Raw genomic sequence first — 72,089 nt, forward strand, 5'->3', positions numbered from 1 at the left:
TATGAGCATCAGCGGCCAAGTGGATTACTTCAGAAGCTAGAGATTTCCGGAGTGGAAATGGGAACGGATCACTATGGATTTTGTTGTTAGGCTTCCATGGACTCAGCAATAGTTTGATGTTGTTTGGGTGATTGTGGATAGGTTGACCAAGTCAGCTCATATCATTCCAGTGATGACTACTTATTTTTCCGAGTAGTTGTCAAGTTTATATCCACAAGATTTCCAGGCTTCATGGTGTGCCAATATCTATAATCTCTGACTGGGGTACGCAGTTTCCATCATGGTTTTGGAGGGTCTTACAACATGAGTTAGGTACTCGGGTTGAGTTGAGCACAACATTTCACCCTCAGATGGATGGACAGTCCGATCGCACTATTTAGATACATGAGGATATGCTCTATTCATGTGTGATGGAGTTTGGGGGTTCTTGGGATCAGTTCTTGCCACTTGCAGAGTTTGCCTACAACAACAGTTATTAGTCGAGCATTCAGATGGAACCATATGAGGCTTTGTATGTTAGACGGTATCGGTCTCCAGTGGATTGGTTCGATCTGGGCGAGGCTAGGCTATTGGGTAAAGACTTGGTTTAGGATGCTTTTGAAAAGGTACAGGTGATTCAGGATCGACTTTGCACAGCCCAATCCATATGGGAAGAGTTATGCAGATCGGAAGGTTTATGATGTTGCATTCATGGTTGGGGTGTGGGTCTTCCTCTGAGTTTTGCCTATGAAGGGTGTCATGAGGTTCGGGAAGAAGGGAAAGCTGAGCCCAAGGTTTATTGTCCCATTCGAGGTGTTGCGGCGAGTTGGGGAGGTTGCTTATGAGCTTGCCTTGCCTCCCAGTCTAACAGGAGTTCATCCAGTATTCCATGTTTCTATGCTCTAGAAGTACCACGGTGATCTATCTCATATGTTGGATTTCAGCTCAATCCAGTTGGACAGGGATTTATCTTATGTTGAGGAGCCGGTGGCCATTTTGGATATGCAGGTTCAAAAGTTGAGGTGAAAGAACATTGCTTCAGTGGAGGGGTCAGCCGGCCAAGGAGGTGACTTGGGAGACCGAACATGATATGCGCGGCTGTTATCCTCATCTTTTCATCACTTCAGGTATGTCTCTATACTCGTTCGAGGACGAACAATTGTTTTAAGAGAGGGAGGATGTAACGACCTGGCCCATCGTTTTGAGAGTATTAACCCTGATCCCTTATCTACAGCTTTTCCCGTATCTTTTTTTGCTTATGTGACTTGCCGGGAGTTTTGTTTTTGGTTTCGGAGTGATTTGGGATACTTAATCCTTAAAACAAAAGCTTAAGTTTTAAGAATTTGAGTATAGTTGGAACTATGCGAAGACAGCTCTGGAATAGAGTTTCATCAATTTCGTTAGCTCCGTTGGGTGATTTTGGACTTAGGAGCATGTCCGAATTGTGATTTGGAGGTCCATAGCTGAATTAGGCTTGAAATGGCGAAAGTTAATTTTTTGGGAAGTTTGACCGGTAATGGACTTTTTTATTTCAAGGTCGGATTCCAGTTTCGGAAGTTGGAGTAGGTCCGTAATGTCAATTATGACTTGTGTGCAAAATTTGAGGTCAATCGGATGTGATTTGATAGGTTTCGGCATCGATTGTAGAAGTTTGATATTTCAAAGTTCATTAAGCTTGAATTGGGGTGTGATTCGTGTTTTAGTTGTTGTTTGATGTGATTTAAAGTCTAGACTAAGTTCGTATGGTATTTTAGGACTTGTTGGTATCTTTGGTTGAGGTCCTGGGGGCCTCGGGCGTGTTTCGGATCATTTTTGGATTCATTTTGGACTTGCGAGAATTGCTGAAGTTTTCCAACTTCTGGTGTCATCACACCTTCGATGAGTTTGGCCGCAGGTGGGGATACGCACGTGCAGAAGGAAGCTCACAGATGCGGCCCTGGTCTGGGTAGCCAGTGGTCATAGGTGCGACAAAAGGACCGCAGAAGCGGAGCCACTCCTGCTGAGAAGTGATCGCAGAAGCGAAGTTCGAGCTGGGTAAGGAGTCCGCAGAAGCGGGCTAGACCCACAGGCGCGAACTCGCAGGTGCGATTATCTAATTGCAGAAGCGGTCCCTGGTGTTTTAAGTCAATTTTGCACCTGCGATGGAAATTCTGCAGGTACGGCATCGCAGGTGCGAGATCACTGGGCAGAAAATGGGAAATTACAAGGGTTTGTCTCATTTTCACTTTGGGATTTTGAGAGATCGGATTTAGGCGATAATTTGAAGGATTTTTAGAGTAAGTTATTGGGTAACGATTCCTAACTCGTTTTTGGTTATATTCCACTAATCCATAGTTAATTTTATTATTTAATTAAGGGTTTGGGTTGAGAAAATTGGGGGGGAAGTTGGAAAGTTCTTCAACCAAATAGTTGGGTTTTGATTGAGATTTTGATATCTGATTTGAGTAATTTAGGTATAAGTGAATTCGTGATTGAATAGGTGTTTGTATTTAGTGACTTTTACCCGCTTCCGAGACATGGGCCCCAGTTGACTTTTTGGGGCGAATTTTTAATTTCTTGCTAAAGTCTTGATTTCATTAATTAGAATAGTTTCTTATAGTTATATTTATGGTATGTAATTTCTTTTGGCTAGATTTGGGCCTTTCGGAGTCGAAAAATCGAGGAAAAAGGCATTCTTACTGATTGATTGAGCTTGGTTCGAGGTAAGTGGCTTGTTTAACCTTGTGTAGGGGAAATCCCCTTATAATTTGGTACTGTTGTGATACTTCTGTGATATGTGAGTGTCGTATACGCGAGGCGGCGAGTGCGTACACGGGCTAATTATTGTAAAATCCAATTTTTACTGAGTAGTAACCTGTTACATCTTAATTGAGTTATACCAGCAAGTGTAGTTCTCATGTTTAGCCTAATATCGCATGTCTAAGTGTCTTAAATGCTTATTTGAAATTTGTGCGGCATGCTTAGTTGAATTCCTGTTTTTTCTTGATTAATATTAGTCTTAACTATAGAGTTCTCGCTGTTAATTGTTGTTTTCTATCAGTTTCGAGCTGTGTGTTTACTTTTGGGATTACGAGACGGTACCTCGGGAGATCCCCCTGCATATTTACTTTTGGGACTACGAGCGGCACCTTGAGAGATCTCCTTGCACATTTACTTTTGGGACTACGAGGCAGTACCTCGGGAGATTCTCCTACATATTTACTTTTGGGACTACGAGACGGTATCTCGGGAGATCCTCTGTTGAGCATTTACTTTTGGGACTACGAGATGGTATCTCGGAAGCACCCCTGTTGTTTATCCCTATGTGATGTGCTGTTATTTTTTTGTAGTTTCTCCACGTTTAATTTTTCGGTCTCTTATTACACTGCTATATTTTTTTACCTCAAATTATTATATTCTAGTAGGGCCCTGACCTAACCTCGTCACTACTCTACCGAGGTTAGGCTTGACACTTACTAGGTACCATTGTGGTATACTCATGCTACTCTTCTGTACATGTTTTATGTGCAGATCCAAGTACCTCCTACCAGTCCCGCTATTAGTTGCGTACTTGATGCTGCTCCGAAGACTTCAAGGTATATCTGCCAGCATCTGCAGACCTCGGAGTCTCCCTCTATCCCTTTTATGTTATTTCTCCTTTATTTCTTCTAGTCGCTGATGTATAGAAACAGTTAGACAAATTCTTAGAGCTTGTGACTTGTGACTACCGGGTTTTGGGAACATCGTTTATACCCGAGTGTTGGTTTTACTTGTACATGTCGAGTGGCATTTTATCAGTTATATAGTTATATGTGCAGTTTAGTTGTTAAATTCTGCTTTTGTTTCCGTTAGTTCACAAGTTGTTAGGCTTACCTAATCGTAGAGATTAGGTGCCGTCACGACATCTTATGGAGGGAGATTTGGGTCGTGACATGATCCTTTTCGAGTCTCACCTCTTACGAGATATTTTTCTAGTCATTCATATATATTTAATTAAACAAAAAATAACTCTGGTAAGATATTATGCTAACATAGTATAGAAATGATAAAATTATAATTCTTAAATGTTAAAATAGAAACTATCGAAAATATGGACTGTGGTGTCTCATTTATTATATGAATGAGGTTTGCATTAATTTATTTAGAAGCGATGTTCAGTAATTTGTGACTCAATTCACTAGGAAGTCTTTTCTGAGATATCTAATTTCGAAAGGTTAGAATTTAGACAAAATATCTTTATACCATAAATACAAATCATAAGAAATTATTCCGAATAATAAAGTTGAAAATTTTAAAGAAAATAAAAAAGTCAATTCTGGGCCCGTATTTCGAAATCCGACCAAACTTACAAAATCCAAAATCATAAAAAAAAAAATTAAATGTATCGAAAATAAACTTTAACTACTAATAACCATTCGTAATAGTAAAAAGAACAACTTATGCATGTATAAAGACATATTCCTAGCTGATAAACAACAAAAAGAATACAAACAGAAGCTTTGACCATGTTCTTTTGCATTTCTCAATTGTAGTGCTAGTTGATTTTCTCTGCAAAATTTATACATTTTCCGTGTCAAGTTTGGGCTGATACATGGGTCTATTTGGTAAAAATAGTACGGGCGAGTCAGTTTTCGGATTGGTCATTCAAAAATAGCCAGTGTTTGCAAAGTTATTGAAAAATAGTCACTATTTTGCTGCAACACAAAAAGTTCCAGCATAATATATTGGAGATCGGTACACCTGTGTATGAACTTCCAGCATATTATGCTGGAACTCCAATACGCGAAAAGTTTCAGTATATTATGTTGGACCGATATATTATACTGGAACTCCAGTATAATATACTGGAGTATTTTTCGGATTTTGAATAGTGTTTTCGTTCAAATTTATCCTTACATGAAAAGTGGCTAAATTTCGATTACTTTTGAAACTGTGGCTATTTTTGAATGACCACTTGTAAATCTGACTATTTTTTAATTTCGGGCTGCTGATTTTTGATGGGTTATGTTGGGCATAACCCAAATCAGCATAAAAATCGCGCGGGACGCCCTATTTGGTCGCCCCCATTTAACCTATACCCACTTTTTAAAAAAGTTTTAACTTGTACCCATTTTTTAAACAACTTCATGTCTCTTTGTGGTGGTTGTGAATATATTTTAATATTGTTTATGATATTTTACAATGGTGAGTTGTTATGACGCTTTATTTTTTACTATTGCTTAGGGTTTTTTCTTCTTATTTTTCTTAATTGCAAAATGGGTTCATTAGATTTATTGTTGTTTTGACAAATTGATGATTGGGGTTTGTTCCTGATGATATTTGGAGGTTTTTTTTAAATTTGAGCTTATTTGGAGTAGATTTAGGTATTAAATCGTATATTGGATTGTTATGATTGGAAGAACAAATTTCTGTTTGTGGACAATTTTCACTTCAGACTTATTGGCCTTAAGCGAATGAAAAGGTTTGTTGCACTTCAGACTTTTTGGCCTTAAGTGCATCTGAAGTGCAATTTTTCACTTCAGACTTATTGGCCTTAAGTGTAACAAAACGTTTGTTGCACTTCAGGCCTTTGGCCTTAAGTGCATCTGAAGTGCAATTTTTCACTTTAGACTTATTGGCCTTAAGTGTAGCAAAACGTTTGTTGCACTTCAGACCTTTTGGCCTTAAGTGTATCTGAAGTGCAATTTTTCACTTCAGACTTATTGGCCTTAAGTGCATGAAACAATTGGATGCACTTCAGACATATTTTTGCCTTAAGTGCATCTAAAGTGCAAATTTTCACTTCAAACTTACTGGCCTTAAGTGAATGAAAATGTTTGTTGCACTTCAAATTTTTTGGCCTTAAGTGCATATGAAGTGCAATTTTTCACTTCAAATTTATTGGCCTTAAGTGCACCTGAAGTGCAATTTTTCACTCCAGACTTATTAGCCTTAAGTGAATGAAACTATAAGTTGCACTTCAGACCTATTTGGCCTTAAGTACATTTGAAGTGCATTTTTTTTACTTCAGGCATTTTTTTTTAACTTCAGACCCGATAAGTTTAAAATTGATCGTAAAGTAGGTACGCTTGCAAATATTTTTGCAAAGTGGGTATAAGTTCAATTATGACCCCAAAATCGGGTATAAATGCAAAAGTCCATCATCAAAATTACTCTTGTCCAAATCCATTAAAACTTGGGCGGATTCCTCAGCCTAATTCACCACGTATCAACAACAAGTTACTAGTAGATAAATGGGACTTTGTCCTAGTAATACTATAATAAAGACTTTATTACCAATTTTAGGTTTAGTAATTTTCCTCAAATACCGTACTTTCTTTAACAATTTTTATACAATTAGAATATTAACTTTCCAAGTCCTTACATTTTTAGTACTACCATAACAAACGCGTTCAGTTACAAGCGAGGTATCTGGGATTCATCTACCTCAAAGTCCCTCAATCTTCATCCATAATCTCTATCTCTTCTTTTTCCTACCATAAACGGAGTTGCATAAAATCTAAATAGAATAGATTAAATCGGTAATTTGCTGCATCTGATGAACAAAATTAGTCTGGAGAAGAAAAATCTTTGTCATTACGATACAATTTTGAAGTTTGACATCGAGTCTAATTCAAAGCCTGATAGAGATTCAAATGGCGACTATGGCAATCATACTTCAACACTCAGACCGATGGGATGTTACTGGCATATATGTAGATTTTAATGTCGATGGAGTTGTAATCAACATAGAGTCAAGCTACGATGAGTTAATTTCAGTCATTGCTCAGCAATTATCTATAGATACCTCTGTTAAATAATGGGGATCAAATATATAGTCAATGACAGGTGCCCTCCACGAAAATTCATAATGATATGGGGCTACGAGTATATATGGAGACGAAAAGGAACTACAAAGAGTTAGGAATGTATCTATTATGTATAACACTGAAGGAATTCGTGTTGGACTGGAATACGACATACGATAATATCATTGCAAAGTCCTTATAAAATGCACAGAATAGCCTGGTACAATTACCATACAATGTAATACATTCAACAGTGTTTCTGAGAAAGTAAATTTGCTTGAGGTGGATCCATGCGATGACAATGGTGGTTGTGAGTGTTTAATAATACCAGACACACTACCTAAAAGTATTGAGGTCAGTCAGATTTACCTAGACAAATATACGATTGTCAGTGCGATGAAGCGTTATGCAGTTATGAACAAATTCCAATTCAGGGTGAAAAGGTCATGTGAAAACAGGTAATTACTTTTGACAAATATACAAATATAATATTAACATTCAAAGAAATGTAGGTATTCCTAGTTATTGTATTTAATTTTTGTATGGTAAGCGGGTTAATTTCGCTTGATGCTTTAAGTAAGTGGGTTTGTGTCAATTATTCAATGCGATAAAAGGCTTTACTTTTGTATTACAATTGTATAACTTTTGTCGGTTAATTGTATTTTATCATTTTTGACTTCCCAGCTACTGCCTCGAGTGTCTTAGCAAGCATTGTGCATGGAAATTTAGATCTACAAGCCTTAACAAATCAACCATGTTCAAGGTAAGGGAATTCAACAGTATACACGCATGCTCGTTGATGGATAATAATTATACACATCGGCAAGCAACTGCCAAGGTCTTTAGGAGTATTATCATGACCGAATATGTATATCCTAAAACTATATACACACCGTAGGACATACAATTCGACATGTTGAAGGAATACGGTGTGAACTTAACATACATGCAGGCCTGGAGAGCACAACGAAATACTTTTCAAAAAATGAGAGGTGATCCAAGTGAATCCTACAACCGACTACCTAGCTATTTATATATGTTAGAGAAGACTTACCCCGGATCAGTTGTGAGGCTAGAAAAAAACAGATGAGGGGTGCTTTTTGTATGCATTTGTAGCTTTATACACATCAATAAGGGATTGGGAGTATTGTAGGCCAATTGTAGTTGTGGATGGTAGCTTCCTCAAATCCGCATACAGGGGGACCATATTAACTGCAAACACATTGGATGCAGCAGGTAACTTCTGTACATTTAGTTGATTTATTAAAGTGTTTCTACTATATGAACATACTGTGATATCATAATTTCATTTAGTTTTATTTATCGAGATATGTATTTATTAGTATTATATTGCATGCTTTGTGAAAATTATGTGTGAGTAGAAACAAAACATATAATTGTATATTATAAAAATCTATTATTAGCAGGTATATTGTATAAACATACGCAGAATGTTTAAGTTATTATTAGTTGTAGTTATCTATATTATTAGTACTTTCTGTCTATATAATAGATATTTTTTCGAATATTGGATGGTCAATTTATATATATATCATATAGTGAAATGAATTTTGACTATGGACAGGAAGTATATTACCACTTGCATACGCAATTGTTGATGGAGAAAATGACGCCCCGTGGAGGTGGATCTTTGAGAGGTTCAGAGAGGCTTTTGGTGAAAAACCACAAATGTGTGTCGTGTCGGACAGGCATGAGGGTATCATTAAGATTACGTCCATAGTGTATGAAAACGTCCCGCATTTTGCGTGTATATGGTATATATGGAACAATGTAAAGACAAAATTCAAAATAACTCACGAACAACTAAGTTCGTTGTACTTTGCGTTGGCAAGAGCGTACACTATAGACGAGTTTAATAAACTAATGTCAAAGATTGACGAGATAGACCCACGAGTAAAAAGTTACGTGTATGAAATTGGCTACCAAAAGTGGTATCGTGTGTATGCAACGGTGAATAGAACTTGGACGATGACATCAAATATTGCAGAATCGGTGAATGCAGCTAATAAAGCCGCAAGAGAACTACCAGTAACTGCTTTGTTAGAATTTACGAGGGCACTTATTGAAAGGTGGAATAGCACCAATATAGAGAATGTTACGGGGTCCTTCACATTCCTCGGGAAAAAATACCACAAGATGCTGGAGGATAACGAAGTTTTATCACAGAGCATGCGAGTAAGTATCGGCTTAACTATATTATTTATATTGCATGGGTAATATATTTTACTCTGTGTTTTATCCTTGTTATTTTGATAATTAGGTAGACTGTTATTTCAATCTAGAAACAATATCCTTGCATAAATATTGAAGGAATTTTTACCTCCTATAGCAAAAGTTAACACCTTATTTATTTTAAATAAATATCATTTAAAAAAATTATATTCTATAGATACTTTTTAAGGTTTATAGCAAAATATTTAATTTTGGTTACCTCCTAACTCTAAGCCACTAAATACGCTAATCAGTTACACTATTTTTTTCTCTCTCTACTTTGATACATCTCATTCTCTTCCCCCATCCCATTAAAATTTTCGATCTCCTCCTCCTTCCATCGCATTTGTGCAAAGCCCACTTCAGAAATTGCTCCGGCTCCCCGCATCCGGTTGAGAGAAACCACTTCAGAAACCTCTTTGTCTAAAGTTTTTGATCCTAAAATCTCTCTTCTTTAGGCTTTGATTTTGATAGTCACAGCATATGGGGCTTATCCTGCTATTCACCGCAAGTTCCCTAAGATTTTATTACAATTTGGTGGTTTTAGAATTTTGAAGCCTGTGGTGTGATTGGCCTTTGATAATTTTGGTGGGTTACATCTTTGGTTTTGGTTGGATTTTTGAATCAAGACAAGAATAATAGGTTTCGATTTTTTCTATGTTATGGATTCTTCTGGGACCTTCGTCTGTGGTGGTAGTTTTAGCAAATACAGCGATGTCCTTATCAAAGTCAAACAAAGTGTAAAGAATCTTCAAATACAGTGAGATACATTCAAATTGCTTATGGAATCATGGTCGGAATCCGATGGGTCGTCAGAAAATTGTCGACTAAAATAGGTCGTCTGAAGTTTGGGGTTGAGCAATTTGAAGATTTTGTTACCTTTTTTTCTAAGAGCATTTCAATGTATCTCGCTGTATTTCTATGTATTTTATTGTATTCATTATCATTTTTTTCATTGTAATTCAATGTATCTCGTTATATTCCATGTATTTCATTGTATTCAGTATCTTTTTTTCTCATTGTATTTCAATTTATCCCTTTGTATTCTATCTATTTCATTGTATTTTGCGGTTGAGAATCTTTTTTATAACTGAAAAAACAAAATTTGTTTGTTATAATTGAGTTTGTTGGGTTATATTAGGAGTCTATTATGTTAATTGATTCATTTTACGTTTTAAAAACAGTGTAATCCCTTATTTCACGACGTGAATATAGTCGAAAACAATAATCTGTCCAGCTGTAATCCCATATTTCACTCCATGAATACAGTCGAATACACTCGAATACAACAACTGATTAGCTGGACTTCCCTGATTCACGCCTATTTTTGCTACTGTATTCATGAATACATTAGCTTAAATACATCAAATACATCTTATAGCCACAGAAAAGGTATCCATATTCCGTAATATAGCAATTGGTATTTATAGATGACTAAATACTACTAAAAGATAGTGATTTATGAAAATTTCTCTTGAAGGAATTTTTTACCTCCTATAGCAAAGGTTAACACCTTATTTATTTTAAATAAATACCATTTAAAAAAATTATATTCTATAGATACCTTTTAAGGTTTATAGCAAAATATTTAATTTTGGTTACCTCCAAGCCCTAAGCCACTAAATGCGCTAATCGGTTATACTATTTTTTTTCTCTCTCTACTTTAATACATCCCATTCTCTTCCCTCATCCCATTAAAATTTCCGATCTCCTCCTCCTTCCAACGGATTTGTCCAAAGCCTACTTCAAAAATTGCTCCGGCTCCCCGCATCTGGTTAAGAGAAACCAGTTCAGAAACCTTTTTTCTAAAGTTTCTGATCCTAAAATCTCTCTTCTTTAAGCTTTGATTTTGATAGTTACAGCATATGGGGCTTATCCTGCTATTCACAACAAGTTCCCTAAGATTTTATTACAATTTGGTGGTTTTAGAATTATGAAGCCTGTGGTATGATTGGCCTTTGAGAATTTTGGTGGGTTACATCTTTGGTTTTGGTTGGATTCTTGAATCAAGACAAGAATAATAGGTTTAGATTTTTCTATGTTTTGGATTCTTCTGGGACCTTTGTCTGTGGTGGTAGTTTTAGCAAATATGGCGATGTTCTTATCAAAGTCAAATAGAGTGTACAGAATCTTCAAATACAGTGAGATACATTCAAATGGCTAATGGAATTATGGTCGGAATCCGATGGGTTGTCGGAAAATTATTGACTAAAATATGTCGTTTGAAGTTTGGGGCTGAGCAATTTGAAGATTCTGTTACCTTTTTTAAGAGCATTTCAATGTATCTCGTTGTATTTCTATGTATTTCATTGTATTCACTATCTTTTTTTTCATTGTAATTCAATGTATCTCATTGTATTCCATGTATTTCATTGTATTCAGTATTTTTTTTCCTCATTGTATTTCAATGTATCCATCTGTATTCTATCTATTTCATTATATTTTGTGGTTGAGAATCTTTTATATAACTGAAAAATACAAAGTTTGAGTGTTATAATTGAGTTTGTTGAGTTATATTAGGAGACTATTATGTTAATTGATTCACTTTCCGTTTTAAAAACAGTGTAATCTCCTATTTCACGCCGTGAATACAGTCGAATACAATAATCTGTCCAGCAGTAATCTCATATTTCACTCCATGAATACAGTTGAATACAACAACCGATTAGTTGGACTTCCCTGATTTACGTCTATTTTTGCTACTGTATTCATGAATACAATAGCTTAAATATATCAAATACATCTTATAACCACAGAAAAGGTATCTATATTCTGTAATATAGCAAATGGTATCTATAGATAGCTAATTACTGCTAAAAGATAATGCTTTATGAAAATTTCTCTTGAAGGAATTTTTACCTCCTATAGCAAAGGTTAACACCTTATTTATTTTAAATAAATGTCACTTAAAAAAATTATATTCTATAGATACCTTTTAAAGTTTATAGCAAAATATTTAATTTTGGTTACCTCCTAGTCCTAAACCACTAAATACACTAATCAGTTACACTATTTTTTTTCTCTCTACTTTGATACATCCCATTCTCTTCCCCCATCCCATTAAAATTTTTGATCTCCTCCTCCTTCCACCGGATTTGTGCAAAGCTCACTTCAGAAATTGCTCCGGCTCCCTGCATTCGGTTGAGAGAAACCAGTTCAGAAACATCTTTGTCTCAAGTTTCTGATCCTAAAATCTCTCTTCTTTAAGCTTTAATTTTTATAGTCACAGCATATGGGGCTTATCATGTTATTCACCGCAAGTTTCCTAAGATTTTATTACAATTTAGTGGTTTAAGAATTTTGAAGCCTGTGGTGTAATTGGCCTTTGAGAATTTTGGTGGGTTACATCTTTGGTTTTGGTTAGATTCTTGAATCAAGACAAGAATAATAGGTTTCGATTTTTTCGATGTTTTGGATTCTTCTGGGACCTTCGTCTGTGGTGGTAGTTTTAGCAAATACAGCAATGTCCTTATCAAAGTCAAACAGAGTGTACAGAATCTTCAAATACAGTGAGATACATTCAAATTGCTTATGGAATCATGGTCGGAATCCGATGGATCGTCGGAAAATTGTCGACTAAAATAGGTCGTCTAAAGTTTGGGGTTGAGCAATGTCACACCTCCTTTTTACTTACACCCCCCGAAAGGGGTATATATAAGGGTGTTTTTTCAATTAAAGTGCAATCGAAACGGGATTATTTTTATTTAAAATTCAGAGTCACCACTTGGGATAATTTATGGTGTCCCAAGTCACCGGTTCAAATCCCGAATCGAGGAAAAGATTGACTATGTATTACAGTATGTGAACTAGAAATCCGGGTAAGGAATTCTGTTAACCCGGAAGAAGGTGTTAGGCATTCTCAAGTTCCGTGGTTCTAGCACGGTCGCTTAACTGTTATTATTGGCTCAATTATCTGATTTTAGAACACTTTTAAACCTATGGTGCAATTTTAATTTTATAACCGCTTTTATTTAATTTTTAAGAAAAAAATTGCAACGTCATCTAAAACACGTCTTGAACCGCGTCACATAAATGCACCCGCGGTCCCCGACACATTTTATCTAACATTGTTGATTTGAGTTTGGGTCATATAAATGTGCACCCGAGTTTAGGAAAGTAATTTTTTAATAGAGCACCTAAAGCAACTATGGTGTTCAAAATTATTCATCTACGTTTGAGATGGGACACCAACTTCATCAATTCTCAAGGAAACCAACTTGTTCAACATCGATCAAACATAACCAATATAACTATATCCCAATAATTAAACCCATAAAGTAGTGCAAATTAAATGAAAACCCCATGTCCTAATTAAATAAGTAACAACAGAATCCTTAGTGCTTAAGACAAGGAAATCAGATTAAGCTTGCAAATCGTTTTTCCACCATTACCCCACGACTGACTCTTAACAACCACAACAAACTGTTGACTGGAGCATCCGAACAAATAAGCGTCGAATTCATCCAAAGAAGGAAAGAATTATGGGAAGCTAAAGTCACAAAATAAAATGAACCATTGTTATATGACAGGAATCAATTTAGCATTAACTATATCATACAAAAGTTTACACGTCTAACTCTTGCTAATTTTGAAGGCATTCTAAGGCTATGTCAAATCCAAACAAGCTCAGAGATGCGATTTCTCCAATACATGATCATATACGTACAATTTGCATTAATAACCAAAACAAAAATGGAGTTAACTATAATTTGCTTCAGTTGGTATAAGAACTAGCATGTGATTTTATATCTAATACATCTAACGAGAATCTCATTGTGGGATATGAACTGAAAATGAAGATCCAAATTTAATAATAGAAAACAGACCTTTATTTCTGCATATTTTCGACGTATACAATGAAGAAAGCTTCCGACGCAGCAGACCAAAATGAGCTGACGACCTGATCTTTGAACCGATACTGGAACCTCGGCGACCTCGGAACTCACCGGAGAACTTGAGCTAAACCCGAAAAACAACATCGACAAACTCCATGACAGGGAGTAACGATTTGGAGTTGAAGTTTGGTTGGTTCGATGTGTCGAAGGAACTTTTGGTTGTGGAGTGAAGAAGAAGAAACTGAGACTTGGAGGGGGATGTGTTCTCAAATCAAAAATGGCTATGACTTCATCAATAAGCAGCAGCAGCTTCCCTATCTCTTGAAGAAGAAAGAACTCTGCGCTCAATTTTTCTTGCTCAATGCCTTTCAGATTTTTGGCGTTGTTTTGTGTTTGTTCGTCTCCTAAGGTCTTCATCTGTTAGCTCTAATGGAGAAGATGAACTCGTGGGGAAGGGGGGTCTGTTATTTCGTTCATCAAAAAGACATGGATGGCTGCTTCAAGAAGATGATGAACGAGAGGATAGGGTTCTGTTTTGCACTGTTGCGGCGCTGCTGATACAGTGTATATGCATTTTTTTTCCTAGGGTATTAGAGTGTAGGGTGTAGCTATATAGGAAAGGTTTTAGGTTTAGAGGTATGGGTTTTGTATTATTGGGCTTTGAAATTGGGCCAAAGACTAGATAAAAAAACTACAAAGTTCATAAAGACAGGATAAATCAATCCGACAGTAATTCCTCCTTCTAAACTTATATATAATTATAATATAAAAATAAAAACTAATTTTATGATTAAACTAAATTATATTAAGACATGAAACTATTTTTAGTGTTTTCAAAATTATATAGAAATAAAACGAGGTACTATTTTTGTATATTTTTTTTACTTTATGAAAGGTACAGAAAATAAAAATATTTTTTTGTAATTTTTATTTTCTTGTAATAAAATAAAGTAAAAGAGTAAAAATGAGTTGAAATAGCTATATTGGGCCTAAATTAAATATTTACGTTCTAAAATATGAAAAATCTTGGGGAGGGTCAAAAATCACATGTCTACAGCTGCCCCTCTTTGATAGGAAAGACGAAGTATTTTCAGACAAAGAACGACTAGACAGGTTTTTTGATCCGACCCTTATTTGGAGAGGCTAAAAGTAAGAGAGAGGGGGGGAATGTGACCGAGCCCTGGTATCTGAGCTTCCTACATATCCTTGGCTATAAATAAATCAGGCCACGTGTAGTTCAGAGGTGAGTGAGATGATAGAGTACTGAGGTGGAGAGCCGATCGAGGTGTCGTTCCGCTGAGGTTCTGGTCTGTGGTTATGATGTTACATCAAACAACATGAAAAAGACTAGCTAAGCCTGTCAACTACGAGTTACAAGATTCCTATCTAGAAGTCTTCTGAAGCTTGATCCTGAGTCTTGAGTGGTTCTCCATACATACTTTGGATTTGAACCTTGACTCTTGCTAGTTGCAGGGGCTAGTTCGTTCTTCTTCAGCTTTTCAGACCAAAATGGGACATGCAGAGCTTGTGACCTCAGCCCTGTCTTGAACAGCTCACGTCTTTTATTAACTTCTGCATTTGGATTCACTTCTTGTCTTTCTTTTTGTTTTTTTTTCTTTTTATTCTCGATTGTGACTAACTTCTGTTGATCAACTTGGACTGTTGACTCGCATACTTGATGCGAGCTTCTTTTTTTGCTGACCTAAATTGCATTCTAAATTGAATCCCCCTTCTTTTTTTTCAGGTGGGCGCCTGATTGCTGAACTTGAACCGTCTTCTCTTGTTACTTGACACTGTTTTCTCTTGCACCTTGAACCATTTTCCCTTGAAACTTGAATTGTCTTCCTTCGAAACTGCTTTCCATTGAAACTTGAGTTGTCTTCCTTCAAAACTGCTTTCCCTTGAAACTTGAGTTATCTTCCCTTGTTCTCCAGGTAGGTGCCTGATTACAACAAAACAGACAAAAGAAAAGAAACTTTTTCTGCCCCAGTTTGCACTAGGAAGATTTGTGAGTTGTTAGCAAAATTGTAAACCACTTGTACTATTGATGCAATGATGAGAGTAAACTAAAGAAAAGACTAGAAAAACTATAAACTAAGCTTGACTAAAGTAAAAATTGACTCTATTCTCTAGGTGGGTCCCCTGATTTCAGGAAAACTAAACATTGATAATCTTAAGAAAACTAAAAAAATGACTCTCTTCTTCTTCTTTTTTCCAAATTCAGACTTCCCCCTTTTTTAAAATTATTATCCTAGGACAAAAATTCATCGGACTAGGTTTCCTATGTTAGGAGAAAGATTCATCAGACTAAGACGTTAATCCTAGGATAAAATTTATCAGGCTAGGTCATTTTCTCTTTTTTTTGGTATCTTAGGAGAAAGATTCATCCGACTAAGAAGTTTATCCTAGGAGAAGGTTCATCAGACTAGGTCTTCTATCTTAGGAGAAAAATTCATCAGACTAAGATTTTGATCCTAGGAGAAAGTTCATCAGACTAGGTTCTCTATCTTAGGAGAAAAATTCGTCAGACTAGATTTCGATCCTAGGAGAAAGTTCATCACACTAGGTTTTCTATCTTACGAGAAAGATTCATCAGACTAAGATTTATATTGGGAGGAAAATCCATCAGACTAGGACTTTTATCCTAGGAGGAAAAATGTGAAGATCAATGACAAGATTTTATGCACAATAGCAAGACAAATAAAGGCAAAAATTTGAGAAACTTCCCTTTGTCGGCTCTTCTCTTTTTTTGTTTGTTTTTTTTTCTTTTTTTCATTTTTTTCTCTTTTTGAATAACTTTCCTTGCACCGCTTTGTTCCTGTTTCATACAAAGAAAAATTTATCAGTTTTGCAAATGATGGTCGGTTTGTGGCCTTGAGTCTTGGGCAGCTTGGCTTCTGCTCAACCAGCTTGAGTCGGTTTCAAGAGATTTTTCTCTGCATCAACCCTAATTGTTTCACACCTGGTACCATTGTATTTCTGGCTCAATCAGCATTATCCCAACTGGAGATATTTTCTTAGATGACCCTTTCTGATATCTTGAATGACTTCCTGCTTTTGAGCAATTTGTCTATTATAGAGAATCACAAGTTATCTTTGCTTACGCCAAATAGGCTGGCAAGAGTTTTTTAGGGGAGCCTTTGCATGAATCCTTAAGGCACGTTGACAGTCCAACCGAGTGTACTGGACAAATTTACTTTGTGCAACTGAAAAGCTGGTAGCATATTTTGAAATATTTTCTTACTTGTTTTGACAAGGACTGACTCAGAGGGAAGGACACAATGCTTTAAAGAAACAATATTAACAAAAAATGTCCCCTGTCGGAAGGACAGAATGAAGAGCTTTTTTCTCTCTTTTTTTCAATAACTAGCCTTAATGATCATGACATGCATTTTGGACTCAACGACCTAATCTATCAAACTAATCTAATCTTCCCTTTTGCCATTCTTATGAGCTTTGAAGTCGGGCTTGTTCGTGCCAATTCTTTGCATCAGCTTCGCGACTCACTTTCGACTAGTGGTGCCCCGAGGGGTTTTTATCAACAAGTCTCTCTCATTTATTTATCTCTTCTTACCGTCGTCTTACAGTGCCCGTGAGGGTTTTCACTAATAAGACTCTCTCATTTTTCTTTTCTTTTTCTTTCCCTTTTTGTGAGAAACTCGACGATGTTCTACGTCGTGTGACAACTGTTGCTCATTGCATGCATCTCTTGGCATTCTTGGGTTGATCAGGAGGTCTTTATTTGGAAGGTTTTTGGATAGGGTTGGAAAGAAAGGTCGGTGTGAAGGCTCAAAATAAACTCAGAATGAGGGTTGTAGACTTACAACTCTTGGAATCGACTCTTTCAAAAATGAAATAAAATCTTTGCCCTAGTTTCAGATGCTGGGGATTTTTGGATTTTTCTATTTTTTCTATTTTCTTTTTCTTCTAAATTCTTATTTGGTTGGACCGAACCGTGAGGCTGCCTGCGTATCCTTTTTTTTAAGGAATGAGGTCGAACATAGTTCAAACATCTAACCTAAACTATTTTTCATCTTTCTTTCTGTTTCTCTTTTTTCTTTTTTTTCTTTTCTTTTTTTTCTTTTTTTTGTTTGCCCCGGCTTCTATTTTTGAGGGCATGGACCTTTGATAATTCTTTTTTTTTCTGAACTTTCTAAGAATTTCCCAGTTTGTACTCTTGGGACATGGATTTTTCTTCTTTTTTTGACTCTAAACTTGATTCCAAAAGAGGGTAGTCAGAGAAAAATAACACAGGCTCAAAAGGGATAGCAAAGGATATAAAGTATTTGTGTAGCAGAAAAAGGGCCTCGCAACCTCAAGAACGTCAAACATGGTATCTTTTCACGATCACGGCATTGACGAACATGTATGTCTTCTTGGTGTACCGTGGTCACAAGATATTTTTTTCATCCCTTAGTGACAAACTTTCCAACAAACATCAATTGATTAAACATCCTCAAGCCTGTTCTTCACAATGATTTGAAGGTGAATTTTACTCGACCTTAGTTCCAAAGTATTCCAACTCTTTATTCATCCTCAAAAGTATTTTTTTTTTAGTTATCGAATTCCAGATTACATCAGTTCCTAAGATCTGGCCAAAATTTCCGCATGCATGTCATGTCATTAAAACTAATTAGAAAAGAACTAGGAACAGAATGACACAAAAGGACAAACTGTATTTTATTGAGTAAAGGATGAAAGGGTTTTACAACTAAACAAGCAACCTAAAATAGGCGTTACAGTCCTAAAATAACCTGAATAATGAAAATAGCAACAGAACATACAGACAAGACTCACACAAACAGAATGGAGGGATAGAAGGGTTTGACTCAATAAAATAAAATCTGGATCACAACCCTGAAATAACCCAGATAATAGAAAAAATATCAAAATAAGCTACCAAGATTCCTTCCTAGTGAGGAGGAAATGACTTTTCAATTGCTAGGCTTGACATTTAGCCACAAATTTGCTCAGCAGAATCAGCAGAATCTTCTCCAATTCAACATCATTAACTTCAGTTAGCAAGTTCCCGAGAGGATTCTCATACTCCATGTCACCAGGCATCATCCTCACAAAGTGTGCATCATGATGTACAGGTAAAGGATTTAGCGTGACATTTTTGGTGTCATTGTCTTGGATCACAATCAGGTTTTCCTGGATCATCCTTTCTATTTCTCTTTTCAAATCCCGACAGCTTTCAACATTGTGCCATTGTGCATTGGAATGGTATTCACGCCTTTTAGAAGGGTCAAAGCATCTTGCACGTGGGTCCACATGATTTGGAGGAATGGGTGCAATCATGTCATGATGCTTTAACTTCTCAAACAAGCTTGCATAGGACTCTCCTATTAGCGTAAAATTATCTTTCAACCTTTGTTCCCTTCTATACCCCTGGCTTGGATGTGGGTTATAGGGCACTTGAAAATTTTGTGGAGGCTGGTGGAGATTTCGTGATGCTTGTGCTCGCTTCTGGGGTGTTTTGGTGGCTGGACAACATACTGAGGTGGAGCGACAGAGTATTGAGGGTTCTGAGGTGGATAATATTGCTCAGGGGAGTCATGGAAAACTTGAGGAGGCTGCTCATACCTTCGAGATATTCTCCTGGAACCTCTTCTCGACCTTGATGTCATCATGATTTCTTCAACCTTCTCATTTGTGTCGCTAAAATTATCAGATTCAACCCGGACAGCCTGAGTTGCGACTTTAAAAACTGCTTGACTTATAATTTTGCTTGTCTTAAGACCATTCTCTACCATTTCTCCTATTGTTATTGCTTCCGAGAAGGATTTTCCAACTGCGGACATCATGTTTTGAAAGTAATCTGGCTCTTGCACTTGAAGGAAGACAATGATTAGTGTGGCCATACATTGGTGGCTTAACTCGAGCTGCTTGCTCTCTCCATTTAATGGCATATTCCCTGAAACTTTCACTTGGTTTCTTCTTCAGATTTGAAAGGGAAATGCGGTCTGGGGCAATGTCGATGTTGTATTGGAACTGAATGACAAAGGCCTGTGCCATACCATTCCAGACGTACCAGCAAAATGTGTCTTGATCCAAAAACTATTCGGATGCTACTCTCGTAAGGCTTTCCCCAAAATAAGCCATCAGCAATTCTTTATTTCTTCACACACCTCTCAATTGATTGTAATACCTTTTCAGGTGGGCTATGGGGTCTCCATGCCCATCATACTTTTCAAATTTGGGAGTCTTGAAACCAGGCGGCAAGTGGACATCGGGGAACATACATAGATCTTTGAAGGCAACACTCTTTTGACCTACCAACCCTTGCATGTTTTTCAACTGTTGTTCTAAGCTTTTCACTCTTTAGGTCATTTCTTCATGTACCATCTTTCGGGCAGGCTTCTCAATGTTTGCAGGAAGATCAAACGAGTACAAGTGGTACTCAGGAGAGTGGTACTGCTCTTACTGTGTAGCAAATTAAGACTCATGACGAGACTGTCCTTGACCACTGGCTCATGCTTGACACATTTCGGTCATTTGCTGTTTCAGTATTCTATTTTTCTCAAACACGTTAGACTCTTGTTGAACCCTCTGACCCTGACTCTCTTGAGCACTTGTAACAGCTTCGATGTCAGTTATCATTTTTCCTTGGATCTTGTGTTTCCAGCTTATCACAAACCGACCACCTCAACTTTCTTCAAAATTCAAAACAAAACATGTTAGAATGGACTCAGTCGGTCCTTATTATTATCAATATTTTCATTTTTTTCATTTTTTTTTTCAATGGTTGATCGAACCTGATGTGGGTTGCATACGTATCATGTGGGAACATGAATCAGATCTTGCGTAGTTCGGGAAGATCATGAATAAAGTAAATAAACTAATTTATTTTTTGAATTTTTTTATTTTATTTTTTCGAAAGAAATACTTATAAAGAAGAAATGGAATATTTTTGGATTTTGATTTTTCTTCCGCATTTTTGCAAAGAAAGACTTCTAAAGAAGAAAGATTTTTTTCTGGAATTTCGAAAGAAAAACTTCTAAAGAAAAAAGAAAATATTTTTGGAATTTTATTTTGAGTTTATGAAAGAAATGCTTCTAAAAAAAGAAAATATTTTTGAATTTTGAATTTTCTTTTCAATTTTGAAAGAATAATGAAATATTAATGGATTTTTGGAAGAAATTAAAAGAAAATATTTTTGTATTTTTTTTTAAAACAATTAGGGTCTAAAAGAAAGTCTTTTTAAAGAAGCAAGTAATGAAAAATATTTTTAGATTTTTTGAAAATTGGGGGTCTCAAAAAAAAGACTTTTCTAGAAAGGAAGTAAAGGAAAATATTTTTGGATTTTTTTGAAAATTATGGGCCGAAACCGATGAGGTTTGCCTACGTATCTCACATCCGGTGAGAATCAGACCCACGTAGTTCGCCCATTTTTGGCGGAACAAAAAAATATGACTTATTTTGAAACGACTTTTCTCTTTCTTTTTCAAAATTTCAACAGAATTTTAGGGTAATTCAAATACCTACCTCTCACTCTCTTTTCTTTTCTCATTTTTTTTCATTTTCTTTCCCTATTCTAGAAACTAGCATGCAAGCCGAAATAGACAGCTACGCAAGTGGCACGTAAGATGCATCAGGATGGTCTTTTCATTTCGGGTACACCTGTCCTAGACAGACCCAACCCCTGTGTTGAGTCTCTAAAGTCAAGTGCACATGATGCAAACAAACATTCCTACTAGGGATCTAGCATGAGGCTGAGTTATTCTAGGTTCAAAACCTGGGTATGTGTTATAGACTGTGTACCCGAGCGGACAACTCGAGCCGAGGAGGGGGCTATGTACCGGGAACCAAAAGGTCATCCGGCTTAGTAACTTATCCGAGCCTCTTTCTTATTTCAAGGTATGACACTAACAGAATAGGAAGTCTCGACCAGCGAACACATCCCCGAAGATGAGAAGAGACGGGTTTCGTAACAGTTCATATACAATTCAGATAATATCAAAGCGGTAAAAGCAACATTTAGCACATTAGGCCCAAACATGTAATAAAATCAGATAACCAAATATAACAATTCATCTAAGCTCGAATTCTTGAACCCTAAACCAGAGATTCTAGGTTCTGCTCCCCAGCAGAGTCGCCAGAGCTGTCACACCTCCTTTTTACCTACACCCTCGCCCCCCCCCCCGAAAGGGGTATATATAAGGGAGTTTTTCCAATTAAAAGACAATCGAAACGGGATTATTTTTATTTAAAATTCAGAGTCTCCACTTGGGATAATTTATGGTGTCCCAAGTCACTGGTTCAAATCCCGAATCGAAGCAAAGATTGACTCTGTATTACAGTCCGCGAACTAGAAATCCGGGTAAGGAATTCTGTTAACCCGGAAGAAGGTGTTAGGCATTCCCAAGTTCCGTGGTTCTAGCATGGTCGCTCAACTGTTATTATTGGCTCAATTATCTGATTTTAGAACAATTTTAAACTTATGGTGCAATTTTAACTTTATAACCGCTTTTATTAATTTTTAAGAAAAAAATTGCAACGTCATCTAAAACACGTCTTGAACCGCGTCAAATAAATGCACCTGCGGTGCCCGACACATTTTATCTAACGTTGTTGATTTGGATTTGGGTCACAGAAATGCGCACCCGAGTTTAGGAAAGTAGCTTTTTAATAGAGCGCCTAAAGCAACTACTGTGTTTAAAATTATTCATCTACATTTGAGATGGGACACCAACTTCATCAATTCTCAAGGAAACCAACTTGTTGTTCAACAGCAATCAAGCATAACCAATCTAACTATATCCCAATAATTAAACCCATAAAGTAGTGCAAATTAAATGGAAACCCCATGTCCTAATTAAATAAGTAACAACAGAATCCTTAGTGCTTAAGACAAGGAAATCGGATTAAGCTTGCAAATTGTTTTTCCACCATTACCCCACAACTGACTCTTAACAACCACAACAACCTGTTGACTGGAGCATCCAAACAAATAAGCGTTGAATTCACCCAAAGAAGGAAAGAATTATGGGAAGCTAAAGTCACAAAATAAAATGAACCATTGTTATATGACAGGAATCAATTTAGCATTAACTATATCATACAACAGTTTACACGTCTAACTCTTGCTAATTTTGAAGGCATTCTAAGGCTATGTCAAATCCAAACAAGCTCAGAGATGCGATTTCTCCAATACATGATCATATATGTACAATTTGCATTAATAACCAAAACAAAAATGGAGCTAACTATAATTTGCTTCAGTTGGTATAAGAACTAGCATGTGATTTTATATCTAATACATCTAATGAGAATCCCATTGTGGGATATGAACTGGAAATGAAGATCCAAATTTAATAATAGAAAACAGACCTTTATTTCTGCATATTTTCAATGTATACAACGAAGAAAGCTTCCGACGCAGCGAATCAAAATGAGCTGACGACCTGATCCTTGAACCGATACCGCAACCTCGGCAACCTCGGAACTCACCGGAGAACTTGAGCTAAACCCGAAAAACAACATCAACAAACTCCATGACAGGGAGTAACGATTTTGAATTGAAGTTTGGTTGGTTCGATGTGTCGAAGGAACTTTTGGTTGTGAAGTGAAGAAGAAGAAACTGAGACGAGGAGGGGGATGTGTTCTCAAATCAGAAATGGCTATGACTTCATCAAGAAGCAGCAGCAGCTTCCCGATCTCTTGAAGAAGAAAGAACTCCGTGCTCAGTTTTTCTTGCTCAATGCCTTTCAAATTTTTGGCGTTGTTTTGTGTTTGTTCGTCTCCTAAGGTCTTCGTCTGTTAGCTCTAATAGAGAAGATGAACTCGTGGGAAGGGGGGTCTATTATTTAGTTCAACAAAAAGCCATGGATGGCTGCTTCAAGAAGATGATGAACGAGAGGGTAGGGTTTTGTTTTGCACTGTTACGGCATTGCTGATAGAGTGTATATGCATTTTTTTTTCTCAGGGCATTAGAGTGTAGGGTGCAGCTATATAGGAAAGGTTTTAGGTTTAGGGGTATGGGTTTTGTGTTATTGGGCTTTGAAATTGGGCCAAAGATTAGATAAAAAAACTACAAAATTCATAGTGACGGGATAAATCAATCCGACACTAATTCCTCCTTCTAAACTTATATACAATTATAATATAAAAATATAAAACTAATTTTATGATTAAACTAAACTATATTAAGACATGAAACTATTTTTGGTGTTTTCAAAATTATATAGAAATAAAAACGAGGTACTATTTTTGTATATATTTTTACTTTATGAAAGGTACATAAAATAAAATATTTTTTTTGTAATTTTTATTTTCTTGTAATAAAATAAAGTAAAAGAGTAAAAATGAGTTGAAATAGCTATATTGGGCCTAAATTAAATATTTACGTTCTAAAATATAAAATATCTTGGGGAGGGTCAAAATTCAAATGTTTACAAGCAATTTGAAGATTCTGTTACCTTTTTTTTAAGAGCATTTCAATGTATCTCTGTGTATTTCATTGTATTCACTATCTTTTTTTTCATTGTAATTCAATGTATCTCGTTGTATTCCATGTATTTCATTGTATTCAGTGTCTTTTTTTCTCATTGTATTTCAATGCATCCCTCTGTATTCTATCTATTTTATTGTATTTTGCGGTTGAGAATCTTTTTTATAACTGAAAAATACAAAATTTGTGTGTTATAATTGAGTTTGTTGAGTTATATTAGGAGTCTATTATGTTAATTGATTCATTTTCCTTTTTAAAAAGTGTAATCCCCTATTTCACGTCGTGAATATAGTCGAATACAATAATTTATCCAGTTGTACTCCCATGTTTCACTCCATGAATACAGTCGAATACACTCGAATACAACAACTGATTAGCTGGACTTCCCTGATTCATGCCTATTTTTGCTATTGTATTCATGAATACAATAGCTTAAATATATCAAATACATCTTATAACCACAGAAAAGGTATTTATATTCCGTAATATAGCAAATGGTATTTATAGATGACTAATTACTACTAAAAGATAGTGCTTTATGAAAATTTCTCTTGAAGGAATTTTTACCTCCTATAGTAAAGGTTAACACTTTATTTATTTTAAATAAATGCCATTTAAAAAAATATTCTATAGATACCTTTTAAGGTTTATAGCAAATTATTTAATTTTGGTTACCTCCTAGCTCTAAGCTACTAAATACGCTAATCGGTTACACTATTTCTTTTCTCTCTCTACTTTGATAAATCACATTCTCTTTCCCCATCCCATTAAAATTTCCGATCTCCTCCTCCTTCCATTGGATTTGTGCAAAATCCACTTCAGAAATTGCTCCGGCTCCCCGTATCCGGTTGAGAGAAACCAGTTCAGAAACCTCTTTGTCTAAAGTTTCTGATCCTAAAATCTCTCTTCTTTAAGCTTTGATTTTGATAGTCACAGCATATGGGGCTTATCCTGCTATTCACCGCAAGTTCCCTAAGATTTTATTACAATTTGGTGGTTTTAGAATTTTGAAGTCTGTGGTGTGATTGGCCTTTCTGAATTTTGGTGGGTTACATCTTTGGTTTTGGTTGGATTCTTGAATCAAGACAAGAATAATAGGTTTCAATTTTTTCTATGTTTTGGATTCTTCTGGGACCTTCGTCTGTGGTGGTAGTTTTATTAAATACAGTGATGTCCTTATCAAAGTCAAACAGAGTGTACAGAATCTTCAAATACAGTGAGATACATTCAAATTGCTTATGGAATCATGGTCGGAATCCGATGGGTCGTCGGAAAATTGTCGACTAAAATAGGTCGTCTGAAGTTTGGGGTTGAGCAATTTGAAGATTCTGTTACCTTTTTTTCTAAGAGCATTTCAATGTATCTCGTTTTATTTCTATGTATTTCATTGCATTCACTATCTTTTTTTTCATTGTAATTCAATGTATCTCATTGTATTTCATTGTATTCAGTGTCTTTTTTCTCATTATATTTCAATGTATCCCTCTGTATTCTATCCATTTCATTGTATTTTGCAGTTGAGAATCTTTTTTATAACTGAAAAATACAAAATTTGTGTGTTATAATTGAGTTTGTTGAGTTATATTAGGAGTCTATTATGTTAATTGATTCACTTTCTATTTTAAAAACAGTGTAATCACATATTTCACGCCGTGAATACAGTCGAATACATTAATCTGTCCAGTTGTAATCCCATGTTTCACTCCATAAATACAGTTGAATACACTCGAATACAATAACTAATTAGCTGGACTTCCCTGATTCACGCCTATTTTTGTTACTGTATTCATGAATACAATAACTTAAATACATCAAATACGTCTTATAACCACAGAAAAGATACATATATTTCGTTATATAGCAAATGGTATCTATAAATGGCTAATTACTACTAAAAAGATAGTGTTTTATGAAAATACACTTCGATGAAACAGTACTACCGGAAAAACCCAAATAAAATGTAGTAACTGATTGGTCAATCCCTGGTCCACACGCTAAGATTAGAGTTTAGGTGATTTCCAACTTGATAAACAAAAAGCCGCAAATATCTGATACTCGTTTCGGCGCCCAGTTAATTCGTCCCAACTTTACGGCATTTCCATCAATCAGCGTAATTAAACCGGAAAAAAAAAAACAATAAGAAAAACTATTTACTTTTTGTAGTCATATACATATATTATACATTAATTATATACGACTCTATATCTATTTATATTATTATAAAAGTACGAATATTTTAGCTAAATATTGGATGACAAAATATCCTTAAAATATTGACGGACTCTAATGCCCTTAAATTGTTAAATAATTTATTAGAAGATATCGGACAAAATAGTAATATATAGACTTTGCCTAAATAGACGTTGAATTGAACTAAAATTCTGACTAACATGAAATTGTATGGACTTCTAATATCAATCCACTTTGGCTTTCTATACGTAAAACAAACAACTACAAAATTAGCTTCTTTCTCAAAGAGCGCTAAGTTTATCATTCCAGAGTGTTAGGAATATTGAGCTTTGGCACTAAATTTCCGCCTAAAATATGCTAAGAGATCTCTTGCCATTGGTATATGAAAATAAGATCTAGTATTATTTATATTTTGTCGTTCTGGCTTTAATCTTCTATTGACAATGTTACCTCACCCTGTTCGTTGTTATGAAGTTTGCTTATCTTAATTTATACAGTTTTCAGTTCAAAATATAACTTTGATGATGTGGTGAATTGACTTTATTATTGCAGGTTCTAATTAGTCTGATGGTTGGACTGAATATTATAAGTGAAGAAACTGATAGAGGTCCTGATCAAAATTTTCTAACGAGCTATTGGCCTCCATATGAAAGTTGACAATTACAAGGTTTATCAAAGAAAAGCAAGCTCATAAGTCACACTTTCTGCCAATTAATTTATATCAAAGTCCTTGACACATTAGTTTTGAGTGTGATCAATCTTCTTTTTAGATGCTGCTGTTGCAATATCGATATCGTGATGTAATCGAATTTAGATGCTTTCTAATTAGAATTTATTTAGAGGAGGGGATCTTTGACTAAGAAATAAAAGTCATAATAATGAAATGTTCATGGTGTGAGGACTGATCCTTACAATTTGTCACGTTAGGCTTTCAAAAAAAATTATCATCTATTTACACATATGATGTCACTAACCATATTAAAAATTTACATTTAAAACCTGTGTCTTAATTCAACTATATTAGACAGAGAGCTCACACCCAGACTAAAAGAGGAAAGATTAATATTAGAGTTTTCAAGCTTATGCCTATGCTAAATTAGATATGACAGCCAAATTACACAAATTATTTCATTTCGTCAGAATTAAGAGATGGCACTCTAGATTTTCAATTTCATAATCACTCTTCCATCAAATCTGCAGGTACCACACAAGCTCATGAGACATGGCGCGTGCTTCTAAGCAAAATGACAGAAAAGGCAAGAGTGATGCAAACTACACCAGTAATTAATTAAAATGCTTCTCTCCCAAGGGCCAAAATTGAGGATCAAATACATATGTAACATTGTAGGAAAACATCTGGTGGTCGGGCACAATTCTCATCTACTCAAACAGTCACAGCAGCGGTGCAGCGACAACTTCAAGGGAAGAACAACTAGTTTGGCCCCTGTGCTTTACTCTGGTAAAGTGATTCTAAACATTCTTTGGCTCTATGAACCTTTGACTGAAGATAAAAACTTCCGTTCTTAGCATTCCTCTCAAACAAGTTATCGTATCTCTGCAGACAAGATGAAGAAACAAATTAAGCACTTTCAAGTGTTGATGCACAAAAAAATCACCATGAGGGGAAATGATAAATCAAAATCACCAAAGCCAAACCTGCAACACGTCTTCCCATGATGAATGCTCTGCAACCCCAAGAATTTGCCTAGCCTCTGACTCTGTCATATTTTTGCTTGCTCTTTTGATATTCTGTACTGCTTCTTGAGCAACACCGTTTTTGGACGCATCTACCATTAACCAAGCATGGTTCGATTGTCAATCCACAAGATTGCAAGAGATATAAATGCCAAGCTTCAAGCACATTAGCTAATGGGATAATTAACCTATCACATGTTCTATCGATTCTTTTGCAATCTAGGGGCATCGTCACTTGAAGGACCATTGTTTTTTAATCTAGGAGCATTGTAACTTGAACGAATCAAAATAGGTTTTGTTTGCAGCATTAAATGGCGGAAGATTCACATTCACGCTTCTCCCTCAAGTAAAATTGTGCTTATGCCTCAAAAATAAGAGCCATAGAAAAGCTACTTAAGCCTCTCCTCCCCTCTCCCTCACACAGGGAAAAAAAACAAATAGTAGTAGAAAAGAGATATTTTCTATACGAAAGAAAAGATTAGTGTATGTCAATGAAAACTTACTTGCGAGAGCTTGACGATATGCCTGGGCGAAGGCCCTTACCATTATTCCAGAACCCATAACAAGCAAGTTTGCAAGGATTCTCGCAGCCTGCAATGAGAAGACGTGAGAGGTGTTAAAGTAACAAGCAATCTTTGGTACAAAATATACTCTTACTATAGTTAACCTAGAAAGGACATGAGAAGACGTGAGAGGTGTTAAAGTAACAAGCAATCTTTGGTACAAAATATACTCTTACTATAGTTAACCTAGAAAGGACATTCGGAGGAAAAATCTACAGTTGTGTATGGACTGGAAGATGTCTGTAAGCTTTCCATTTCGTTTTCCGAGGAACTCCAAACTTTGAAAAGCTATGTCGTTTTCTGGAAGATTTTACAGGTTAAAAAAGGAGCTTATTTGGAAATAACAGCCGATGCTATTTCAGAGTTCCATTCACATTAGATGGAAGATAGATATGTTATGTGTTGTAGTTATTAAAAAAGTTAAAAAATAGACATGTACTTGCATCAGTATGCACCATTCAAGTGCATGCATTTTTTTTTTTTTAAATCAAGGTAAGAGAAATATTATTGAAACAACACCAAGTAGGCATATTGAGGTGTGCAATACAGAAAGCTCAAGCTCAAAACCTTACTGCATAAGGAGTTGAGAAATTCTAATCAGACTATCAACTTCAGATACATTCAAATGCATACATCTCCTATTAAAATATAAGATACACCCTTTTTATCTAGAAGATAGACATAATTGCTTCATCTCAAAAAATTCCATCACTTACTTCGATGTATATTTTCAGTTTCTGTAGGCTCGTACTATACTAAAACATGCTATGTTGCTCCCAGCGTGAATCCATACAACAATAACTACACCTAAATTCCACACCAGTTGCACTCGGCTATATGAATCTGCTATAACAGCTTTGCTCTGTTTGGGCTTATATCATTCCGATACATAGTAATTTGTCTTTTAAAATAAATTAAGAATTCTCTAAAACTAGAGAACCCGTACAATGACAAAAAAAAAAAAAAAAAATCGTTTATCAGACTAAAAGGAATCCTAACAAACATCTAACCTAATACAAAAGTAGCAACAACATAATTCCAACTAGTTGGTATTACTTATATCCATCTTTTACTTCCATTGTGTTCTTAGCTAAATCTATGTGATTTTATGTGACAATACCACTTCATGTGATTTTAGGCCTACCTGGACCATTTTAAGAACTTCCCGTCACCGTGGGGTCATGGGTCTATGAATGATGAATTTGAAACTCTTTGTAGGATATCGCGAAATCATCTTAGGTGACCTTTTCTTATTTATCATTTATGTATGTTACTGGCATCCTATGTCGGATGTGATTATTTCTAATTTTATCAAATATTATATGACCACACATCCATATTAACTTTCATATACTATGACACTCAGCTTGTCACTCAAATATACCATTACTGGTCACAATCCTTCATACTTGTCTTTTGCTTTAGTAGGTATTTCCAACGGCATAGCTATCCTGTAATACTCCTCCAGGATCCTGTGCCCGTTAATAGATGAGTATTCTGAGTAATTTCCTAAAGTTAATAAGGGAATTTGGTAAAACTGACAGAAGCATAGAATGTTAAGACAAATACAAAAAATTTCAATTGAAAAAAATCACAGCCACCTTTCACCATACATCGGTCTATCTCCCTCCCCCCTTCCATCACTAACAGTCGTTACTTTCCTGTCCCTCACCTTGCATCCCGCCCATCTCGATTATTTTCTAAAAATCAGTAAGAGCGTCTACAGGACCTGAAGTAACATGTTTTGTCATCCCATCGTTCTAATTTACTATGTTATACCAAGTACTTGTATATCAAGCAATTAAGCATGTTGATCTGTTACTAATTATACGCCAAGCACTTAATAGTTTCTATCTTCGTTCTCATTGTTTTCTATCTCAAGGCGCTAAGATAAAGGTTTTGTGAAGTCATCTGGCAGCATATATAACTTTTGTTGTATGCATGTTTTTGTTTATCCTTCTTGTCAAGCGTTTTCCCACTTTGATAATGAAGCCTCCAACTAAATAATTTGGAGCTTTGTTTCATTGCACAACCCCCTATAGTCTCCATCCATATGACAAATGTAGCATGTTTCTTCAATACTATCTCGTCCCGGATATGGATCCTAATCCTATGTTTGTTTGTTTGTTTTTGTTTTTTTTTTTTTGGGGGTGGGGGGGGGGAGCAAGGGAGGGCGGCTAGTGTTCCTGGTTCTTCTTTAGTCATTCTATAAAAGCAACAGACACCCAATAAATCAGCCTATGCATACACCAATTACATTCAGATTCATCTCCAAAAGAAGACTTTCCAGACTTTCCGTTACCATTCCTAGGAAGGAAGTGGCAGACATATATAGGTAGGCTGTAAAAATGCCAGATTCTAGCCAATATATATAGAGAAAGAAAGAATAACTGAATCAAATAAGTCAAGTAACCAGCTTCAAGATTAGATAAAGTTCACCCAAGGGAGATTCCAACAAACCATTAAGTTACGCACATGGTCAAGGAAATCAGATAAAGCGAATTAGACACGATATGGCGGAAATATTGGAGCAAAGTTTGAATTGCACTTACCATTATGGAAATCAGAAATATAAGTTACGATCTGGTGTAGCAACACTAACAAACTTCGAATCAAGTAACCTACAATAAGATCAAGCATCTTGAATAAAATTTCTATGTAAAAACAAAATATAAACAAGAAAATATGCATAAAACAGATGTACATCCACAGTTAAAAACATTAACTTTGCTATACTTGCTACTACTTCTCTCTGTGTCTCATAAAGAAAATAATGAAAAGAAACTTCCGTTAGTGTCCAATGAGAGAGAAACTAGAATATTGTGCTGGATACATTTCTTCTAAGGCAAAATTGCATTATTTTTAGCTACCTACTTTTTAGAGGGCATGTGTTTTGTCCTACCTTTTTTTTCTTCCTAATTATGATATTAGTGATTTGATGTCAATTGATGAGTTTTATACACAATAAAGATGAAAACAGGCTTTAGTTGTTAAAAGCCTAACATCTGCAAGATACGTGAATTTTTTCCACCCAAAAGTTAAAAAAATCACATTTTTACACAGAAACACTAAGTGATTTCTTCACATTTGTCCAAGCCTTGATGGACAGTTACCCGGTACATGTGTTGGGGAGAGATAAAAGGTTACCCTAGGCGTGTACAAACTGGCTTGAGCACCACAGTTATCAAAAGGAGAAAAAAAAAGATCCCATTTTTATATGTAAATGCTAAAATTAGGGTATTAACTGCACCAAAAAGCACGGCCCTTAAATCTATGTATCAAAAAGTGCAATTTTATCTTTCTTAAATTATGAACAACTAATAAGTAATAACATCAAATACAAAAATAAACAAAGTATCCTACTTTCTTCCTCAGGATAATACTAGAACCCCATACAAATAGGCAGTTGAATTCTCTAATATTCACCAAATATCATTGAGTAGTTCATGGTAGCAAGTTTTGTTTCCTCCTCAAAATATGGGATTTTACAGAAAAGTTACAGTATGAGATAAAAAATACTAAACCTGCGCAGGCGACGATGAACTTAGGGCAGCCGGAAAGGGTTGGAATTCACAGGAGCGAAACGAGTAGTATTGGGAGAAGGAAAAAAGAAGACCTGCGCTGAGAGAGAAAAAAGGGGACTATTTCTGCAAAAAAAATGCTGGCTTGTGAATTAAGCCAGCCTTCAGATTTCGGAGGCGGTATCAACTTATATGGTTGGCCATTTGTTGATGGGTCAAGAATACGGGCCAAAATAGTAAGGAGAAATTTAAAAATAGCCACATTTACAAGTGATCATTCAAAAATAGCCACAGTTTCAAAACTAATCGAAATTTTAGCCATATTTCATGTAAAGATAAATTTGAACAAAAATAATATTCAAAATTCAAAAAATAATCTAGCATAATATACTGGAACTCCAGTATAATATTGGACTTCCAGTCTATTATACTGGAGTTCCAGTATAATATACCGGTCCAGCATAATATGTTGGAAACTCATACACGGGTGCACCGATCTCCAGTATATTATGCTGGAACTTTCCGTGTTGTAGTAAAATAGTGGCTATTTTTTAATTACTTTACAAAAGCTGGCTATTTCTAAATGATCATTCCGAAAACTGGATAGCCCGTACTATTTTTACAAAATAGTCTAGTACCCGAAAATAAATATGGGCCATTACTCTTACGTGCAACTTTTCTACTATTAATTTTTTGAAAAAATAAATATATTTAGCCGCTTTAAAAAATAATAGTCGATAAAATATATTATATAAAAATATATATATTTTTCGACTAGCAACCGCAATTAGTTTAGCGGACTTACCAATTTTATATTTTGCCCCTAATTTTTTTTCATTTTCAGAATTTTGACATGTGAGAACAAAAACACATTAGTTTAGTGTTGAGCCCACTTTTCAGATTTTGTCCTCGTTAATTTAATGTGCTAAATTTGTCTATAAAAATAAAAATTCATCCATCTTCTTTTTAAAACGAAATATAGATTAGTAAACTAACGAGAAGTCTTACAGAGTTTCCACCAAAAATTTTAAAAAAAAAATCATGCAATACAAATAATTTCTAAAAAGCACTTATTTCATAAACTACTTTCTCGTTTCTTTACTAAAATTGCACGGGGCCCTCATTTAACGTACCCATATTTTTAAAATTATTTAACCAATACCCTAATTTTAATAACTTTAGATACCTTTTCTTCTTCCTCCTGACCTATGTGTCCATTTTTTCCTCCTCTTCTTTTCTGATGAGTTCCCCAGTTTAGGATCTTGAGAGTTCATGTTGAACTGTATCTCTTAGTTCATGGCAATATGCAAGAATAAAACGTCATCTTCGCTCTCCGAATTTCGGTTTCTTGGTAATACATGGTTTCATTGGTAGTGTTGCCTCGCCGGACTGGAATTATTAAATAAAACTTCAGACTTGGCCATCTGAAATTCGCCAATAGCAACGCGTAACTTTAGACTCAAATGTCTGAAGTTTATACTTTAGTATCTGAAGTATATACACCATATGTTTGACAATCTTAGCCAAATATCTGAAGTTCATAACCAAATGTTTGAAGTTTATGTCAAAATATCCGAAGTTCATAGAAAAATATCTGAAGTACACAATTGAACTGAAGTTTGCGTGATTGCCTTTGCAAGTCAGGTCAAACTTCAGGCAAAAATATCTAAAATTTTGCTTTGATAAGGCTATACTTCATGCAAAAAATTATGAAGTTCAAACTTCAGACATACACAATTAAACTGAAGTTTGTCCTTGCTTATGAACTGAAGTTTGCGTGATTGCCTTTGCAAGTCAGGTCAAACTTCAGGCAAAAAATTATGAAGTTCAAACTTCAAACATACATTTTTGCTAAGCTACGAGAAAAATGGGTACGCTTACAATTTTTTTTGGAAAGCGGGTATAAATTAAAAGGTGGCCCAAAAACTGGGTATAGATGCAAATCCTCCATTCCTTTACTAGTTAAAGGAGAGACCAGCTCTTAGGCCCCTAAATGCGGGGTATTATCACCTTTAACCCACGCCAAAAACTATTTACACCTCTTAATCAAAAAAGTATATAATTTTTGTATGTAACATACATAATGTATATATACAAAAAAATATAGAAATTTTATATATTTTTTGGGCTATTATTTTTACAGCGGTTATACAGTCAGTATCATTTTTCCCCTGAATACCGTCCCTCTCAGTCTCACTGTTTGCACCCTCAAAATCCATATGAGTTTTTAAGTTTTATACATAAACATATACTAATATAATTTTAAATACTATTACATTACTACTATTCAACTATAGGTAAATATTTATAGTTAAGTGAATTGTAGTCTTGGGCTTTCCGCCCCCCTCTCCCCCCCGGGGGGAGTACTAATTAACATGCTATAACTAGCAAGTATGTAAAATACACTGGCAAATGTTGTCTAGTTTTGCAAATGTTGAAGGCTGCTGATAGCGATAGGTGTAAAAAAAAGCACTGGTTAGTCAATTTTTGGACTGATCATTCAAAAATAGTTAGCATTTGCAAAGTCATTAAAAAGTAGCCACTATTTTGCTGCAACACAGAAAGTTTCAGCGTAATATACTGGAGATTGGTGCACCTGTGTATGAACTTCCAATATATTATGCTGGAACTCTAACACGCGGAAAGTTCCAGCTTAATATACTGGAGACTGGAACACTTGTGTATGAACTTCTAGCATATTATGTTGGACCAGTATATTATACTAGAACTCCAGTATACTTATGCTGGAACTTCAATATATTATACTGGAGTTTCAGTATACCATGTTGGAGTATTTTTCGGATTTTGAACATCGCTTTCGTTCAGGTTTATCTTCACATGAAAAGTGACTAAATTTCGATTACTTTTGAAAATGTGACTATTTTTGAATGACGCTATTTTTGAATGAGACTTTTTCCTTTCTATACCATATATGAAACCTTATTACCAAAAATGTGCATAGTTTCATATTTACCCGCCATGTTCACAGTTTTTCTACAATTATTATACCATTCATTAAATACTAATTATTAGGAGTTGATTCCTTCCTAATTAGGCGCGCTACAAATCAGGAACAAAATATTCTAATTGATTTAGCGACCTTCAGATCAAATTTGAAACGCAAATCCTATATCTTCAATTTAAAATCAAATTACATAGACTCTTTTCTGCCAAAACGCTGTTCTTCGATATTTTTCCTTAAGCCACAAATCAAAAAAAAAAGAAGACAAAATCGTCAACAAATTCGAATCAAATTGTAGAAATCAGTTCTGTAAAAGTTTAGTTTGTCGACATTCTCTCTACATGTCTCTCTATTTCTCAATCGCAAATTTCAGTAATACAAAGCAAATGAAAAGAGAGCAGCAATTCCACTATTGACAACCATTAAAAAGCTTGAAAGCTTTGAATTCAATCTTGGGTTTTCAAAAATCATTATTTGTTTGGATTGGGTGTTGTTGAAAATAACCGGGAATATGGTTTGGAGTTTATATCTCAATTTTGAGGGGTTTTGGTGAAGATTAGACTTGGTTTTGACTGAATTTCAGATTGAAACCCGAAGAAGAAGAAGAAGAAGAAGAAGAAGAAGAAGAAGAAGAAGAAGAAGAAGAAGACATATTGCAGAAATTGTAGATTATTTGTATTCTGATTGTAGATGTTTTATTTTCTGTTTTCACAAATAAAAAATGGCTAAAACTTCTATAAATCTTCTGAAAAAACGTAATTATGTCAAAAATCCCAATTATGCTACAACTGAATGAGATTTGGGATATAAAAATTCAATGTACCCAGTTTGTAGATATTTTGTAGATAAATTATAGAATATTTGTATTCTAATTGTAGATGCTTTGTTTTCTGTTTTCACAAATCAAAAATGACTAAAACTTCTACAAGTCTTCTGCAACAAACGCAATTATGTCGAAAATCCCAATTAAACTACAATCGAATGAGAATTGGAATATTAAAATTCAATATACCCAGTTTGTAGATATTTTGTAGATGAATTGTAGATTATTTGTATTCTGATTGTAGATGCATTGTTTTCTGTTTTCACAAATTCAAAACGACTAAAACTTCTACAAAATCTTTTGCAAAAAAACGCAATTATGTCGAAAGTACCAATCAAGCTACAATTGAATGAGAATTTATGGTTCTATTTGAGGAATGAAGCAGATCTACGATTTTTATCTGATGAACAATTAACTAATACTGTGCTTAGCTTGGATTCAGGTTTTAGAGTTAGTAGATTTGGTAATTTTCACCTATACGAATATGTAGCACTAGCTGAAAGTAGTGGGTGCTACGATATGCCTTATCAATAGTGCGGATCTGCTCATAATTTATCTGTACTATTTTGGTAAATGTTCTTATTTCTTGTTTACTTTTGGATGGAGTTTACCTTGGTGATTAATATTTTCAAACCTTCTTTCGGCCTTTATCTTGGCATAATTTTTTTTTCTTTTGATTTGTTCCTTTTGGTTGTCGCTTTTGTGAATTTTGAAGATCTATGCTTTAGATAAAAGGTCCTTATCTTAAAACATAAAATAAAATAGAATGGGTTGTGACAGAAAATTTTAAATATACGGCACTTTGAATTAAGGAGGGATATATGCAGCATTAATTGTACCTCTTAAAATACATTATGGTATATAATTGGTAATTTGGTATACTAAATGTAATTATATCAAACTTTAAACATTGAAGGGTAAAAAATCTCTTTTTGAATTTCTTTCGCACCCAAACCCAAATAGCATGGGCCTCTTTAGAACATCCATACGGACCGTTATTCTTCGGCCCAATCATGATCATCAAGAATGGAGCAACGCCTGGTAGAAACACTTGAATTCATCAATGTTCTGCGCATGAAAATGCAGTCATAAGCCATAAAAATTAGAAAGGAATTTGAAGGATGTTGAGTATTGCCCGCAGTCGGAGAATACTACATTATTATTATTATCATTATTATCATTCCTCATTTCCGTTATGGCGTCAGAATCTCAGCTCTAACTCTTTTTCTCCACCAGAGTGTCATTATTCACAAGGTTTTTACCACTCTTTATCTCTTACATATTAGATAGTTTCCATAAATATTTACTGACTTTCTAATAGTCTAATCTCAAAAATTGACTCTTTGTGTTTTTCTGTGAGTATAAAATCCACTGAATTACAAACAATTTATATGCATACACATATATGTAGAACGGGCTACTCACATATGCTGAAAATGTTGCTGGATTTTAAAGCTCTCTTCCATCCCCTTTTACTACTAATCTCACGAGCTTGATTCAAAAATGTGAATAGAAAAATCTTGTCTTTTTTTTTTTAGGTAACTGACTATTTTTGTACTAAATGTTACATTTTCTGCTTAAAGGTGACTTCTGCTTCTTACAGATCATCACAGGTTGTTATGCATTCTGGAAGGATGTAAGAAGTCACCAAATTTGAGAACTACAGTTGGCACACATGCTTATGTTATTAAGCTTGGTTATGGAATGTATCCCTCTCTTGTTTCTTTGATGGTAGTGACATATGTGTCTTGTGATAAACTCAATCTTGCTCGTCAGCTGCTCGATGAAATTCCTACCGGTTATTTTGATGCAGTCTCTGCTAATTTAATGATTGCTAGTTTTATGAAGATGGGGGCAGTTGATGTTGCCAAGAAGATATTTAATGAAGTTCCCCTTCGGGATTTGGTTACTTGGAACTCACTGATTGGAGGTTATGTCAAAAATGACATGTTTAAGGAGGCACTCAGTGTCTTCAGAAAGATGTTGAGGTCTAATGTTGAACCAGATGGATACAGTTTTGCGTCTATTATTACTGCATGTGCTAGACTTGGAGCCATTGATCATGCTAAATGGGTACATCACTTAATGACTGAGAAAAAGATTGAGCTAAATTACATTCTTTCTTCTGCTTTGATTGATATGTACTCGAAATGTGGAAGAATCGAGATAGCTAGAGGAATTTTTGATAGTGTTAAACGTACGAATGTCTCTGTCTGGAATGCGCTGATTAATGGATTAGCAATCCATGGTCTTGCTTTAGACGCAATTGGGGTATTCTCACAGATGGGGCCAGAAAATGTTTCACCTGATAGTATTACTTTTATTGGACTTCTAACAGCATGTAGTCATTGTGGGTTGGTTGAAGAGGGTTGGAAGTATTTTGATCTTATGAAAAGTATGTATTTGATGGAACCGCAACTTGAGCATTATGGAGCAATGGTTGATCTGCTAGGCAGAGCTGGACTGCTTGATGAAGCTTATACAATGGTCAAGGAAATGCCAATACAGCCTGATGCAGTTATATGGAGGACATTTCTCAGTGCTTCTAGAATTCACAAAAGTTCTGAGATGGGTGAAGTTGCTAGCACAAAAATATCTCATCTTGGCAGCGGAGATTATGTCTTACTGTCTAACATTTATTGTTCTACTAATAAATGGGATAGCGCTGAGAAAGTTAGATGTGTGATGAAACGGAAAGGAGTTCGTAAAAGTAGTGGGAAAAGTTGGGTTGAAGTAGGTAACATTGTTCACCAGTTCAAGGCAGGTGACCGATCACATCCTGAAGCTGAACTAATATATAAAACTCTGAAGGAATTGATTCATCGAACCAAATTGGAAGGATTTATTTCCACGACCGAGTTGGTTTTGATGGATATTTCTGATGAGGAAAAGGAGGAAAATTTGAGTTACCATAGTGAAAAATTGGCATTAGCCTATGGGATCTTAAAATCTATTCCTGGAACTCGCATTCAAGTTTCAAAAAATCTTCGTACTTGTCCAGATTGCCATTCTTGGATAAAAGTGGTAGCAAAGGTGTTGAATAGGGAGATCATTGTGAGGGACAGAATCCGCTTTCATCACTTTGTAGATGGTTATTGTAGTTGTGGGGATTACTGGTAGTGATTCTTTGAAGTAACAATTGAGTTTGGTAATTGATGTGAAGTAGACAACTTATCGTGGATGTCTCAAAGTTTCGTGTGGCTCTTATCTTGTCTGTTTCTAGCATCCTATCTGCTGTGTGCACTCCTTGTACAAGCACCACTTAGATGATGACCTCCTGAAGTATTCGTTACGTAAAGGATTAAAACTCACAGGTTACAATCAGTGCCAAAATTATTTATGTCCATATGCTGCAGCTCCAAGCTCTGACATAAGACATCCCTGCCTATGGAAGAACTCGCTGAATAATACATCCAGGTGATTTCTTAGTTTATTTTCTGGTCTTTGATGTATGAACTCTCTCTTTCATGAATATCCTGTTGCTATATAAGTGTTTGAATCTTTCTCTTTGGATGGAAACTGGTATATCTTGTTACTGTGTAATTGCTCAAGTCTTTCTCTTTGGATGGAAACTGGATTAGATTGGCAAATTAGACAAATTGAATACGGAAAAAGTCAAATTACCTTGAGAAAACGGCAGCGTCGAGTTAGTCATCAAATAAAAAATAGCCTTAAGTAACCAGTAGTTCACATAATTTATAGATATAGTAGATGAAGCTTCATTGCAGGCAGTGCAGTACTCTTGACTTTATGACTTTCTTGGACAAGGGAGGACAGTGGCTTTTGTTGTTTCAGATAAAACTTCCAGTAGATACATGAGAAAGACTACTTATATATAAAAAAAAAGGGTACATTCATGTGGTCATTTCTTCTAGAGGAGAAACAATACATGTGACTGTTGAATCGAATTTCCACCTGTAATTTTTGATGTGTCAAGGGTAGTCAAACATTTTGGATTGTGATGTAAATTTCTGTAATAGCTTCTCCAATCTTCTTAAGCTTCACTTTAGATGGCATCTGACCTTATAAACACACATTTTTTTTTTGTGTGTGTGTGTGTGTGAGAGAGAGAGAGAGAGAGAGAGAGAGAGAGAAGTAGGGGTAAATTAATGGCAATATCAGTTAATGCATCTTATTGTATGTGAGAAGTCAAATATTTGTTATCTTTTGTCAGAGATGTTGTTTGAACCCTACCCGTATCTTTTGTCAAATAATATTTGTTTACAGAATGCAAGTTTTCAAGTAATATTTGACTTTCCTTTAATATTTCCCTTTACTTTAAAGTTGATTATCTGAGAATTCATTGCATTTGTTTACAGAATGCAAGTTTTCAAACGATGCAGCGAAAGCTTTGTAAGTTTCTTTGATAAATGATGGTTCTGCATTACTGGACATGTTTGTGTTAGTTCTCTTCTTTCACATTGGAAATCAAATTCTGGAAATATACCATCAAACACTCTACCAGTTCAAATATTTAAGTGGCTACATAATTACAAATGCCCTGTCTCTTCCTATTGAATACCAAAGGTCTACTGTTGAATTGCGTGAACCGCCTCATTTAAAAGTTTAAACTAATAGAAAGGAATTGTTAGAATGGGGAAATTTTTGTATATTTATTTAGGTCTGTAACAACTAAAAAGATGTTTCTCTGGTGAATTATCACTACAACATGCTGCTAGTATGAAGTGGTACTGTTTGGCTTACTCGAAGAATACTCATACTGTATTAATCGGGTCAAGAAGTTGCCCAAATTTCTGTGCGCTTATTTAACCTTAAACTTTTGTCCTTCACCTGTACAAGAGAGGGCACTGAGGCTGAGCATGGAATTAAAGATGTTGCAGGCCAAAAGAAACACACACAAGATGCTAGGACGTAGCTGTTTTTAGGTTCTCCTGCTTTTGCAGCCATTATTCTCATGCTCAATACAGTTTCTCTTCAAATATGCTCAACGTTCAAAATGCATTTTCTTCTTAATTGCAGTAGTATCAATATATTTACAAGCAACTCATCTGTGGAAATGTCATGAGCTATATAGTGGGTGTATCTTGCCTCAACAGAAACGCAAAAAATAAAAAAATAAAATAAAAATACATACATTTAACCGCTGCAAAGCATAAAAATGATTTGATTGAACTCTGTTATAACTGTATTTCACTTGTTGCAGAATTGAGGTCGAATGTAATCCAGTTTGTCATATCAAAATGTTTGATGGAGATGGAAGTTGAAAACATCAAAACAAAGCCAATGAACTGGAAGATCAGGTGGACAACAACAACAACAACAACCCAGTGACATCCCACTAATGGGGTCTGGGGAGGGTAGTATGTACGCAGACCTTACCCCTACCTCGAAGGGGTAGAGAGACTGTTTTCCGAAAGACCCTCAGGTGGACAACAATATATCATTTACTTTTTATGTAGAAGCTGAATACTTAGTAATGCATATAAATGTAAAATGTATATTTTGCAATATTTTTCCTCAGAGCTATTAGGAGAGGGCATTGTCAACTCGATCAGGTTGAAACTTCTCGAGTGAGCTAAAGGGATAGTGCAATTACTTGCTTAGGCGTCCTGTATAGGAACTAATGGCATTTTGCCTCCATAAGCCTCCGGAAGCTGGCTTTCATCGATATCTTGAAGTAAGGTTGCTCTAAGTAGTTTGCTTTCCACAAACATGATCTGTGAATATGGAAATTAGTTTGGTGAAGATGATGTGATACAAGTTATAGTCAACAGTCAAGCATGACTGAACTCTAGCATTGGTTTATCTACCTTTTATGCAAAATAGAAAGATTTTAGAACCTCACCTTTTTCTTGGTGTTATTGTCTATGAAAGGATACAACATCTTCCATAATGTGCAAAAGAAGTAGGGGACATTAACAAGAAGTACTTTTCCGAGTCTTTCGGGGTAGCAATCCTGCAAAATGGATGTCTTTTAGATTAAGGACTAGAATATGGTAAGCTTCTATTCCTAGGAAAGAATGAAGTTAACTAAACCTGTACGATATATAGAGCCGCAAGATAGGCACGAACATCACTGTTTGAATAGCCAAAACCTTGGAGATCTCCGATTATCACGAACTTCTCTCTTCCTGGCGAGGTCCTGATTCATCAATGAAACCCCATAATTTATGATGTGTTTTTTCATTTTCTATAACTATTCCACTCTTTTTGAGTAGTAATATTCCAGTACTCAATAATTTGTTTTATGGAAAACAGGTCTTCCATGGTGGAGTTTGCTACTGATGTTTTCAACTGATTTTGGAAAATAACAACGGAGGAATAAAGCTGCTATTATTTTAAATACTGTACCTTGCACACAGTTTGTCTAGAGCGAAGACTATAAAACCTGAGGAATCAAAGAAAGACTTGAGTGTGAGAAATTGACTGGTTCAATAGCCATCTTCACTGACCATGAAGCAGCAGGCCAAGTGAAATTAGTAAAAAGGTAAAAGGAAAGTCATACGTTTGAACTCTTCAACACCTCCTATTTTGTTTTGTATATGCCTGCCACCAAAAACTACAGCAATAGGACGTCCTTGTTTGTCCACACCTTGCATGAACATCTTGTTCTGTGCAATCTCGTTTGGTATCTCACACACTGAAATGGATCCTTTTGGTACAAAGCTTTGCCTCCATTTAAGGTATTTCAAGAACATTGTTGATGCTTTTTCTACGTCAAGATCTCGAGCTCGAAGAAACCTTCTTAATGCATATTCATCTACTTCCTGGAAACAAGCAACAAAATCCTTTTACATTTTATAAAAAGTCTTGATCTTTTTCTCCAATAGGGAAAAAGAAAGCAAATAAGGATAGTTAGCAAGATAATGAGAGAAATGCTGCAATGCTGTGGGAAATAGTATAGTAATACCTTGGAAGAAGGATCTTGCTTTTCAATAACAGCTCTCATTAGTTCAATTTTGTAATTCTCTTGTTCAGTAATTGTATCGTTGCATTTCACTTGAATCTCTTCTTTTTCTATTATTTCCTGCTTCAGTCTGTGTTCAGAAAGAAGTACATCATTGTTTGGCTCCATTGCTGTTGCTTCTGCCTTCACCTCCATCAGTTTCTTCCTTGCACCTGTAATTAGTCGGAGAAAAGGAATGGAAAGCAGAAGATTCAACCCCACCTTCAAGGTAACTAATTTCCTCTTGTTTGTTGAATTTTATAGCCAACTTCAAGAAAGAAAATAAGAGGAAGATGGGATGTTAGAAAAATCAAGTCTTTGAAAGAAATGAATAAAGGCAATTGACCATGATTATTTGACTGACTGTTGAGTTGAAATTGAGAAGAGGATAGATATAAATTAACTTGACATGCCTAGTGAAAAAATAAAAACTACCCTCAATGAAATGGGTGAAAACCATGATAGACCTGACATTTGTGCAAAAACAAAAATTATTAGGTGACTGAGTCCTATCTATCTAAGCCGTGGTAGACAAAATTACCGAACATTAACATTGGTGTTGCTCGAAGGTTACAGTATTTAGTGAAATAGACAAGATGTACACAAATTGAACCGGTCAACATCTCAAAAGATGACAAAACAAATACCACTTTCAATCAAAATAGAAAACGCGATGTAGATTGTTCTAGCATTCAAGCTGGTATAGACATCAAACACGATCACGCCGTATATAATCATAAATGCAGCGGTCATTGCTTCTCAAAAAATAAATATTGGAAGCATAAGCGAAGTGTTGTGTAGTACACCCTCCCTCTCATAATATGTGTCGTGGTTACTAAAAATAGTTGTCTCAAATTATTTGTCTTTTTAGAATTCAAGACAAAATTGATTATATTTTTCCTTTTTACTCTTAATAATCAATTGCATTCACATTTAGTAAAAATATGGATAATATTATTGAAAGAGATGATGCAAATTGAGAAAATATTTAATAAGGATAAAGTAGTCAAAAACTATTCTTTGTTAAAGAACGTGCACAAAAGAATTACGACACATATTGTGAGACGGAGGAGGTATTTGATTGTTTAATTTTGCCATTTGGTTACAAATTTGTGGGGGTTGAGCTACTTATCTTCCTCATTAATTGATAGGTGGTTAAGAGTGACTTCATGGACCCCTAAGCATTTATTGTATATATAATCAGCACCATTTATTATAGTGGTTCATTTCCAGAGTTCCAGTAGAGCTTTTCTTTGGAGTATAATAGTATAATATATTTGTATATAGTCTTTCAGTAGGATAAAATAAATATATTTAAACATATTTACAGAAACTACGGTTGAGGGTTAGGTGTATCACAATTATGTTTCTTGTAGTTTCAACCATTAGATTTCTCTCTCTTATTTCTCTTACTTGTAGCAATTCGTATGTCGGCAAATTATGAGAAAATAGAGGGCAAAATAACCAATTTATTATTAGGGAAAATGACACTACATAGCCGCTATAAAAATAATAGCCGAAAAATGTATATTTTTTGTATATATATACATTATATAAGTTATATACAAATTTTATATATTTTTCGGGCTACCGAGTATAAATTGTTTCAGTGCGGGCTAAAAGTGATAATACCCCAATTTACTACTTCCTCCGGTCCACTTTAATTAAATTTTTGGTTTTTTTTGTTTGTACTCCACAATATTTGATTTTTTCAGATATCAAAAAGGAACTAACTTCTTTTTCCAAAGTTGTCCTTGGAGTAAAGAGCCTAGGATTATTTGGTGTGTTTCCAATGAACAAATTAGAGTTTTTGGCCAACATTGTCCCTTATCTTTGAGGGTAGGTCTATTTTGGTCGAAATTAGAAAATGACACTATGTAACCGTTATAAAAATAATAGCCGAAAAAATGTATAAAATTTATATATATATTTTTGTCTATATATACATTTTGTATGTTAATATACAAAAATTATACAAATTTTATATACTTTTTCCGCTATCAAATGTAAACAGTTTCTGCCACGGACTAAAAGGGATAACACAACATGGTTATTTGTTTGCTTTAATAATATGCCTAGAAGTGATCCAGGTGGCTCTATTCTTTTCAAATTTTAACTTTTCTTTGTGGAAAAATCAACAAAAATTTTAAATGTATATATATATATATATATATATATATATATTATATATATATATATTCAGCTATTATTTTTGCAGCGGTTATACAATGTCATTTTCTCATTGAAAATAGGCACAGAAGGGGATATTTTCAAGGTCAAAATTTTAGAAGACATTATCTAAAAATGAGGAATTAGAGTGATAATTTGTGTTATCCAATAAAAGGAGAGGAAACGTTTTGCTTCAAAGCAGAAGATTTGCTTCATGAATCAGAGTTAGGTAACACCGTTAGTTTTTAACACATTGTGTCAGTGAGACTAAATGTGCTCCACTTTAGCATACTTAAGGGACTAAGACCTCATTTGTTTTTATTAAGATTAAGACGTCTGAATCTGAATATACATCTGAATATCAAGATGTGTATTAAGATTAAGACATCTGAATCTGGATACACATCTGAATATCAAGATGTGTATTAAGATTAAGACATCTGAATCTGAATACACATCTGAATATATTAAGATGTGTATTAAGATCTGAATAGAAATAATTAAGACTGTTTGATTTTTTAACATCTGAATATATAAAATTTATTTTTATTTGAAAATTAATAACATAAAATTCAAATGAAATACTAACTAATCCAATATTCTATCAATAAAATATATAGTTTTTTAAAATATGATAGTTGTTGGTGGTGATGGCTAACGGGTGAATGCCGACTAGAGACGGTGGTTTGTGGTAGTTTTGGTTGATGATGGTGGTTCGTGCTAGTAGCTAGTAGTGATTGGTAGTGGTGGCAATTATGATTGAGGATGGTGGTGGTGAGTGGTGATAGTAGTTGTGACTAAGGAAGGTGGTGGGTGGGTGGTGGTAGGTTATAATAATGGGCAATTTCGGCTGTGGTTGTTGATGGTGATGGAGTGATCAGTTGTGATAGTTGAGGTGGAGAGTGTTGATTGTGGGTGAGAATGCTATATGATGGTCAGAGTGGTGGGGATAGTGGGTGGTGATGGTCGATAATGCTGGCAGCTATGATTGAGGATTATGGTGGCGTGGTGGTGGTGGTGGCGGCGGCATAGTGGTAGTTGATAATGGTAGGCGGTGGCAACAATTAATAATGAATATGTGATAACATCTTAATGAAATTAAGTCTCTGTTATAGATCTTAATCATACAGACCTATTCAGACCCATTAAGTGGTTGTGAAGTAAAAAAAATAAATCCACTTAATGATTAAGATATGAATAATTAAGATTCAGACTTTAAAAACAAACACAGTTAATGTCTGAGATCTGAATGATTAAAATTCAGACCTCCATTAAGTGCAAACAAATGAGGCCTTATATGTTTAAAGTTATATTTTAGGGACCAAAATAGACCTATCCTTAAAGATAAGGGACAATATTGGTCAAAAACTCAACAAAATAAAATTAATATAATCATTTTTATTGTTATTAATGATAAATCAATTAAAGTGGATTGGAGGGAGTAGTAGTCCTTTAAGTAAGCTATATCCACATTCTCTTATTGATCAAAAACTAGTAAAAGTTTTAATGTTTTATGTTTATGTATCAGATCTCTCTCACCCGTTTTTTCCCTACAAAAAACGAGTCATTGTTGCAAAACGAGTAGGTTTAACTTCCCAAATAAACCAAAACGGCCTCACGAAGCCTGTCACTAGAATCCCAACAACAAAGTCAAATTTAGCTAGTGTTCGAACATAAATTTGATTGAAACTTGGAAAAAAAATTATAGATGAGAAGAAAAATAATTTTTGAAAATGAAAATTATTTTTGGACATGCATTTTAATTAAAGAAATTGAAGTTTTATCAGTAAAAAATATTGAACTAGTCTAAACCACTTTTTGAAACTTGAAAATTCATCTTCAAGAACTGCCCAAAACTGATCTTTCTTTATAACTAAATAATTAAGGGAAAAGGCTCTAATATACCTCTGTACTTTGATAAATAGTACATTCCTCTCCACCGTTATACTATTAGGCCATTTAAAGGCCTACCATTAGGAAAGTGAAAAAAAAATATCCTTATTCTTAACCCCCGTCCAACAAAACAATTAAAATGCCACCTGGAAAGCCACCGTGAACAGATCCGGCCCGTAACCCGTTCCACCTATTACTTAAATACTTATTTACCCGTTTTTAATAAAGAAAAGGGTCATTTTTTCTTGTTAGCTGAGAAAACGACGGTGAGACGATTTAGGGTTCCTCCTATATGCATCAATTCTCGTAAAATCCTTCAAAGGTATAATTTTTTTTTATTCTAATAAACTTGGTTGCTGTTATGAATCACGGTAGTGTATCTCTTTTTGGGAAAGGGGGTTTTTGTTTCTGGCAAAGATGATTGTACATGGTCCCCAAGTGGGACATTTTTCTGTTGTTCCTTTATTGAATGCTGTAAATTTTTGTTGTTTCTTTAGAATTTGTGGTCCACCAGTAGATTTGGTTAATAATATCGAGACTCATGTGCCTGCCCTTTATACTATTTTGTCTGATTCATATGGGAATGCCCTTTATTATATTCAAATGTTTGACATTAAAGTTTGTACTATTATAAACTCTGTTAAGTTTATTTTAAATTCTGCCCTTTATTGCTTTGTACTATATTATATTCAATTTTGTTAACCCTTTTCTCTTATTTATTTTGTAGATTAAGATGGTTAATGTGGACTTGTTATTCAATTATGGAGGTGACTGGAAAATAATTCCAAAAGTATTATATACAAGATACTTGGTGCACACTTGGAAACAATATGATTTTATCCTTCTGTCTTTCACAGATTTAGTAAATGAATATACCTCATCTACTATAGGGTATGTTGGTGTTCAATAATTGATAATTTGTGGTCCTTCTGGTAGATTTTATGAAGTAACAGGGGATGATGGTATTAGGACTTTACAAAACATGGTTTCTGACCTTTTCAATATAATTAATGTATTTGCTGTAGAGGATAGTGAAATAGGGGTTCTTGTTCCTAATATTGTCGACCATAATGAATCACAAACAGTAGATTGTGAGGTTGCAACTGATTGTAGTTCAAATGAGAGTGAAGATGAGACTGTTTTTTCAGATTATGACTCTAATGATTTAGAAGTAATTGCACTACAAAAAAAAAGGAGATTTCTCATAAGTTGATTGAATACAAAGAGCTATACAAAGGAATGACATTCAAAGATGTACCTGAGGCTAGAAAAGTGATAAATTTGTATTGCTTAGCCAACTGTTATGGTCTAAAACAACTCAAGAGTGATAGCATTAGACTGAGGTACAGGTGTGAGGTTGGTTGCCCCTTTGTATGTCTAATTTCTAAGGATAAGAATGGTGGTGGGTTAATATCAAAACTCTTAAGTCAAAACACAAGTGTAACCATGCATATGACAACCCTAGGATAGACAAAAATACTATAGCAAATACTATAGCAGAATATTTTAAGAACAAGCTGCTAGAGAATCCTATGATCAAAGTTAAGGAGATGAAAATGACCTTAAAAAACACTTTCAACATCAATGTTAGCCATGCAAAGTGTAAGAGGGCCAAGAGAATGATACTTGAATCCCTTGCTGGTAGTTTTACTGATGAGTATAATAAGATAGAGGCATATGCTAATGAATTGAGGCTGAGTAATCCAGGGAGTGATGTAATAGTTACCTTATCAAAGGATGCACTTGCTGAAGGAAAAAGAAGATTTTCTAGGATGTATATTTGTTTTCATGCTCTAAAAATGGGGTTTAAGAGTGGGTTGAGACCCTTTATTGGCTTGGATGGAACCTAAGGCCAGCTTTTAGTTGTTATTGCTCTTGATTCAATGAATCATTTTTATCCTATTGCTTGGGCTGTTGTGGATAAAGAAACAAAGGTCACCTGGACCTGGTTCTTGACATTGTTGAACAATTCATTAGACCTCAGTCTAGGGGAAAGATACACATTCATGTCAGACATGCAGAAGGTACTTATTCTATTTTACTTCAATGTTATTCTTTTAAAATTATTGACTGTTTCCTTTTTATTTTTAGAAATAACAGCAACCAAGTTTAATAGAATAAAAAAAACTATATCTTTGAAGGATTTTGCAGAAAATCTGGAAGAGAATTGATGCATATAGGAGGAACCGCCGTCGTTCTCTCAGCTAACAAGAAAAAATGACCCTTTTCTTTATTAAAAACGGGTAAATAGTATTTAAGTAATAGGTGGAACGGGTTACGGGTCGGATCTGTCCACTGTGGCTTTCCAGGTGACATTTTAATTGCTTTGTTGGATGGGGGTTAAAAATAAGGGTATTTTTTTCACTTTCCTAACGGTAGGCCTTTAAATGGCCTGATAGTATAACGAGGGAGAGGAATGTACTATTTATCAAAGTACAAGGATATATTAGAGCCTTTTCCCAATAATTAAATATTTTTGGAAAAAAGTAAATTAAAAAAAGTTATGGCCAAACGAAAGCTTAAATTACTGCTTTAAAATTGCTTTTTACTAACTCTTTGATTGATAAAATAGGACTAGACCCCGACCTGACGGCTGACGTTCTGAAGAGGCACAAATGTACTATATACCAAGTAAGATGGAAATCATGTGTCACTAAGGGTGTGTTTGGTACGAAGGAAAATGTTTTAATGAAAAATGAGTGGTTTTATGACTTATTTTCCGTTGTTTGGTTGGTGAGTGAAAAAAAAATTTCGAAATTTTTTTCCTGTTATTTGGTTGAGTAGAAAATATTTTTTATGCTACTCTCCTCACTCACCCCCTTCCCCCAAGTCCCCATATTTCTTGTGCTCTCCCCCTCCCCGCCCAAATACCCAACATTTTCAGAATTCTATTTTTCTTCTAAAAATTCACACAAACTCAAAGGCACTAATGTGCTTCATTACTTTTTTACGTAGAAAAATAAAGTTGAAATTTGTACTCCATAACTAAAAAGAAAATACTCTTTATTTGGTTCAAAAAGAAAGCTACAATATGAAAATAAAGTACTTATTTTGTTGGAATGAAAAAAAATATTTTTTCTGTATCATGAAAAGAAAATACTCATTTTGTTGAATTAAAAGAAAATACTTTTTCTACATCATGAAAAGAAAATATTTTTTTGTTGAAATGAAAGAAAATATTTTTTCTACATTATGAAAAAAAAACTTTTATTGTTGAAATGAAAGAAGATACTATTGACTACATCATTTTGTTGAAATGAAAGAAAATATTTTTTTTACATCATGAAAAGAAAGTACCTTTTTGTTAAAATAGAAAAAAAATACTTTTTTATATCATAAAAAGAAAAATACACATTTGTTAAAATGAAAAAAAAAAAGTACCATTAATAATATTTCTATTTAGGATGGGGTGGGGCGAGAGTGGGTTGGGGTTGGGGTGAGGGGTGGATGGGTGGGTTGGTGGGGATGAGAAATAGGGGCGAGAAAGTTAAAAAGGAGTTTTGAAAAATATTTTTCCTTCCCTTGATAGGAAAATAAAATATTTTCGAAAATAGTTGAGCCAACCAAACATGGAAAAAATTGAAAAATATTTTTCGAAATATATTTTCTTTCGTACCAAACACACCCTAAAATTCAAATCTAGACAAGTTTTTCCCATCTACGTAACATCTGACTGATAAAGTTGCCCAACTTTGATAAGAGCTAGCGAGTACTTACTGAAATAGGCAAAATAACAAAAATTGACCCGACCACCATTAATATGAAAAAGACAACACATAAAATAGCTAGTCAGATTAGTTAATTGGAGAGTTTGGAGAGACATCTATGGACTCGGTGGTCGCAGCAGCTTGAAAACTAACCAATTAATGCTAGGAATAAAGGGGGCCTCAATCAAACTACAACAACAATAACAACCCAGTATAATCCCATTTAGTGGGGTCTGGGAAGGGTAGTGTGTACGCAGACCTTACCCCTACCCTAGGGTAGAGAGACTGTTTCCAAATAGACCGGAGCATCCTTCCCTCCAAGAACTTCCCACCTTACTCTTGGGGAACTCGAACTCACAACCTTTCGGTTGGAAGTGGGGGTTGCTTACCATCAGAGCAACCATCACAACCATCAGGGCATCAATCAAACTGACTTTGAAAATATTTTCATACTTAATAATTGTGGAGGTTTTTTTTTTTAATTCTAAAGAAAATTTCTTTTCTTGTGGAGGGGTGGATCAGGAGTAATTTTTCAATGGTGTTCAAGCAGCTGATAGACCACGCAAATACTGGACATATGATAATCAATTCAAACAAATAAATCAGACTTCTTGATTTCTATTTGTAGACTAAGCTATTACCACATAAAGTAAAATTATGAGTGCTAAAGTAGACAACACAGATTCCAACCTTCTCATCACAGCTCAATAATTTTACACGCTAAAATTCAGTTCACGATACAAGTAGTGATCAAGGAAAGCAGGAATTGGTCTCACATCAAGCTTGGTGTCATCCTTTAATCAAAGAAAGCATTTGATGAAGAAACAAAATCAACTGCTAATTTACCACCAGCTGAGGGTGTACTTTCTTGAGTTCAAACAGTTTGTTCTGTCAGAAGAAGATTATTGAAACACCCATCGTCAAACAGCCCACAGCCACCCATGGACTCAACCGTTCACCTGTTCACGTTGAAGTATTGTAACACAACTTGTTAAATTTCATGCATTCTGGAAGAATGAATGGATTAAAAGACTAAATTTGCTATGGTAGGATGAAAAAAGACATTGACAATATTATTTTTTTGGTAAATACAGCAAACTTCTATCACCATTGAGAAATCTGTACCCAAAAAGAAAAAACCGTCAAAACAATCTTACTCTTGGACATACCCAATATCAGCACACCTCTACACCAACTCTAGATTCTCGGAACAAGCCAGAGGCATCTAAGGATTCAAAGTCTCTAGTTTCAGCGCAGTCTTGGCCTTCATACTTCCACGACAGTGTACATTCATAATATTTGACTGCCTCTTTTTCGTTAATTCCATAATGTGAGTTATGGAACTATCCTTATTACATAAGTTTATTTGCTTTAAGTTGCATGTAATCAAAATTTTGGATGGCAGAGGAAATTTTCAGAAGTAAATATTTTCCTCCATTTTCTTGACTTGGGAAAAAGTGTTCAAAGAACCTTCAAAGAGCCACCATGAGGAAGATTTGGGAATATAAATGACATGCAACCACAGCAAATGAAGCATCCAGTTACATTAACAAATGGGGAAGAGAAACGACCATGATACCCCAAAACATTATGAATAGGTCAAGCAAGAGAGAACTATAAGAATAGTTTTTCCTCTAAAGATGATGCTCTTATTACAGAATAATAATGCTTAGCCTGGATTGTGTTATTATTATTATTCAAAGTATGACGCCTAAGTTTCAGCTGTAAGTCCTTATCTCAGCAGTGCTTCAGCAATTCATCACCATCCTATTGTGTGGTTTGGTTTCAAATGATTCATTATTTAAGAGAAATGCATGCATTGTTTTTAACAACCGGCAAAACAGTTTGGGATTCTGTAAAAAGGCGAGGAAATTAGTCCAGACAATTCTTTGATACAAGTAACATCAGTGCGGTAGAAGATGACTTACCTATTCTAGCAGCCTTCCAAAAGAAACCTCGAAACCTGCCACGGTTACCATCTCGTTAGGATGTAAAAAGATACATAGAACAAAGTCATAATCCACAACACTAAGGGGGAGATACAAGTGTTGAACATATTACAAAACTTTTTGTAGCTTCTAAACCTGAAATCTTTTAGATGGGAAAAACAGTTGAAGCCTGAGATGCCCTCAACTGAAATGGCATGTTGAAACCCATTTAAGAGTCAAGAAAAATACAGTAGATCCAATAAAAAGTTCCCTTGTATTTTCCCCCCCTCAAAACTAGCATTATGTTTTACCACAGCAGGATCATTTCATACAAGAGTTTCCCATCTTTAGTCCTAGCAAAGACATTTTTTACTGAAATACCTTCCACAATGCAGAATTGCAGACATAACCACCAATTTCCCCGGAGCAATAAAAACTACATTGGAACTCTTAAATCCTCAATCTCCTGGTACTTGACGATGCATAAAGTGGGTTACATGCCTCATCATTGAAAATACATAGTTCCAGAGGAGGATAATTGCATGAAAGAAATCATAAGTCTTGCGCCTCTCAAGTACATCAACCATGCTACAACCTTCATTTTATGGGTTTCAACTTTATGAAAGATAGGATATGAAGAGGGATATTTTGCAGGAGAATTCTGATCACACAAGGTATACATCTCTCTCCCAAAGCCCCTCCTTATGGGATATTTCCTCCAACCCTAACCTGTCTCTGCCGTCTCTCTACTCACCTCCACCCTCCCAAAATACAATGAGGGATGCAGGCAGTGAAGAAGGAGTAAGGAGGCGGAGTCTGCACAGAAAAGGTGGCTGACCAGAGGGAGGGTGCGGCGAGGGCCGATATGTGTCTTGAGCAGGGAAGGAAAACCCGTTCAATCACAGAATTTACCATATGTGCAGACTTACATGGTACCCAGTAAGAGAACGAGCTTACCTGCTGCCATATAAGTGTGACCATCCATGAAATGTCAACCAAGACAGAAATGCAATAGAAAAGGACATTCTCAAACCAAGAGCATCCACATAATAAAGGATAAATGAAGCACTTCTTAACCCTTTACCACACAGTTAGAGAAAATAAAGAAGAAAATGCTAACCTATGGGAAAAAAAGAAGGAAGAAACTACCATATGAATTTTGAGAACCAATATAGGTAATATTGACACCAATGCCAAACTCCTGTCCGCAGAGCTACAGAAAACTACTTATACTTCCTTACAATGCATTATATTATTTATATACTCATGGAGAAGACTTACCCGGTTCTCTGTTCAAGAAGTGCAGGAAAATGTATCTTCACATAAGTGCATGTACAAATCCCTAACAGCACTACCGTCAGAAAGGAGTGGAAATTGAAGAGAGCCGACTGAAAATCCCACCGAAGAGGAAAAGAAAGAAGCTAATGAGCATCATACTTGTTACATTCAACAACAGAAACGAAAAAGTATTCCAATCTAACTTACCATATCTGGATTTTCCTCTCTTAATCAGTTCCACCTTCCACCAAGCCTGCACAGTAAAGTAGCAACTGTTAACTCCTCTTACACTTGCTGTCAAAACATTTATGCAATAAAAAAAAGTTTGCAAGGCCTCCTCTTTGTTTTTCAATCAAATGATGAAATGAAACGACAAATAATAGATGACTATGTGCACGGAGCACCTTTATAACCAGATTGAAATGAAAAGGGCATACTCCAACATTAAGCTTATACTAGATTCATCAAGTAAATAAACGTTAAAAATGAACAGAATTATAGAAGCGCAAACCAATAAAAAAGATCACAGAAGCACAGACACTAACATTTCATGAGCAATGCTTTTGTTATTTTAAAAACAAGGAATCTGAGTCTCTATAGTAGATTTCTGCACTGAAGGAGAGCAGTGTTTCCGCTCATATGTTTTCTCACAAATCATCTTCTGATTTTTCAATCTCCTCGGTCATCTTTATGTACGCATTGCCCAAGGTTGTAACACTTACCTATCTACGCAAAGACTTTCTTGATAGGGAAAAAAAAATATTTAGACCCAAGAACAAAAGGAAATGAAAAGTAAAAAACGACCTCAATGTATAACATACAACTACCAGGAAATTAAATCTCCATAGCTTATATACAACTTAGTATGTAGTCATATTACAAGTTAAAACTGTATATACACTGCCGCTTCCAGTCGGGCATTAATGACATTTGTTTAACTCTTGTCATTTATCAGGAAAAGGAACATTTCCAACACTGTGATGTGGAATGCTGAAGAACCAAGGTTTGCCGTCTAGTCTTCTCCCCCCTTCTTCTAAGTCGTTTTAACGATATCCTGTAGCATTTACCACAGAAGCTCCAATGATAATGATCCTATCCAGCTACTATTATATAGCAAAATTCAATCAGCCTATATCCTATGACCTGCCTGTTTAATACCTCAACTTTGGATTGCATATACTACCCCAGATCCAACCAGTAACGGCTAAGATTTAAGACATCATTTAAACTCTACGATGTTCAGGTGCTTGTTTTCTGCAACATCTTTCATTGCAGTGCTCTATAATTTAAACATGTACCACAGTACATATACTTACTAAGTGTTTACCACCATAGGGCTGGCAAGTAGTGGAGAAGTCTAAAATTTGGAGTCTAGGCTGTTGTTCACTCATGGAATCAGGTACTTCGCTGTGGTTGTGCATAGTTTACAGTATGTAAGCTCCTTTGACCACCCAACAATTAAATTTCCAAGTTTTGAGTGAAGCCACATAGCTGATGCTGAAATTTCGTTAAACTTTGAATGATATATTATCTTCTTAATAATCAGTATTGCTAGAAAAGCCTCCACATTCCATTTTCACGATAATAGAGATATTGACTGTTAGAACTTCGAAACTCGGCGGACAATTGGTACCATTTTCCACTTAGATGCCAGACCTGGTTCACTAGTAAAGTCTCAAACTCATTACGTGCACCTACCACAAATCACACTCTGGGTTACCTTTTCCATTGAACCAAAGCCTAAGAGGCAATTCCACATTTGTTTTTCTTTTCTATAAGTATCAGTAACTTCAAATACCACATTGATTTGTTTCGTTACTTAAAATACAGAATAGAGGACATAGAAATTGATATCATACAGATACTAATATTAAGCAGCTAAAAAGCAACAAGAAGATGGATCAGCATGAAGAACGGTTACCAGAAGTTCTGAATATATACTATTTTTAATAAAGAAGTACTGAATATATACCAAACGAACTGATGTTGTACCAATATTAACTAAATTCGTGACAGACATTGTTATGAACATAATATCAATATATTCGGGACAGAATTACTTTTAGAATTCTGGCTACTCGAAAATTTGAACTTATGAGTTAATCTTTATATTTCAATGGATCAGGCAGCGCATTAAACTGACTGTAGTTCATCAAACAAAAACAGACGGAATAGCATATGAGACTGCATCATACATAGCATTTCCTTGCATTAAAAGAAATACCATTTTGGAACCTTCATTCATTTCTAGTTTGGTATATTTTGAAAGCAGACAACAAGATGATAAGGGCGTCTGTATAAAACCCTTCTCTTCACCCTTTGTTTAAATGGTGAATGATTCTTTTGAAGTTAATACGGACTAAAATGCGTTTCTTAAAGAACAAGTTTTGTTACTTATGATGAAAAAATAATGGAAATATGGCTCTCTTCCTATACAGTTCACAATTGCAAAACCCAGAAAAACTTCCCCTGTATAAAAACAAAAACAAAAATCTGTAATCCAACAAGTTTAGATGAATTAAATTAAAAAGAAATGGGGAGTGGGTTACCTAAATCAAGAGGCAAAGAGCGAGATTCCAGGTAATAGATGAAGATTGGAGATTTGAGAACAGTCCCTGATCTCCAGATCCAAACCGTTTTTGCCCAAGCGCTTGTCTGCCACCTCGAAGAGAAGAGCAAGTAGGGCGTAAATTCAAGGTCAGTCACCTATCGATAATCAGAGAGATGATAAGTAAGGATGTTGGAATCAGAAGGCTGGTGGGTTGGATTGTTGGAAGAAGATTAAGAAATTAAGACCTTTTTTGCTGTATAATAATACGAGCATTAGCTATGCTATGCGAAAATTAGTTAAATACGACTTTAAAAAATTCTACTTTCAGTTATAAATATATTATATTATGTATGTTCATTTAGTACTCCGTTGTAAATAAGTTTCCTGAAGAAGCTTATTTATATGGGACTCCATTGTAAATATGTTTATCTATTTAAGTACTCTATTGGAAATAAGCTTCCTGAAGAAGCTTATCACTTCGATACTCGGTTATGGATAAATATTACCCTAGGTAGAAGATTATCCATACCGGGTATAATAAGCTTATCCTTTCAGTACCCAATTATGAATAAACATTACCCCGGTAGAGGATTATCTATACCGGGTATAATAAGCTTATCCTTTCAGTACCCAGTTATGGATAAACATTACCCCGGTTGAAGATTATCCATATCGGGTATAATAAGCTTATCCTTTCAGTACTCCATTATGGATAAACATTGCTCTCAGTAGAAGATTATCCATATCTGGTATAGTAGCAGCTTACACATCAACTTCCTTTCTTCTATAAATAGAAGAGATTTCAGTTCATTATGTACATCAGTTTGAATTCGAATAATATATTAGTTTCTCTCTATACTTGTCTTTACTTTATAGTCTTTATTTTATAACACGTTATCAGCACGAGACTCTGTCATCTCGAGCAAATATTTTGAAAGTATCTGAGGTAAGAACTTTCTTTTCCTAACTAATGTCAAATCTTTCTAAACTTGAATTTGTAGCCCTTGATATATCGGGCAAAAGCTACATGTCTTGGGTGCTTGATGCTGAAATTCATCTTGATGCGATGGGTCTGGCAGACACCATCAAAGACAAAAATCAAGCATCAAACCAAGACCGTGCCAAATCAATGATATTCCTACGCCATCACCTTGATGAGGGCCTGAAAATGGAATATCTTATTGTTAAATATCCAGTCATACTGTGAAATAATTTGAAAGATAGATATGACCACCTGAAGATGGTCGTTCTTCCACAGACACGATATGATTGGACTCATCTAAGACTACAAGATTTTAAATCTATCAGTGAGTATAATTCTGCTATGTTCAGAATTATTTTCCAATTGAAGTTATGTAGTGATAATATTACTAATCATGATATGTTGGAGAAAATTTTCACCACTTTTCATGCCTCGAATATGCTCCTGCAGCAGCAATATCGACAGATGGGATTTAAAAAGTATTCTGAACTTATCTCATATCTTCTTATAGCCGAACAACATAATGGGCTATTAATGAAAAATCATGAAAGCCGACCTACTGGTTCTTGTCCATTCCCTGAAGTGAATAAGACGAACTTCCACCCGGCTAAACGTGGAAAAGGTCGTGGCCCCAGTCGTGGTCGGGAAAGAAACTCTAATCATAGTAATAATAATGCACCAAAGAACACTTCTCACCACCAGCAGTGGAAAAGGAAGGAACAAAAGCATGAAGTGGTGCAAGCACCAAATGCAGAAAATGCATGCTATAGATGTGGAGAAAAAGGGCACTGGTCACGTACCTGTCGTACGTCAAAGCACCTGGTTGAGCTTTATCAAGCCTCCCTAAAGAAGACAGAGAAAAATGCTGAAGCAAATTTTATTTCTGAAGATAATTTAGACTTCATGCATTTGGATATAACTGATTACCTTGCACTCCCAGAAGGAGAAACAAGTCATGTAATCGGTGGTGAATCTATAGAAATGTAAATATTTTAATTTTTGTTGTTTGTAATAGATAGTATGGTTATGTAATTGTTGTACATAAAGAAAAAATTATGATTTGATAATGATGTTTACTATAATATATCTTATTTATGTCATTTTGAAGAATATGGATAATATTATTAGATCAACTTAAACTGTAGCAGAGTTTGCAAGAAATATACAACCACCAGAAGTAGTTATATTTCATATATCTCATTGTAATTATATTTTGTTAACCATCAGAAGTGGTATATGTCTATGATCACCAGAAGTGATAATTTAGGCTTCCTATGGTTACAATTGAAGATAAGCTACATAAATAGTCTCTATATTAAATGCATGCCTCGATTTGCTCCTGAAGTAGTAAATATTTTAAAAGAGATTGAGGCATCACAATTTGATGTGATTAATGCGCATTCAGATAATTATGTTCGATTTCCTGAAGGATGAGAACTTTGGATAATATTAATCCATTCCTTGAAGTGAATGTGACAATATTAATAAATCTGGTAAATATGAACGCACTCTTGATGTGAATATATCACAATTCACCTTCAGAAGAGGTAATATAATTGAGAGAATATATACTCAATATTTCGTATTTTAAATTTTCTCCTGAAGAAGTAACACAATTGAAATTGCTTCCTGAAGTAGAAAAATATTATGAAGAAGAGTTTACGTGTGCTTAAACAATTATTTTACATTGTTTATTTGATTGTGATTTTCTCTCGTGATACCAGAAGTGTATGAGAAATATTTGATAGTACAAAATGTATCAACAACTCCTGAAGAGCTAACTGTTTGCCTAAAGGATACATGACACCAGTAGTGCCCGATAAATATTAGATTGTGGATAATAAATGAAGGCTCTCGAAGAGCTTATATACAAATATGTCATTCATATTATATGATTATGGTCAAAACATATGTTGTAGTAAACCTGAAGTTTACTAATACAAATGGCTATCATATTGAGACTACAAATGATTGGAAGATTGATAATCTTCATGTTTCCACAATCATAGGGGGTAAAATAATATGTATGTGAGAAGTTACCCGTCTTATTCTTTAATTTGTACTATATCATGTATCACAGTAAACCAGAAGTTTACTAAAGCAAAAGTTTATGCCATAGTAAACCAGAAGTTTACTAAGAGATAGCACATGACATGATAAACTTGAAGTTTTCATTTGCCATTTTTAAATGAGCTATTTGAGAATTCAGATAAGCATATACTAAAGAACTAGAAGATTCTTCAGGAATTCTCATGTGTTGCTTGTTCTCATAATGAATTGATTATACCAGCTAAAGTTGGGACTAAGACCCCTGATTCTGAAATATATAAAAGGTGAATATGGGCCCGTTCACCTATCATGTGAACCACTTATAGGTGCATATATGAGATGGTTACATGTGTAATTATTGTCAACCTGCAGTTTGGCATTTGGAATTGCTTTTCTCGATTAAGAGCATAATTTTCAGATTATGAAATCAAGACAGTTCATCTTGATAATGCTGGTTTATATCCAAGCTGGTTTAGCATTGAATACCTCCTATTAATGGCTAAACCATTGCTTATGAGAACAAAGCTTCATGTGTTGGTCTAAGATTTTCTAAATTGCATATAGCAGCACTTGTATGCATCAGATCAACAATATATGATAAGTCCTCCCTTCACAATTGGTTTAGGATCAGAAACCAAATATTTTTACTATCTTTTGTTGTGTGGTATATGATTAATTTCTCTACCATAATACACAAAGATATGTTTCCCAAAGATGATTGGGGATATATGTTAGTTTTTCTAACATTTGGGGGATGGAATAAACAGTTGAAAAATATGCTATATGAATCGAATTATCATGATCCTCACTTAGAAGATAATTCAAGTCGAATGCCAGAAGCATTTGCTGATCCAAAATTAAATATCATATTTCAGCTACAAATGCTCCTATTAAAATTAAAGTCCCTGAAGGATAAAGTTTACTGTACGCATGAAGCGTGGTAGACCAATCAGTTCCAAAGGTAACAATCCTTGAAAAATAGTAGGAGCTAATGATCAAAATGATCATAATGAGGAGGAAATATGCTCTAGAAGAGCCCACGACATAACATTTCATGAAACTCCCGAAAAAGTTCAGGTACCTGGAAATAAAGAAAGTGATGAGATCTCCACAAGTTATGTCGCTTCGGAACTGACACAAAATGATCGTCAACAATATATTTGATATAATATAGTGCACAATATTATAAAAGATTGTGAGGATCGGACTAGCAGTCCAGACACTTGAAGATGTCATACCATTTAGATACAAGTCTTAACCTATATGACTTATTTGGCTAAATCTATATGAAGATCCTTGAAGGATTGAAAATGCCCGAAGCATATAATTCAAAGTCTTGAGAAATGTACTCGATCAAATTATAAAGATCTTTGTACGGTTTAAAGCAATCTGTGCGCGTGTGGTATAATCGCCTCAGTAAATATTTGCTGAAAGAAAGTTACATAAATTATGTTATTTGTCCATGTATTTTTATAAAGAAAATGTCATCAAAATTTGTTACACTTGCTGTTTATGTTGGTGACATAAATCTTATTGGAACTCCGGAAGAGCTCCAAGAGGGTCTTAAAAATACTTTTACATGGACAAAGTGTACCCATTAAGTACACCAATGAATATTCAATCACTTGAAGTGAATAAGGATCCGTTCCAACCTCTAGAAGAGGATGAGGAGCTCCTTGGTCCTGAAATACTCTATCTCGGTGTAGATGGTGCACTTATTTATCTTGCTAATGCTAACAAAAGTGGTGCAGATCGTATTGGTAATGCAGATGCAGGTTATTTATCCGATACCCATAAAGCTCGATTTCAAACCGGCAAGCAGGGAGTGCGTATGGTTGAGATCAATAATTCATTTTATTCGAGAAAAATGTGGTTTGGAATGTGAGAAAAGACCCACAATTTTATACGAAGACAATGCTGCATGCATAGCCCAATTGAAGGGAGGATTTATAAAAGGAGATAGAACGAAGCACATTTCACCAAAATTATTCTACACACACGATCTTCAGAAAAATGGTGACATTGATGTGCAACAAATCCGTTCAAGTGATAATCCAGCAGATTTATTCACTAAATCTTTGCCAACTTCAACTTTTGAGAAGATGGTATACAAGATTGGAATGCGGAGACTCAAATATTTGAAACAAGGTTTTCATCAGGGGGAGTAAAATACGCGATGCACTCTTTTTCCCTTACTAAGGTTTTTTCCCATGGGGTTTTCCTTATAAGGTTTTTAATGAGGCACCTAACAATGCGTATTACTAAATATGTGTACTCTTTTTCCTTCACTAGGATTTTTTCCACGTGGTTTTTCCTAGTAAGGTTTTAATGATGCACATTATCTTTTAATGAACATCCAATGAGGAGTGTTATAAATATATTATATTATGGATGTTCATTTAAGTACTCTATTGGAAATAAGCTTCCTGAAGAAGCTTATCACTTCGATACCCGGTTATGGATAAACATTACCCCCGGTAGAAGATTATCCATACCGGGTATAATAAGCTTATCCTTTCAGTACCCAGTTATGGATAAATATTATCCCCGGTAGAAGATTATCCATACCGGGTATAATAAGCTTATCCTTTCAGTACCCAGTTATGGATAAACATTACCCCCGGTAGAAGATTATCCATACCGGGTATAATAAGCTTATCCTTTCAGTACCCAGTTATGGATAAATATTATCCCCGGTAGAAGATTATCCATACCGGGTATAATAAGCTTATCCTTTCAGTACCCAGTTATGGATAAACATTACCCCCGGTAGAAGATTATCCATATCGGGTATAATAAGCTTATCCTTTCAGTACTCCATTATGAATAAACATTGCTCTCAGTAGAAGATTATCTATATCTGGTATAGTAGCAGCTTACACATCAACTTCCTTTCTTCTATAAATAGAAGAGATTTCAGTTCATTATATACATCAGTTTGAATTCGAATAATATATCAGTTTCTCTCTATACTTGTCTTTACTTTATAGTCTTTATTTTATAACACTTTCAATATTTGTAAAATATATTGTTTTGTTTCGGTTAATTTCAATAATATACTCCTTTGGTGTTGATCTTTATAAATTGTAAGTTCGTGGGACCGTAGGGTTACTAACTAGGTCTAGATGTTTTACAAATTCAAAATCGAAAAAGAATGAATATAACAGATAAGTTTAAAATCAAAATAAAATTTTAAAATATTTTTGAGACTTTGATCTTAATATGCTCAACAAATTCCTTCTCAAAAAATATTAAATTTGTCGAAGAATTGGAAGATTATGAATTTTATAGTAATATATCATCCATTTCTTCGTATGCGATCACAAATAATACATAGGCAGTATCATGATCTCTCACTTTATAAAAAAATTAATTATAGTAATAACTAATAAGTGATCAACCGAAAATCATTTAGGAATGATAAATAACATATAAAATAATTTGTAGGTAACACATAGACGAACTATGATTTCATCAGAATCTCCAACTTTATGAAAATGAACTATTAACAACCAATTGGAGAGCACTTAAGCGATCCACTACACATATTATTCTTTTATGAATAATGAATACATGTTTAATACAAATATATGGAACCTATTAATTCCATTTTAGTTGCCTGTTTGACCCAAAATTTAGATACGGGTTTATCCAATTAGATTTAAATAAAGTAAAGTCAATCTTAGCTAATATTAATATCCAAAAGACAAAATAACTGATTTTGTAATAAAATAATAAACACATGTTAGGTCGTGTGGCAATAATATGAACAATGTCAACAGTATTTAGTGGCTCAAAGGGAGTGAGATAGCATTAACTAACAATAAATAATAATAGATGGTATTTAAGTAAATAAGAACGTATAAGTCACCCGAAAAGGAGTGAGATATATTGATATTCCTTATGATAATGAATGATTGATGAGCCTTTGAGCATTCAGGTTGTTCTTGGATCAAGTGGAAAAGTTAGACAAAAATCTTAGTAAAAAGGCATTTTTCATATGTTTGCAATAGGGTCAGATTCTCTCAATAAAGTCAATGCGTTCTCATACAAGTGAATATATTATGTTCCCTATCATTGTGTCTATTTCTATTTATAGGGAATGTATTCCTAAAAACTTTAATAGTACATGTGGAGAGAATATCCACTATGTCTGTTCTTTTTGTTGATTTCTTCCTTTCCAATTTTTCTCTAGGCTCGGTCAAAGGGGATGCGAGGAGGTCAAAGGCCCCCGTACCCTCGTTCCGGAAGATAAAGGCCACTACGCCTTTAGTCTCCGCCCTTGCCTCAGCCATTGCCACTACTGCCTTTGTCCCAATTCTAGTTGTCGCCCCTTCTGCCCCCGTCTGTGTTCCGGTTTTGACTTCCGCTCCTCCTCTATTTTCACTTATTGACGAGGACGATAAACATTCACCCAGCGACAGGGGTTTTCAACCTCGAAAAAGGAGGTATGTGGATATGGGTGACAAAGTCCCTTTAGCCGTTGACGTTGCGAAAGAGGATTTCACATTGCGTGAGACTGCATCGATTTTTGTGAATGATGATGTCGAATCAAGTCTTGAGGCCCCAAGACCTGTGAAAGCTGATGTAGGTATGTCCCTCTATTCTGAGGGGAGGGATATCGAGGAGGTTTCTGCTGGGGGCCATAAACTTTCACGGAAAGAGGAGGCTTCAACCTCTCGAACAGCCATGGACACCTCTTTGCCTACTGACGATAGGGGGACGAGTGTTTCTGAAGAGAGCGACAAATCAGGTTCCGATGTCGACTTGGACGACCTGAGAATGATTGACGAGGGGCTCAACCAGCTCGAGGTAAGGTTGGGGGGTCGAGGACTATCACGATCCTAATAGATCGTGACTTGTTGGTGAATACTAAGGAGGTAGTCCCTGCCATCGACCTTCTCTATTCCGATGTCGGGGGTAAGACCCTCAAGGAGATAAATGACAGGGCCTTGTCGAAGAGCATTGCGGGCCTCGCTCTCAGGGTAGGTATTGTTGTATGAACCTTCCTAACTCTTTAGAATATTTTAAGTTCTAACTTTTTCCCTTTGGTTTGCAGGCAGTGACTCTGGAAATTGAGAGTGCCCGAAGGGAGAAAAGGCACAAAGAGATCTTTATAAGGCTAAAAAGGAAATACACCGAGTATCGTGGTAAGTATCGAGATCTCCGAAGTCGGCTCTCCAAGGGCAGCGATGTGAGGGCCCTGAGGGAAGAGTTGAAGAAGAGGGACGAGGAGCTGGTGCAGTCTATAGAGAAGTGCAGCATCCTTGAAGGGACGTTGAGAAGTAAAGAGGAGGAGCTTGAATTTAACTAGGGCGTAGAGGCCCAGTTCAGTGATCTTCAAGCCCAAGTGGTTGAGTTGCGAGGATAACTTGAAGAGTGTCGGTTTCAGATGGAAGCCCTCAACGGCGAGATTGTCGAGAAACTTGAGAAGACGGAGTCCTCTCATTTGAACTCTCGGAGAAAGCGGATATCCTCGAGTTGGCGAATAATACTTGTCGGGTCGAGCGGGAAAATGATCAATCAACGGCGAGAGCTAAGAAGGACCGGCTCAAGGAGAGAATCGGGGAGCTGGAAAAGGAGAACTCTAACTTTCATGACCGAGTGGCCGCTCTGGAGGCAGAGAGCTCTCAACTACTTGCATGGCCATCTTCTTCCAACGCTTTTGGTTTTCCTAGTGTACCTCGGGAGTTGTATGATACCGCCGTACCTCGAGAGGATGCTCGGGTTAAGGCTCGCGAAGCTCGGGTTACTTATGGGTATGATACCGCCGTACCTCGACCTGACAAAGAGGATGGGAAAGGAGGCATAGATCGGCTTGAGGAGGACGCCTAGTATGATACCATTTATCCTCAGGGCGAGGGCGGTGAGGATGCTGGGAACCGAGATGATGAGGGCACAAGGGGTCTTATTGGCGAGGGCGAGTAGTTTTTCTTTTAAGATTTTTTTGTGTATTTTTGCTGACGTCTTCGAGAGCCCTTGTAATAAATTCTTTGTTCATACATGAATATTAAAGTTGTTTTTTGCGCCTTCTTCCATACTTGTCACTTGTTTCTGCACTTGTATATTTTGCTTTTGTCATTTGCTCGTTATGATTTCTGTTTTTTTATTATCATCGTCTTCTGGTTGGTCGTAGCCTTTGGGATGAATATTTATGGGCCATGTCTTCCCTTTGTTTATATAGGTCGAGTGTGCCTCTTCGTTTAGATTTGGCTGATAGGTGTTGTTTGAACTTAGTTGATTTTGATCTTTTGCCAAGTTGTGGCCAAGGGCCGATAGGTGTTTGTTCGAACTGGGTCAAACTTAACATTTCCTTCAAACCGTGGGTCGAGGGCCGATAGGTGTTGTTCGAGCTCAATAGAACTTAACCTTTCATTAAATTGTGGGACGAGGGCCGGTAGGTGTTGTTCGAACTCGGTAGAACTTAATCTTTTATTAAGTTACCTCTTGTTCGCGTATTTGGGTGAATGCTCCTGCTTCCACCAATTTTGAAAAATAGTTAGTTAAAACCAAAACAAATCGTACATTACCTCGCCCTGCTGGAAGGGTGCCCACGATGTCCATTCATAACTCGATGAACGACCACGGATAAGTGACTGAGTGGAGATGTTCGTCTGCTTGGTGAATTATTGGGGCATATTTCTGACATTGCTCGCATTTCTTCACAAATTCTGAGGCATCTTTTTTCATGGTGGGCCAGTAGTATCCTGCCCGTATAAGACACCAAACGAGTGCTCGATCGCCGGAATAAGCTCCACAATAACCTTTATGGACTTTTTTGAGGACACTCTGGGTTTGTTTCGAACCCATATATTTTGCCAAAGGGCCACCGAATGTTATTTTGTATAAGTTGTTGTGGAGGAGGTTGTATCTGGCTGCCCGCATTCTTAGTTTTTTGGCTTCTTTTTTGTTATTTGGGAGTGTACCGTGCTGCAAGTAAGCAATGATACGACGCCAATCCCAAGTTAAACTTATAGATCTTACCTTGATTTGGTCTAGCAATGAATTGAGGAGGTGGACTACACTTTTATTCCCGTTCGTGATGTTTTTGGTGGTTGCGACCAATTTGGCGAGGCCGTCCGCTTCGGCATTTTGAGCACGCGGAATCTGGTCAAGCTGACATTCGTCGAACTTGGGCAACAACTTACAGATCTCGGTATGATATTTTTGCAACCTTTGTTCTTTGATTTGGAAAGTCCATGTGACTTGGTTAACTACAAGATGTGAATCACAATGGAGCTTCAACCGTTTTCCCCATACTTGAGTGCTAATCTCAATTCTGCAATTACGGCCTCATACTCTGCCTCATTGTTAGTCATATTTGGGCATTTTATGGACCAGCGAATTACTTCGCCAGTAGGGACCTTGAGTACGAGTCCCAGTCCGGATCCAGAAGCATTGGATGCGTCGTCAGTGTATAGGACCCAGAGGTCTTGTGTATGGAGAGAAGCTTGGATGGCTTCCTTCTCGACCTCAGCCATTATCTTTGCGTTGAAGTCTGCGATGAAATCGGCGAGCACTTGCGACTTTATCGCTGCTCGAGACTGATATGTGATATCATGCTCGCTTAGCTCGACACTTGGCCAACCTCCCCGAAAATTCAGGTTTGTGTAAAATGCCTCTTAAAGGAAAAACAGTGACGACCAAGATAGGGTGGAATTGGAAATATGGTCTAAGCTTTTGTGAAACTATGACTAGTGCCAGGGCCAGTTTCTCGAGGTGCAGGTACATCGACATCGACAAGTGTTTTGATAATGTAATAAATAAGAGATTGCGTACCTTTACTTTCTCGAATGAGGAGTACACTTGTCGCCACTTCAGAGACGGTGAGGTAGACGAGGAGATGTTCCTCGGGTTCAGGATTTGAGAGGTGTGATGACAAATACGCATTTAGCTCTTGCAGAGCTTGTACGCACTCGGTCGTCCACTCAAGGTCATTATCCTTTTTGAGTATGCCGAAAAATTTGTGACATCTGTCAGAAGACCGCGAGATAAATCTCGATAGGGTGGCGATTTGGCCAGTCAACCTTTGGACTTGTTTCGTAGTAGTCAGTTGCTCTGGTATCCCTTTGATAGCTTTGATTTGGTCTGGGTTGACTTCGATCCCCCGTTGTGACACTAAGAAACCCAAAAACTTCCCCTAGGCTATGCCAAACGTGCACTTCTCTGGATTTAGTTTCATTTTGTACCGTCTTAGTATGTCGAAAGCTTCCTTCAAATGGTCGATATGGTCCTCCGCCCTTACAGACTTGACCGACATGTCATCGATATATACCTCCATGGTCTTGCCGAACTAATCTTTGAACATTTTTGTGACCAATCTTTGATTGGTATCTCATGCATTCTTTAGTCCGGATGGCATGACCCTATAACAATATGTTCCTCGGTGGGTGATGAACGTAGTTTACTTTGGTTCCCCTTCTTTTATAAATATCTGGTTATAGCCCGAGTACGCGTCCAGAAAACTCAGCAGCTCGTGCCCAGCTGTCACGTCGATGAGTTCGTCGATACGTGGCAACAAGAATGAATCCTTCGGGCATGCTTTGTTTATGTTTGTAAAGTCTACACACATCCTTAATTTCCGTTTTCATTTTGACCATCACTACGTTGGTAATCCACTTGGGGTATTTCGACTCCATGATGGAGCCATTTTCAAATAGCTTCTCTACCTCCTTGTGGATGACATCGTTGATGGCGGGGTTGAATTTTTGTCTGACCTGCCTTACAAGGGAATAGAAAGGATCGACGTTTAATTTGTGTGTGGCGATCTCCTTGGGGATGCCCGGCATATCTGCATGGCTGAAAGCAAACAAATTCGCTTTAGTTATTAAGAACTGACCAAATTTACCTGGTTCTAGGAGTTTGCAGTCGATGTAGTCCTTTTGCTGGAATCGCTGGATCTACTTGAATGGGGGTCGAGGTCCTCTATAGTTGAGTCCACGACTTTAATCATTTCGGGGTCCATGATGGCGTCCCTAGTTTCTTCTTGCATCGACTTCGGCCTTGTTGATTGCTATGCCTCTTTTTCCTTATCTTTTGTCTATTGGGTTGTCGTGATGTCTAAGGCGATGTAGTAGCATTCTCGGGATATGTGATTTTCTCCCTGTATGTTGAATATCCCTAAGGTGTTGGGAATTTGATTACTTGGTGTCACACCTCCTTTTTCCGCACCCGATGGGGTGCAAGGGAGTTTTTTCCAATTAAAGGACAATCGAAACGGGATTGGTTTAATTATTTCAGAGTCGCCACTTGGGAGATTTAGGGTGCCCCAAGTCACCAATTTTAATCCCGAATCGAGGAAAAGAATGACTCCATATTACAGTCTGCGTACCAGAAATCCGGATAAGGAACTCTGTTAACCCGGGAGAAGGTGTTAGGCATTCCCGAGTTCCGTGGTTCTAGCACGGTCGCTCAACTGTTATATTCGGCTTGATTATCTGATTTTATACAAGTGTGAACTTATGTGCAAAATTTAACTTTTAACCGCTTTTATCATTTACTGTTTTTATCAAGAATTGCAACGTTGTGAAAATGTATCTCGAACCGCGTTACAATCAATGTACCCGTGGTCGTCGACACACTTTGACTCCGTTGAGATTTGGATTTGGGTCACATCAATGTGCACCCGAGTTTAAGGAAATTAAATTATTAAAGGCGCGCCTAAAGCGACTAGCGTATTTATTTTGGGTAGGACCGTGGAATTTTACTAAACGGTCCATCCCGAAGTCTAAACAATTTTTAAAGCAAATATTTACTGAGGGCCCCGCAATTTGTATTTTATTTGGCGAGGCTCATCTCATTCTTATTTTTTTTAAAATGAATTTGCAACGTCATGGACACGCATCTCGAACCACGTCACAATCAATGTACCCGTGATTAGAAACACATTTCGACTCCGTTGAGAATTGGATTTGGGTCACATAAATGTGCACCCGAGTTTAAGAAGGTAAGATTTATTAAGGCGCGTCCTAAAGAGTCTAACGTATTGTTATTTTAGGAAGAGGCCGTGAAGGTTCATTAAACGGCCAAATCCAAAGTCTAGTCAATGGTTATGTATTTTATTGAGGGCCCCGGCGGTTTGTGATTTATTTGGCGAGGCTCGTCTCATTTTTATTTTAAAGGATAAACCTATAGTGACTATATTTTCTATTAAGTTCGTCTCTAAAATAAAAGAAAATCTCTTAATTATTTACATGCTGAAAACGTAACTTATTAGTTATTAGTTTACGGCTAATGCGATTGGAAAATTGCGATCGAGTTTGTACAAAGAAAAACTGCTTTCATTTTTATATTCTATTATTTACTAATGCTAGAACATGAGAGGGATACACAATAATATCAAAGCCGATTAACTATTCTTCAAATAATTTAAACTAGCATTATTAGATGAAGAAATCATACATATGCAGCCTCATTACTCATTAATTAATCGACTACATTTTTATACAAAGAGAGGAAAATTAATATTCAAACACAGATCCAAACAAAAGAATTCAACAGGAACAGGAGCCTGATTAATATTTCATTTTTCGCTTCAAGCCAAGAGTGTACAAATGTGTACCTGGAAACAGCAGTACAAGAACAAAAGAAGTAGGAGTCAGCAACAGTAATAACGCGGCAACAGCAGGTTCAGCAACACCGCAAAACCAGTAACAACCAGTAGAATGACCCAGTAACAGATTGAAAACTCAGCAGTGCAAAAGTACAATCACAATCAAAGCAGAAGAGAGAACAGATGCAAGAGGCAGTAGTTTCGGATTTTGAATAACCCTCGAGAAAAGCAAACGGAAATTATTCGAGTGAAAATTCAAATTGCATTTCTCTTTTACTCTCAAAATATTTCAAGTATGTCCGCTCTCAAAATGTAGAAAAATGTTTTATGTTCTACCTCACGTATTAAAACTCTCTCCCCAAAAATCCTCTCAATAATATTCAAGTTCTCAAAACTCTCTCAAAAAATCCTCCCTATTTCAAGTCAAGAATGACTCTATATATAGCAAGACAAGTCTTCCATTCCCAACCCCAAAATTATTCCCCCAATGGCATGCTTTGGCCCACTATTAAATGTCTTCTTTATTTTAAATTTTGTCCCCCATGCCTACATTAAATAAATACCACATTCCCAACCCATTACAATATGTCCCCCATGCCTATATTAAAAAAGTACAAGATTCCTCCCCATTATGTTTTGTCTTGTCCCCCATTACATTAAACAAGTACATCAAAAACCCCACCCCATTATATTTGTCCCCCATGCTTAACAAAAAGAATCAAAATAATGTTCAATTACCAAACTACCCCTCCGACCTTATTGCAATTACAAATCTACCCCCGAATGCAATGCAATTTACCAAATTACCCCTCTGCTCTAAACAATCAATTAATCATAACTCAACCAAAATATAGTCAAGATGACCAATTTCTCAACAATCTTCAACAACAATTTACATGAACATGATGAACAACACAAACTCCAAATTAATGGAAATAAATCAACCATATCGGGAACCAATCCTGGTTAATTTAGACCATTAATGGATGAACAAAGAGACAATAATACAAACAACAATATGCATGATTCAAATTAAACTAACAAATCAAAACAAACATAAACTCACATTAAATCGCTGGATTTAAACATGAACTTCAAACAAAGATGAACATGAATTAAATCTGTTTTAAGCAACACACATGACGGATTCTAACGATTCAAACAACATTAATATTTTCTGGAAACAACATGAAACAAATTGAAGAAATAATTAATTAAATTTCAATTTGAATCTAACAAACATAAAACTAACAAATATTCACTTAAACAACAATACAAACATGAAATAAACATGAAAAATAACTAATTAACTTCCATTTGAAATCTGAAAAATTAATTTAACAAACAACACATGAACATGAACTAAAAATTAATTCAAACGATAAACAAAACAAACATTTGCCGATTTTAGATTCGAAAATATCAAAACAAAATACGGACAAACATAAAATTCAAAAACTACTAACCGGATCAACACGACATATGTATGAACTGTTTTGACAAAACTCAAATGGGAATAAATCTGTCCGGACTCAACGACGAACTCACCTCCCTTGTAAACTTGACGAACTCAAAACGACGCTCGACGACCTCGACTAAAACTCAAACGAGCAGCTCGTCTGAAGATACAACAGCTGGGCGAAGGAGAAGTGATGAACAACAGCAGCTCGGAGGAACTGGACGTCGAGCAGCAGCAGTCCGGCGACAGCCTGGCCATGGTGATGCCCAAGCTCGGAGAAGCGAAGCAGTAACGGAGGTCGTTTGGCCATGGGGAAGATGAAGCCGTGAAGCTGGTCGACGCAGCAAGTAGAAGCAACTGGTCGACGACGTCCATGGCAAAACAGTACTGGACCCGATGGCAGCGTGCGAGCTTGGCCGTGACGAGCAGCGGCGATGGGAGCTTCGAACAACAGTTGACTCGTCGAGGCTGTGGTCGTTTGGTTGTTTGGACGATGAAGTAGAAGGCAGGAGTAGCAGGTTTTTTGGTTTGAAACAGAAGCAGCAGCGACATGGACGTCGAGCTCAAGCTTGAGCTCGACGAGCTTCATCAATG

The 72,089-nt window shown here is 35.8% G+C and overlaps 5 protein-coding genes and 1 long non-coding RNA gene across 8 annotated transcripts; 3 read left to right on the top strand and 3 right to left on the bottom strand.

Annotated features, from left to right (window-relative positions):
* Positions 1–27,570: 27,570 nt before the first annotated feature.
* Positions 27,571–32,401, bottom strand: LOC104240492 (mitochondrial import inner membrane translocase subunit PAM16 like 2-like). Its single transcript, XM_009795342.2, has 5 exons — positions 32,239–32,401; positions 31,267–31,335; positions 28,655–28,742; positions 28,113–28,243; positions 27,571–28,011 (listed from the first exon to the last, which is right to left on the bottom strand). The coding sequence occupies exons 2-5, from the start codon at positions 31,267–31,269 to the stop codon at positions 27,889–27,891; spliced, it is 345 nt and encodes a 114-aa protein (XP_009793644.1). The 5' UTR covers positions 31,270–31,335; positions 32,239–32,401; the 3' UTR covers positions 27,571–27,888.
* A 4,446-nt stretch (positions 32,402–36,847) lies between these two features.
* Positions 36,848–41,275, top strand: LOC104240494 (pentatricopeptide repeat-containing protein At5g50990). 2 transcript variants are annotated; one of them, XM_009795344.2, is made up of 4 exons: positions 36,848–37,274; positions 37,624–39,437; positions 40,340–40,373; positions 41,185–41,275. In XM_009795344.2, exons 1-2 carry the CDS (start codon positions 37,142–37,144, stop codon positions 39,138–39,140), a joined length of 1,650 nt encoding a protein of 549 aa, XP_009793646.1. In that variant the 5' UTR covers positions 36,848–37,141; the 3' UTR covers positions 39,141–39,437; positions 40,340–40,373; positions 41,185–41,275. The 2 variants fall into 2 exon arrangements, with proteins under 2 accessions (XP_009793646.1, XP_009793647.1); XM_009795345.2 differs by lacking the exon at positions 40,340–40,373 and having other exon boundaries at positions 41,185–41,268.
* Positions 41,141–43,485, bottom strand: LOC104240493 (uncharacterized). 2 transcript variants are annotated; one of them, XM_070147796.1, is made up of 6 exons: positions 42,892–43,485; positions 42,487–42,748; positions 42,333–42,369; positions 42,054–42,123; positions 41,827–41,937; positions 41,141–41,698 (listed from the first exon to the last, which is right to left on the bottom strand). In XM_070147796.1, the coding sequence occupies exons 1-6, from the start codon at positions 43,081–43,083 to the stop codon at positions 41,582–41,584; spliced, it is 789 nt and encodes a 262-aa protein (XP_070003897.1). In that variant the 5' UTR covers positions 43,084–43,485; the 3' UTR covers positions 41,141–41,581. The 2 variants fall into 2 exon arrangements, with proteins under 2 accessions (XP_070003897.1, XP_009793645.1); XM_009795343.2 differs by having other exon boundaries at positions 42,018–42,123; positions 42,892–43,475.
* LOC138870133 (uncharacterized) lies at positions 41,318–42,574 on the top strand. Its single transcript, XR_011400365.1, has 2 exons — positions 41,318–41,406; positions 42,240–42,574. It is a non-coding gene; the product is annotated as an uncharacterized lncRNA (long non-coding RNA).
* A 7,799-nt stretch (positions 43,486–51,284) lies between the features above and the next one.
* Positions 51,285–56,720, bottom strand: LOC104240495 (uncharacterized). Its single transcript, XM_009795347.2, has 5 exons — positions 56,452–56,720; positions 54,110–54,155; positions 53,906–54,012; positions 52,625–52,659; positions 51,285–51,655 (listed from the first exon to the last, which is right to left on the bottom strand). The coding sequence occupies exons 2-5, from the start codon at positions 54,110–54,112 to the stop codon at positions 51,588–51,590; spliced, it is 213 nt and encodes a 70-aa protein (XP_009793649.1). The 5' UTR covers positions 54,113–54,155; positions 56,452–56,720; the 3' UTR covers positions 51,285–51,587.
* Positions 56,721–63,633: 6,913 nt separating this feature from the next.
* LOC138871928 (uncharacterized) lies at positions 63,634–65,319 on the top strand. Its single transcript, XM_070149852.1, has 3 exons — positions 63,634–64,296; positions 64,544–64,769; positions 64,919–65,319. Exons 1-3 carry the CDS (start codon positions 63,634–63,636, stop codon positions 65,317–65,319), a joined length of 1,290 nt encoding a protein of 429 aa, XP_070005953.1.
* The last annotated feature ends 6,770 nt before the right edge of the window (positions 65,320–72,089 follow it).

Source organism: Nicotiana sylvestris, chromosome 6, assembly GCF_000393655.2.
Source record: "Nicotiana sylvestris chromosome 6, ASM39365v2, whole genome shotgun sequence".
In the NCBI taxonomy this organism is placed as follows: domain Eukaryota; kingdom Viridiplantae; phylum Streptophyta; class Magnoliopsida; order Solanales; family Solanaceae; genus Nicotiana; species Nicotiana sylvestris.

Coding starts and splice junctions, on each gene's coding strand:
- LOC104240492 (XM_009795342.2), bottom strand. Junction 28,244..28,654: donor ATATCGTCAAGCTCTCGCAA/GTAAGTTTTCAT, acceptor GGTTAATGGTAG/ATGCGTCCAAAAACGGTGTT. Junction 28,012..28,112: donor CATGGGAAGACGTGTTGCAG/GTTTGGCTTTGG, acceptor TCTTGTCTGCAG/AGATACGATAACTTGTTTGA.
- LOC104240494 (XM_009795344.2), top strand. CDS start 37,142: ATGTTGAGTATTGCCCGCAGTCGGAGAATACTACATTATTATTATTAT. Junction 37,275..37,623: donor AGAGTGTCATTATTCACAAG/GTTTTTACCACT, acceptor TGCTTCTTACAG/ATCATCACAGGTTGTTATGC.
- LOC104240493 (XM_009795343.2), bottom strand. CDS start 43,083: ATGGAGGTGAAGGCAGAAGCAACAGCAATGGAGCCAAACAATGATGTA. Junction 42,370..42,486: donor AGGTGTTGAAGAGTTCAAAC/GTATGACTTTCC, acceptor TTGATTCCTCAG/GTTTTATAGTCTTCGCTCTA. Junction 41,699..41,826: donor ACAATAACACCAAGAAAAAG/GTGAGGTTCTAA, acceptor CCATATTCACAG/ATCATGTTTGTGGAAAGCAA.
- LOC104240495 (XM_009795347.2), bottom strand. Junction 52,660..53,905: donor CTTCTTGAACAGAGAACCGG/GTAAGTCTTCTC, acceptor TAACCGTGGCAG/GTTTCGAGGTTTCTTTTGGA. Junction 51,656..52,624: donor TTGGAAGGCTGCTAGAATAG/GTAAGTCATCTT, acceptor CAACGTGAACAG/GTGAACGGTTGAGTCCATGG.
- LOC138871928 (XM_070149852.1), top strand. CDS start 63,634: ATGTCTGTTCTTTTTGTTGATTTCTTCCTTTCCAATTTTTCTCTAGGC. Junction 64,297..64,543: donor AGGGGCTCAACCAGCTCGAG/GTAAGGTTGGGG, acceptor TTTGGTTTGCAG/GCAGTGACTCTGGAAATTGA. Junction 64,770..64,918: donor CCTTGAAGGGACGTTGAGAA/GTAAAGAGGAGG, acceptor AAACTTGAGAAG/ACGGAGTCCTCTCATTTGAA.